Source organism: Bombina bombina, chromosome 1 (genome assembly GCF_027579735.1).
Source record: "Bombina bombina isolate aBomBom1 chromosome 1, aBomBom1.pri, whole genome shotgun sequence".
NCBI lineage: Eukaryota > Metazoa > Chordata > Amphibia > Anura > Bombinatoridae > Bombina > Bombina bombina.
The window spans coordinates 773,529,912-773,602,000 of record NC_069499.1 but is presented as its reverse complement, the minus strand read 5'-3'; the positions used below and the strand labels follow the sequence as shown (position 1 = coordinate 773,602,000).

Genomic DNA, 72,089 nt, shown 5'->3' with positions numbered 1-72,089 from the left:
AAACCAGTACTCCACCTCCACCTTGCTGGCGTCTGAGTCGGACTGGAGCTCTCTGCCCTTTACCAATCCAGCCACGAGCCCATCCATCTGGCCCATCAAGACTCACTCTCATTTCATCAGTCCATAAAACCTTAAAAAATCAGTCTTGAGATATTTCTTGGCCCAGTCTTGACGTTTCAGCTTGTGTGTCTTGTTCAGTGGTGGTCGTCTTTCAGCCTTTCTTACCTTGGCCATGTCTCTGAGTATTGCACACCTTGTGCTTTTGGGCACTCCAGTGATGTTGCAGCTCTGAAATATGGCCAAACTGGTGGCAAGTGGCATCTTGGCAACTGCACGCTTGACTTTTCTCAGTTCATGGGCAGTTATTTTGCGCCTTGGTTTTTCCACACGCTTCTTGCGACCCTGTTGACTATTTTGAATGAAACGCTTGATTGTTCGATGATCACGCTTCAGAAGCTTTGCAATTTTAAGAGTGCTGCATCCCTCTGCAAGATATCTCACTATTTTTGACTTTTCTGAGCCTGTCAAGTCCTTCTTTTGACCCATTTTTCCAAAGGAAAGGAAGTTGCCTAATAATTATGAACACCTGATATAGGGTGTTGATGTCATTAGACCACACCCCTTCTCATTACAGAGATGCACATCACCTAATATGCTTAATTGGTAGTAGGCTTTCGAGCCTATACAGCTTGGAGTAAGACAACATGCATAAAGAGGATGATGTGGTCAAAATACTCATTTGCCTAATAATTCTGCACTCCCTGTATATTTAAGGAGGCATGTTTAGGGCTGCTAATGCATCAAGGGTGAGATGATGTTGGGATCTTGGTTAAAGTCCAAAATGACATAGGAGCATGTGTGTATTCATATATGGGATTAAAGAATTAACTCTCTGGACCCTCACTATCTACAGTGGCTAAGAAGGGCTGAAACACTATAAAGTACTTTATGTAAAAGTACCAATCAATAAGAATAGAGTATAGTAGTAGTGTTCATTAAGCTGGTGTGGTTTTATATGTCATCCCCATTAGCTAAGATAAACTATCTAACCCTTAGATTCCAGATCAAACAATAAAAATAACATGCCTGTTGCCAGTGGGCTCTATGGTGTATAATTACATAAGGTTTTACTTCTGTTAATCAGGCCGAGTATTTATAAAAGGAAAATATGCAACTTTTGCTTAACAACTCGCTGGCCCAGTAAAATAAATAGCAATCTCCATGAATACTCTGATTAGGCATAGTGACCATTACGTGCAACTATAAAATTGTACAAATATGAAATTATTAGAGATTTAGGGCTCAATCTTACCCACAGAATATATAACCTGTCGATTAATGTCAAAATATCAAACGTAGAGCAAGTGGTGATGACATTAGTGTTCTATTGGGGAGTAACAGTAGGCTGCTAAAACAAATAAACAACAATGAACGTCTTACAGCTTTGCAGTACAGTGAAGCAGATAGTGAAAGTCATATATCCAGCTCTGTGTACGGGCACTGCAGACTCCCGGCTGCCCAGTAATTTGTCTGAAACTATAGAGAGTCTAGAGTCCTGGAAGTTATAAAGTTCGCTTAGGTAGCATCTACAACCCTCAGTGCAGATGGACGAAATAAGCCCCCAGGGTCAAACACTCCCCCACGGCTGTACTGTACCTCATCTAGTCGGCAGCTATGACTGAAGCTCCAGCCCACTCCGTGTCTGTCAATTGGCCTCACGCTAGCTTGTGCCTTAAGCACAATTTAAGGAGGCTGCTTTCTGAGGGAGCTGCAAGCCCCTAACTGTTCAGGTTCCCCTAACTGTTCAGGTTCCGCTGAAGGGGTAAAGCCAGACTGAAGGAATGATGGTCTAGGGCCACAGGCATTGAGAGCAGGTACCCCAATGATCTCGGTCGACCAATTGATCCATGGGTCCAGGCTGTTATTCACGCTGAGCTGCAATGCCTGTAGCTCAATGTCCGTGACAGTGTTCTCCTTCTTTGGTTCACCGTTACATGTGTGAAGGGTGTCACAGCTTAGTTTAGGTAGACAATCCCCAGATGCATCCCCGGTATGAGAAAGGATGGTCGGGAGATGTGTAAACAAGGGCTGCGGCTCACAAACACTGTGGGGTGCTCCAGTGGCGTCGGACCGCATGGCCCTCTGTCTGTCAGGATAAGCTGCAATATGCTGCCAAAGTATCTGGTGCTCCACTCCTCTCGAAGGGCTCACCCCAGCACACTAAGCGCCTATATGTATTGCAGCTCCCTGCTCCCAGTGAGCTGCTTGCTCCATTGCCCCTTCTGTATTTGGGCCGGTACTATCTTCTGGCAGGGTCAGACGGATTGTGTCAGCTTTGTAGATTTTAGGTGCCTGGGTTGAGTGCTTGAGTGGTTCTGGCAAAGGTTGTGCCCCTCTTACTGCTTTAGCGCAAGCCCCCTTTAGGGAAGGGAATTCCTCCTGTAGTGCTTCGTGCAGGCTGAGGAAGTGCGCATCCAGCATGGCTTTCACTTCATTCAGGATTAGCTTGGTATTCAGCGCCATATTGGAAAAACAAAATACAGATCTCCGTACCTGTTGAAATAAGGGGTGACTAGTGCTTTTCCTCCTCTTTGTCAACAGTTATGATTAATGAGTTGTCCAGTTACTATAGAACTGGTTTGATAACCCAGGGTCCTGGGGGGGTATAGTGGTGGCAGCTTTGACAACACTATTAGGCTAGAGAGGCCTCTCAGTCTCGTGGCTAGCTGTAATGCAATCAGCTGAGGAACATAGGTAAACCGATATGAGTAAGGTATCTCCAGGCTCTACTTGGATAGCCCCAGGAAGTGTGACTATGATTCCCAAAAAGAAAATTAAATTAGGTTAAAAAATAACTCCAAAGTAACTTGTAAGACCTGGAGCTCCTCAAACACATGTCCTACCGCAACAGCTATAGGCTCCGCCCCCAAGGAAAAGCATTTTATACTAACTTTATCACCTTGGCTAGACTGGTAGTCTGCTGACTAAAGCACTGATTGGCTCCTCCAAGTAAGGCAAATGAAGGGTGGAGTTTGACTAGTGAAAAATAATTGCAATATTTATTTGTTTTAAAAACATTAAGATTTGGCTGATATGTTATTCTATAGCAACACAACAGAAGGGTATTGAAATTACAAGGTGTTAACTCTCCCTTTAAAAATAAAAAACCCCACAAACTAATAACAAAATATATTTTTTAACTGGTGTAATGCGCATGACGGGTCATTCATGCCCATGGGATTGCTGATCAGAAGCTGTTTTCAGCAATCATGCAGACTACAGGGGGGTTGTTGATGGCCTAGTGGTCAGCACCCCAAGCATTCAAGCACTCATAAAGGGGAGGTGCTAGTATAGCTGCAAGGGAGCTGGATGGAGGAGGTGATTTAAGCCCCTCAGTCTCAGCTCCCTTAGGCCGGATGATTGAAAGTGCTACGAGGTGGCAAAATATTCCAAGGGATCCGCTGCTATGTTAAGTGAGCCTGTTAAAATATTTCAAGCTCTTGACATAGCAGCATCACCGAGAGGCGTTTACTATACATCCCATTGGTCGGCAATGCTTGCTATACATAACACCAAACATTGCCGTTCATATTGGCAATGTATAGTAAAGGATCCTTCAAATAGAACTGGCGTGTCCTAATTACTAATCCTAATACCCATAAACTGAAGTACCCCACGATCCCCTAATAAAGATCTAAACCACAACAAGCACTATCCTATTAACCCCTATACCGCCACATACCCACCACAAGTACCTATCCTATTAACCCCTACACTGCCACATACCCTCAGCAAGTACTAAACTATTAATACCTTTACCGCCACATATCCACCGCAAGTAATAAACTATTAACCCCTTTACCGCTACATACCCCAAACACAAACACCTAACCCCAAACTAAAAACCCTTAAGTTTTTTGTTTTTTTAAATCATAATCTTTTATTGAGGTTTTACATCAAAAAGACAAAAAATTAAATCTTAGATAGTATTCATAACTGTGTTACAATTATATACAGTAAATTACACACTGTACATATTCAATCTAGTACAATTTTGTATCATTTTGACAGGTAAGTACAATATGTATCCAAATAAAACATTATTGCTGTACACATCTCCAACAAATAAAGAACTATATAAAAAAAAAAGAAACCTCATATTTTATTCCTACTACTGCTTAGTGTTGAGCCCTCAGGCCATATGCTCCTAAAATAAAAATCTATCTATCCTCGATCCTCCTCTCTTTAATTTCAAACCCTCACAACATGGCAGACTGTATATATTCCGTATACATAAATGGGGCAATATATTTTTTTTGTAAGCTCACTGACAGTGATTTAATAAATTGTTCCCATTTAGTAAAAAAAACCTTGAACATCCAAGTCTGAATTTAGCATATAATCATATTGTTCAGTTATCAACTTATTTTTTCGTTTTTCAATAAACTGAAAGAAGCTTGGAACTTTTTTAGACTTCCAAGAAGAAAAAATTAAATTTCTACCATTCAAAATTACAAAATTCATAAAATTCACATTGGGCCTCTCTCGACTTCCTTCTAGTAGGAACACTATGTCCTTAATCTTTAAACAAATTGATTGTTTCAAAATTTTAGACAACCAATATGAAATTTTAGCCCAGAATACTTTAATTTTCGGACATTCCCATAAACAATGTATAAGTTTTGCTGCAGGAAAATACCTTGTCCCCCCTCTTCTAGTTGTGTCATAAATTCCAAGAATATACCCTTCGCATATATTAGAGATATTTACATATTGTTTGCCAAGCAATAATTGGATTCCTAAATGAGATCATATTTTTAAGCTTTTTAGGAAAAATGTTGTCTTCTATATGTGTTAATGTTATTAGTGAAAAAGGCTCCACTACATTGGTTTCCATTTCTATTATAGTGTAGTAACCTTTGCCTAAAAACCAATCTGGTATTAGCTTAGCTAAACAAACCCAGTTATACTTACGGACACACGGTAGTCCAAAACCTGCATATTTACTATGTTGTGATAACCTATATATAGAAAGTTTGGATTTATTTTCCCCCCACAAAAACTCCCTAAAGGCAGTGTTAATTATTCATATGTTGTGTTTAAACTAACAAAGCCAGACATTGCATAATATTTAACATTTTTGGGAACAGGATCATTTCAATAATATTTATTTTTTCATAAAATGTTAGTGGTAACTGTCTCCAATTTTTAAGATCTTTCTGTATTTTCAAAATTGTCAGTATAATTTAGGTCATGCCATTTTTTTGGACATGAACTGATGTTAATACCCAGATATCTAATATGACTTTCAGCTTTATTAAATGGCATTCTGTATAGCTCGTTACTTTTTCTGTTAACCTATATAAAATCTGATTTGGATAAGTTAATCCTATAACCAGAAAAACTACTGTAGTTATCTAGTATACTTAGTAGTTTTGTAATATTTTCTTTTACATTACTAACAAATATTAATACCTGTAATTTTAGCTCTCAGCATATTGGCTAGCGGTTCTAAACTCAAATTAAAGAGCAAGGAGGACAAAAGACAACCTTGTCTTGTTCCTTTAAATAACGAAAAAATGGAGAAGTTGTTCCATTAATTATAAGTGCAGATAAAGGGTTATTATATATTAGCCTCATGTATGAAAGGAAAGGACCCCAAACCCAAACTGCTTTAATGTCTCAAATAAGTGGTCTCTGTGAATTGAGTCAAATGCTTTTTCAGCATCGATGGAAATAATAACTCTGTCACTTCATCTGCTTTACCTTTCAATAATGTCCAGTAATAATCTAACATCAAAAATACTTCCCTTAAGTTCTTAAATTATGTTCTTCCTACTATAAATCCTGTTTGATCAGGGTGGACCTAATCCCTTAGAACCAATTTTTACCTAGAGGCTAATATACCAGCTAGCAGTTTATAGTCTATTATTTTCAATAATGATATTGGTCTATAGGAGTCTGGGTTTTCAGGGTCCTTCCCCTTCTTTAGTAATAACGAGATCAGTGAACATGTAAAATTACTTGACATTTTGTTACCCTGTATAAAGTAATCATTATACATGGTCCTCTGAGGGGAGAAAACATTTTGTGTTAAAATCTTATAATATTCGGCCGGAAGAAAATCCAGCCCAGGAGCTTTATTTAAAGCTATTCTATTAATTTCATCCAGTATTTCTTTTTCTGTAATTGGCATATTCAATTCCGTTAATTTCTTAACTGATAATCGAGGTGTTATACATTCCAGACAAAAAGCTTCTTTATTCTTACATGATATTTCTTCAGTCTTTAAATATTTGAATATCCTCATTTTGTGTGACTCTACCAGTAGGCCCTTTAAGTGCCTCTTTCACATTAGACCCTCTATTTTGTGTATTCAGATTAGCCAATAATTTGCCAGTTTTCCCACCGTATCTAAAATATTTTGCATTCCATTTTAAAATCTCAACGGATGCTTTTTGTTGAATAAATACTTCTCTTTCCCCTTTGGCTACAGTATATGAGTATTTCTGAGTACTGAGTATTTCTTGCGCCATTTTTTTTTCATTCTAGCCAGGTAAGCAATTATCTCGCCTCTGAGCACTGCCTTAGAGGCTTCCCAGAATATTTCTGAATTATATACTGAATTTTCTTTTATCCGAGCATATTCCTTCCATCGTTCATTTAACCAGTTTTTAAATCTGCTGTTAGAATATAAATATCTGGGAAAGTAAAAATTCCGAATAGAACAGTTTCTATTAATTGGTATATTAAGTTTAAATGAAGCATGGTCAGAAACTTGAATAGGATATAACATAATTTATTTAAGAACTTACCTGATAAATTCATTTCTTTCATATTGGCAAGAGTCCATGAACTAGTAACATATGGGATATACAATCCTACCAGGAGGGGCAAAGTTTCCCAAACCTCAAAATGCCTTTAAATACACCCCTCACCACACACACAATTCAGTTTAACGAATAGCCAAGCGGTGATAAAGAAAGGAGTAGAAAGCATCAACAAAGGAAATTTGGAAATAATTGTACTTTATACAAAAAAACATAACCACCATAAAAAGGGTGGGCCTCATGGACTCTTGCCAATATGAAAGAAATTAATTTATCAGGTAAGTTCTTACATAAATTATGTTTTCTTTCATGTAATTGGCAAGAGTTCATGAGCTAGTGACATATGGGATATCAATACCCAAGATGTGGATCTCCACTCAAGAGTCACTAGAGAGGGAGGGAATAAAAATAAAAACAGCCATATTCCGCTGAAAAAATTAAGCCACAACCCCCAAAAAAAAAAGTTTATTTTCATTTTTGAAAGAAAAAAACTTAAATCAAAAGCAGAAGAATCAAACTGAAACAGCTGCCTGAAGAAATTTTCTACCAAAAACTGCTTCCGAAGAAGCAAATACATCAAAACGGTAGAATTTAGTAAATGTATGCAAAGAGGACCAAGTTGCCGCTTTGCAAATCTGATCAACTGAAGCTTCATTCTTAAAAGCCCACGAAGTGGAGACTGATCTAGTAGAATGAGCTGTAATTCTCTGAGGCGGGGCCTGACCCGACTCCAAATAAGCTTGATGAATCAAAAGTTTCAACCAAGAAGCCAAGGAAATAGCAGAAGCCTTCTGACCTTTCCTAGGACCAGAAAATAAAACAAATAGACTGGAAGTCTTCCTGAAATCTTTAGTAGCTTCCACATAATATTTCAAAGCTCTTACCACATCCAAAGAATGAAAGAATCTTTCCAAAGAATTCTTAGGATTAGGACACAAGGAAGGGACAACAATTTTTCTACTAATGTTGTTAGAATTCACAACCTAAGGTAAAAATTGAAAAAAAGTCAGCAAAACTGCCTTATCCTGATGAAAAATCAGAAAAGGAGACTCACAAGAAAGAGCAGATAACTCAGAAACTCTTCTAGCAGAAGAGATGGCCAAAAGGAACAACACTTTCCAAGAAAGTAGTTTAATGTCCAAAGAATGCATAGGTTCAAATGGAGGAGCCTGTGAAGCCTTCAGAACCAAATTAAGACTCCAAGGAGGAGAAATTGATTTAATAACAGGCTTAATACGAACTAAAGCCTGTACAAAACAGTGTATATCAGGAAGTATAGCAATCTTTCTGTGAAATAAAACAGAAAGAGCGGAGATTTGTCCTTTTAAGGAACTTGCAGACAAACCCTTATCCAAACCATCCTGAAGAAACTGTAAAATTCTAGGAATTCTAAAAGAATGCCAGGAGAATTTATGAGAAGAACAACATGAAATGTAAGTCTTCCAAACTCTATAATAAATCTTTCTAGAGACAGATTTACGAGCTTGTAACATAGTATTAATCACTGAGTCAGAGAAACCTCTATGACTTAGTACTAAGCGTTCAATTTCCATACCTTCAAATTTAATGATTTGAGATCCTGATGGAAAAACGGACCTTGAGATAGTAGGTCTGGCCGTAACGGAAGTGGCCAAGGCGGGCAACTGGACATCCGCACCAGATCCGCATACCAAAACCTGTGTGGCCATGCTGGAGCCACCAGCAACACAAATGATTGTTCCATGATGATTTTGGAGATCACTCTTGGAAGGAGAACTAGAGGCGGGAAAATGTAAGCAGGTTGATAACACCAAGGAAGTGTCAGCGCATCCACTGCTTCCGCCTGAACATCCCTGGACCTGGACAGGTATCTAGGAAGTTTCTTGTTTAGATGAGAGGCCATGAGATCTATCTCTGGAAGACCCCACATCTGAACAATCTGAGAAAACACATCTGGATGGAGAGACCACTCCCCTGGATGTAAAGTCTGGCGGCTGAGATAATCCGCCTCCCAATTGTCTACACCTGGGATATGTACCGCAGAGATTAGACAGGAGCTGGATTCTGCCCAAGTAAGTATCCGAGATACTTCTTTCATAGCTTGGGGACTGTGAGTCCCACCCTGATGATTGACATATGCCACAGTTGTGATATTGTCTGTCTGAAAACAAATGAACGGTTCTCTCTTTAACAGAGGCCAAAACTGAAGAGCTCTGAGAATTGCATGGAGTTCTAAAATATTTATTGGTAATCTCATTTCTTGAGATTTCCAAACCCCTTGTGCTGTCAGAGATCCCCAAACAGCTCCCCAACCTGAAAGACTCGCATCTGTTGTGATCACAGTCCAGGTTGGCCGAACAAAAGAAGCCCCTTGAACTAAACGATGGTGATCTATCCACCATGTCAGAGAGTGTCGTACATTGGGATTTAAGGATATTAATTGTGATATATTTGTATAATCTCTGCACCATTGATTTAGCATACAAAGCTGTAGAGGTCTCATGTGAAAACGAGCAAAGGGGATTGCGTCCGATGCTGCAGTCATGAGACCTAAAACTTCCATGCACATAGCCACTGAAGGGAATAACTGAGACTGAAGGTGCCGGCAGGCTGCAACCAATTTTAAACGTCTCTTGTCTGTTAGAGACAGAGTCATGGACACTGAATCTATCTGGAAACCAAAAAGGTGACCCTTGTCTGAGGAATCAAGAAACTTTTTGGTAAATTGATCCTCCAACCATGTTTCTGAAGAAACAACACTAGTTGATTCGTGTGAGATTCTGTAGTACGTAAAGACTGAGCTAGTACCAAGATATCGTCCAAATAAGGAAACACCGCAATACCATGTTCTCTGATTACAGAGAGTAGGGCACACAGAACCTTCGAAAAGATTCTTGGAGCTGTTGCTAGGCCAAATGGAAGAGCAAAAAATTGGTAATGCTTGTTTAGAAAAGAGAATCTCAGAAACTGATAATGTTCTGGATGAATCGGAATATGAAGGTATGCATCCTGCAAGTCTATTGTGGACATATAATGTCCTCGCTGAACAAAAGGCAGAATAGTCCTTATAGTCACCGTCTTGAAAGTTGGTACTCTTACATAACGATTCAAAATTTTCAGAAACCGAACTGGTCTGAATAAATTTTCCTTCTTTGAGACAATGAATAAATTTGAATAAAACCCCAAACCTTGTTCCTGAAGAGGAACTGGCATGATTACTCTGAAGACTCCAGGTCTGAAACACACTTCAGGAAAGCCTGAGCTTTTACTGGATTTGCTGGGATACGTGAGAGAAAAAATCTTCTCACAGGAGGTCTTACTCTGAATCATATTCGATACCCTTGAGAGACAATGCTCTGAATCCATTGATTTTGGACAGATTTTATCCATATATCCTTGAAAAACCTTAATCTGCCCCCTACAAGCTGAGCTGGAATGAGGGCCGCACCTTCATGCGGACTTAGGGACTGACTTTGGTTTCCTAAATGGCTTGGATTTATTCCAATTTGAGGAAGGCTTCCAATTGGAAGCAGATTCCTTGGGGGGAGGATTACGTTTTTGTTCCTTATTCTGACGAAAGGAACGAAAATGGTTAGAAGCCTTAGATTTACCCTTAGGTTTTTTATCCTGAGGCAGAAAAACTCCCTTTCCCCCAGTGACAGTTGAAATAATAGAATCCAACTGAGAACCAAATAAATTATTACCTTGGAAAGAAAGAGATACTAATCTAGATTTAGATGTCATATCAGCATTCCAAGATTTAAGCCACAAAGCTCTTCTAGCTAATATAGCTAAAGACATGGATCTAACATCAATTTTGATAATATCAAAAATGGCATCACAAATAAAATGATTAGCATATTGCAGTAAGTGAATGATGCTAGATAAGTCAGAATCCAAATCCTGTTGCACTAAATTCTCCAACCAGAATGTTGATGCAGCCGCAACATCATCCAAAAAATTGCAGGTCTAAGAAGATGACCTGAATATAAATAGGCCTTCCTTAGATAAGATTCAAGCTTCCTATCTAAAGGATCCTTAAAGGAAGTACTTTCTTCCATAGGAATAGTGGTACGTTTAGCAAGAGTAGAAATAGCCCCATCAACTTTGGTGATTTTTTCCCCAAAACTCTATAGATTTTGCTGGTAAAGGATACAATTTTTTAAACCTTGAAGAAGGAATAAAAGAAGTACCTGGCTTATTCCATTCCTTAGAAATCATATCAGAAATAGCCTCAGGAATAGGAAAAACCAATGGAGAAACCACAGGAGGTTTAAAAACAGCATTTAAACGTTTATTAGACTGAACGTCAAGAGGACTGGTTACCTCAATATCCAAAGTAATTAACACTTCTTTTAATAAAGAATGCATATACTCTATTTTAAATAAATAAGTAGATTTGTCAGTGTCAATGTCTGAGGAAGGATCTTCTGTGTCAGATAGATCCTCATCAGAAGAGGATAAATTATTATGTTGTTGGTCATTTGAAATTTCATCAACTAAATGAGAAGTTTTAAAAGACCTTTTACATTTATTAGAAGGTGGAAATGCAGACAAAGCCTTCAAAATAGAATCAGAAACAAATTATTTAAAATTTACAGGTATATCATGCACATTAGAAGTTGAAGGAACTGCAGCTGGCAATGTCATTCTTGGCGCGAAAATATTTTTGGCGCCAAAAATAAACGGAAATGACACACTTGTGTCACTAATGATGCAACCATGTGAAAGGTCTCGGCATCAAGTATGACGCCGGAAATTACGAAGTTGCGTCATCAACGTATTTTTCCGCGCCAAAAATATTTTCGCGCCAAGAATGACGCAATAAAGTTTAGCTTTTGACGCACCCGCGGGCCTAATGCCGCCCGCCTTGCAAGAAGTAGTCAATTGAAAAAAGACTAAACCCCAGGTAAGAAAAACATTTCTTTAAAAGATGTTAATATTTCCCAAATATGAAACTGACAGTCTGCAGAAGGAAATATATGAACCTGACTCAAGGCAAATATAAGTATAATACATATATTTAGAACTTTATATAAATGCATAAAGTGCCAAACAATAGCTGAGGTGTCTTAAGTAATAAAAAACATACTTACCAAAAGACACCCATCCACATATAGCAGATAGCCAAACCAGTACTGAAACAGTTATCAGTAGAGGTAATGGTATATGAGAGTATATCGTCGATCTGAAAAGGGAGGTAGGAGATGAATCTCTACGACCGATAACAGAGAACCTATGAAATAGACCCCGTTAGGGAAATCATCGTATTCAATAAGTGATACTCCCTGCACGCCCCTCTGACATTCGCTGTACTCTGAGAGGAATCGGGCTTCAACAATGCTGAGAAGCTCATATCAACGTAGAAATCTTAGCACAAACTTACTTCACCACCTCCATAGGAGGCAAAGTTTGTAAAACTGAATTGTGGGTGTGGTGAGGGGTGTATTTAAAGGCATTTTGAGGTTTGGGAAACTTTGCCCCTCCTGGTAGGAATGTATATCCCATATGTTACTAGTTCATGGACAAATTACATGAAAGAAATCTGTTTTTAACTCTTGTCCCAAAAATCTTTCATTTATTAAAAACAAGTAAATCCTGGAAAATGTCTTATAAGTTTTAGATTCACATGTATATCCTTGTGTATCAGGATTTTGAATGAGATTCAGGTTGTTCTTAAACTTTTTAAGTACATCTATTTCTCTTCTAGGAACCATACTTTTATCCAGGGTTGTAACGATCTAATGGATATTGTGAAATTAAATTAAAATCTCCTGCCATTATTAATATCCCTTCTGCCCAACTCAACAATTTGTTTTGTAGTTTATCTCAAAATTCCCTGTCTAACTTATTGGGACCATATACATCGCATTAAACAATTTTTTGACTATATAGTTTTAACTGAATTATTGCATAACATTCTTCTATATCTAGTTCCTGTTTTTCATTTTTATTTCATATTCCAAATTCTTGTGGAGTAAGATTGCCACTCCCTTTTGTATTCCAGCACATGGGGTGGCAACCACCTCCCCCACACAATCAGTTTTTAACTTATCAATTTCTTTTTGGTTTAGATAGGTTTCCTGTAGAAAATAAATATCAGTTTTTAATCTTTTTAAATGTGTAATTATTACTTTTCTTTTTATGGGAGATATACCACATATATTCCATGAAATTATATTACAGACTGCCATTGCAGGTATGAAAATCAGAAATCACCAGGAAGAGAGGGAGAAGAGGAAAAAAAAAGGGAACACATGACCAGAGATATCACCCCCCCAAATCCTGTCTATTTGTTCTTATAACTACATCAATTAAATATAAAACTGTAAAAGCAGTCAAAATATTATACACCATAAATTGACATGACATAAGAGTCCTATTTCTTTTAATTCTTGTAATTACATAAATTCTATATACAATTAAAACAATAATCAACCTAGCATCAGCCATATAATGATCTAAATGAAAAAAATAAATAAACAAAAGCAGAGAAGACCCCTGTTTCTTTATAGTTTATCTAGCAAATTCTTTGCCTCAACCAAGTTATTCAAAACCTGCCATGTTTCATTTATCTCAATTTTAATTTTCACTGGGTACACCATATATATGCCTTGTAACCTTTCTTAATCATTGTAGTGCATATTGGGGTCATTTCTTTTCTGCATTTTAACGTTTCTGCTGAATAATCTTAAAAGATTAGAATTCAGAAATGTACTATAGTTTCAATAACAAGTCAGAAGATTTTACTAATATGCTCTTTTTGTGGAATCAAACCACGGATCTACCCTGTTAACTTGAGTTGTTTGAAAAACCTATGAGTTCTTGATGTGGCGAGGTACATGTCCCCCCCAAATATGTGTTATATCCTAGCTTAAAGGGCCACTAAACCCAAAATTTTTCTTTCATGATTCAGATAGAGAATAGAAATTTAAACAACATTACAATTCACTTCCATTATTTATTTTGCTTATTTTTTTAAATATCCTTAGTTGAAAAAAAAGCAATGCACATGGTGAGCCAATCACACAATGCTTCTATGTGCAGCAACCAATCAGCAGCTAGTGAGCATATCTAGATATGCTTTTCATCAAAGAATATCAAGAGAATAAAACAAATTAGATAATATAAGTAAATTAGGAGAAGTGGACCGAGCGCTACACCCAGGGCCTTAAGCTTACTAAATATATAGCCTCCTAGTAGGCTAACAATACAAAAGTTAAAATGGGGAGAGAGTAAGCGCTAAAAAGCTTAAAAGGCTAGTAAAAGGTACATTTTAATACATATAAAAATTTACAAATGGCAATCAGACGCATGGATCCATGTCTGACTTAACAAAAAAAAATATATATATAATAAACAAATCTAAAAATATCTAAAAATATCCAATGGAGTATAGCATGTGACGCTGACTTAGTGAGCCAGTGATAAGGAGTTAGAAGGACATGTACATTCAATAATATAAACAACCTAAGTGAGTGATTGAGTGCACACAATAGCTTTCAACAAAGAAAAATAGCATTCACAAAAAAGAAAAATAGCATTCACAAAAAATAGTGTTCACAAAAATTGGCGTACATAAAAAATGTTCAAATGTTCAACCGGTTATATGTAAGTGAATCCAATAGTGTTTCCTCCAAAGTGACGTGTAGAAATATAACGTGAAGTCAATAATAGTAGAATGTAAACGTTGAGTGGGTCAAATTATTGTGGTTCAGCTGCTAAATTAAAAAATTGTAAATCCGTGAGGTGTATAAAAATAAAAATAAAAATAACTTGTGAAAAAATCCACGTGGAAAACTTGAATTCAAATGATAAACAAAGGTCAAAAATCAAAAGACAAAAATCAAAAGACAAAAATATCAAAAGACAAAAATAGAAAATCAGTGATAATATTAAAAAGCACTAAAGATCTAGTGAAAACAAATCCTTAATTCAGACGTTAAAAATCCTTGGTAAGATCCATAACAAACAAATACATCGATAAAATACCTAAAAGGGAACAAAAGAGAAACAAATAGTGCAACACTGTATATGATATATAATATAGGTAATTAAAACCAAGCTCACCAGTATGCCAACGCGTTTCAGCCTAGACTAGGCCTTTCTCAAGACTATACTGTATCAGAAAATCTGGGAGCTTTAAGTAGGGTCAGTGTTGAAATGATTGGTGCTGTTTTTGCGCCATTTTTAGAGGCACCTCCCTTTCCTGTTTCACCCATTGCATCTCTGGGATATTTCCTATGTTATGTTTCCTGTTTCACCCATTGCATCTCTGGGATATTTCCTATCAGTGGCGGCTCGTGGGTTATTCAAATGGGGGTTCACGGACCAGTTATGTAAAATGTTATATATATATATATATATATATATAAATACACACATATACATACATACATACATATATATACATACCAGTGGTGTATTTAGGTTTTGTGCTGCCCTAGGCACTAAAAATTCTGCTGCCCCCCCCAGTTTTAGGCCTTTTGTGGCCATATTTTTTTTATTTATTTTTTGGTCATTGTGTAATTTTACTTTTTATAGCATTTACAAAGTAACTTTAATTTTGTTTGCAAAATTGTTTGTATATATGTATGTATGTGTGTATATGTATGTATATATATATATATATATATATATATATATATATATATATATATATATATATATATATATATATATATATATATATATATATATATATATATATATATATATATATATATATAATCATCCAGGGAGTCTGGATTATTACTGTATCAAGATTATTTTTATTTAAGGTGATATTTTGAATAGAAATTCAACCCTTCCATACAAATCTCTAAACCTAACTTTAAAAAAAAAAGATATGCATAAAGACTTTATGTGAAAAAAGTACATCTACAGACAACCACATGCTTTGAGTTGGAACTTGTAAGCATTATTGGAGCTAAAAGTTTAAAAGGGATCATTATAAGGCAAACATCTGTGATATTATAGAGTCATATGAAGAAAGGGTTAATATATGTTATTAAATAGGAACTCTAAGCCCCCTTCTCCCCAGCAATACTTTTCCTGTGTGATTTATTTTCTGGTGACTCCGGCTGACCTGACATTGTGAGAGATGAAACACAGGCTACCCCTCTGTGTCTGCTAGTTTTAACAAGCAGATTCCCCAGCAGAGATAACATGCAGCACTGAGGTGGAGGGGAGGGGGATAAGAAGGGCAAGTAACACACTATGAATGGACACAGCTTCCCTTCCGTAAATCTAGCTAATGACTGATTTAATTGCTAGCTAGCTGCTATCTGTTATGGCCCCCGGCCCCACAGGAATGTTTTTAAGAAAGTTACTCATGACACAGTTGAATGCACAGTATTCGCTCCAGCTCCACGCACACACTTGATGCAACAGCACACCATGGGCACGCAGTGTTAAACTATTTCCAGCAGCACCAAGTCAGACTTGAGGATTTATTAACTTTTAATTACCTCCCTGCTGCAGCATTTACAGTCAGCTGCACTCGCTAACCAGACTGAGCCATAGAAAACTCAGTGTAGCCGATCACACTAGGTCTTCATTTCAGTGATCTCTGAGGAACAGTGGGCTGGCTCTGGTGCTCCTGGCAGCTTATTCACAGAGCAGACAAGATGGCTTATGTTATAGAATATGGAGTGAACATAATAGCCGTCTTCTCTGCTCTGGGATTAAGCTGCTTTGTGACTGCAAGCAGTATGGTAGTCTCCCATATAAGCCCTTTGTTAGAATTAAACAGTGATTCAATTTTCACCTAGTTAGATCAATCAGCCCGGTCTCCTGCTTCTTCCTGTTCTGCCGCTGCCACTGTGATCCACAATATGGAGGGATAACACACGTTTAAAAAACAGTGCTCCCCCTGCTGCCCGCCCATAGTAATGGCACTAATCGCACATTGAAAATTGTGCGATTAGCAGAGGTATAGGCTCTGTTATGGGCGGAGCAGCAGATACATAGAAAACATGACCAAAAGGATATAGCAGCCTATACCTCCTCTACCGCACGTGCGGTAGAGAGGTATATTAAAGGATTTTTTTAATTTTATTTAAACTGCACAATCTAGACATTTTATTTAAACTGCACAAGCTAGACATTTTATTTAAACTGCACAATCTAGAACATTTTTTGGCTGAATAAATATAATTTTTCCAATAGGGGGAAATTATATTTATTCAGCTAAAAAATTTAATTTCTTTCTTTTTCCCCCTTTTTCACAGGAGGCTCACGTGCGGGAGTGCACATATGGAGGAGCCTCCACTGTTTCCTATGTTATGTTTCCTGTTTCACCCATTGCATCTCTGGGATATTTCCTATGTTATGTTTCCTGTTTCACCCATTGCATCTCTGGGATATTTCCTATGTTATGTTTATGTTTTCCCATCTTAAAGGTTAATTGGTTCCTATTATTGCCACAAATTCTAGTATAAATCTAGATTTTCCTATTTATTTGTTTTTTATTTTCATTATTAGGTAATAGTAGCGTTTTGTCAATGTTGTTATTATTATATTCTCTGTTAACTCAGCTAGTTTTCTGGGCGGGTTTTCCCTTTCTTTGGGCTCAAATTGCTTATTTATTTACATGGACTGGTTCTCATTTATGAATTGCCCCTGTTGATGTCAAAAACTTAATTTCAAATGCGATCTTATTTTGAAAATTGCTATGACCGGAAGTGGCCTGGTATCACGGCATCAACTTCCGTTTTAGCTTTTGGGAGACATAGTTTATTCGATTCACCGGTCTCTATCATGTGGCCGGAAGTTCTTTGGTCCACCGGTCTGCATCATATGACCGGAAGGTGCAGCATCATATTCCCCATTGACTTATGGGATATGTAGTTCCCTCACTTATTAGGACTACAGATCTTTCTCAGATATTCGGTATTACCCGATCTTACTATGGCTCATTGTCTCTATGTGTCTATAACATATAATGTCAGAGTCAATGTGCCAATATGTAATTACGTTACAGTTTGTCATCCCACCATCGGCGGTGAGATACAGCATTAGGATGCAATAAACGTCTCACAATGTTAAGTTAGATAAACATTGCAGGTCTATACTTTATCAAGGTCATATATGACTCAATGGCTCCTTGAGAATACCCATAGGCTTTATTTTCAAAAGAACTAGAAGGAAGCAGTGAAACGGCTATCCATTACGAAAGTATGAACAAATAAAAGTAAATTGTAAAGCTATTCAATATTAGGATCCAAGAATGTGCCTAGAATTAAGAAAGTGAGTTTTATTAGGATCCAAGAATGTGCTTAGAATTAATATAGCGAGTTTTATTAGAAGCAGTTTTACTATAAGCAGTGACAGATTAGCATTGTAAAAAATTACATACATTATTCAAAGAATTGACTATTCCCAGTAACCGATTCTATTACATATTGGCACATTGACTCTGACATTATATGTTATAGACACTAACAGGCCCATTTATCAAGCTCCGTACGGAGCTTGAAGGGCCGTGTTTCTGGCGAGTCTTCAGACTCGCCAGAAACACAAGTTATGAAGCAGCGGTCTAAAGACCGCTGCTCCATAACCCTGTCCGCCTGCTCTGAACAGGCGGACAGGAATCGCCGGACATCAACCCGATCGAATACGATCGGGTTGATTGACAGCTCCCTGCTGGCGGCCGATTGGCCGCGAGTCAGCAGGGGGCGGCGTTGCACCAGCAGCTCTTGTGAGCTGCTGGTGCAATGTTAAATGCGGAGAGCGTATTGCTCTCCGCATTTAGCGAGGTCTTGCGGACCTGATCCGCAGTGTCGGATCAGGTCCGCAAGCCCTTTGATAAATGGGCCTGATAGAGACAATGAGCCATAGTAAGATCGGGTAATACCAAATATCTGAGAAAGATCTGTAGTCCTAATAAGTGAGGGAACTACATATCCCATAAGTCAATGGGGAATATGATGCTGCACCTTCCGGTCATATGATGCAGACCGGTGGACCAAAGAACTTCCGGTCACATGATAGAGACCGGTGAATCGAATAAACTATGTCTCCCAAAAGCTAAAACGGAAGTTGATGCCGCGATACCAGGCCACTTCCGGTCATAGCAATTTTCAAAATAAGATCGCATTTGAAATTAAGTTTTTGACATCAACAGGGGCAATTCATAAATGAGAACCAGTCCATGTAAATAAATAAGCAATTTGAGCCCAAAGAAAGGGGAAACCCGCCCAGAAAACTAGCTGAGTTAACAGAGAATATAATAATAACAACATTGACAAAACGCTACTATTACCTAATAATGAAAATAAAAAACAAATAAATAGGAAAATCTAGATTTATACTAGAATTTGTGGCAATAATAGGAACCAATTAACCTTTAAGATGGGAAAACATAAACATAACATAGGAAATATCCCAGAGATGCAATGGGTGAAACAGGAAACATAACATAGGAAATATCCCAGAGATGCAATGGGTGAAACAGGAAACATAACATAGGAAATATCCCAGAGATGCAATGGGTGAAACAGGAAACATAACATAGGAAATATCCCAGAGATGCAATGGGTGAAACAGGAAAGGGAGGTGCCTCTAAAAATGGCGCCAAAACAGCACCAATCATTTCAACACTGACCCTACTTAAAGCTCCCAGATTTTCTGATACAGTATAGTCTTGAGAAAGGCCTAGTCTAGGCCGAAACGCGTTGGCATACTGGTGAGCTTGGTTTTAATTACCTATATTATATATCATATATAGTGTTGCAATATTTGTTTCTCTTTTGTTCCCTTTTAGGTATTTTATCGATGTATTTGTTTGTTATGGATCTTACCAAGGATTTTTAACATCTGAATTAAGGATTTGTTTTCACTAGATCTTTAGTGCTTTTTAATATTATCACTGATTTTCTATTTTTGTCTTTTGATATTTTTGTCTTTTGATTTTTGTCTTTTGATTTTTGACCTTTGTTTATCATTTGAATTCAAGTTTTCCACGTGGATTTTTTCACAAGTTATTTTTATTTTTATTTTTATACACCTCACGCATTTACAATTTTTTAATTTAGCAGCTGAACCACAATAATTTGACCCACTCAACGTTTACATTCTACTATTATTGACTTCACGTTATATTTCTACACGTCACTTTGGAGGAAACACTACTGGATTCACTTACATATAACCGGTTGAACATTTGAACATTTTTTATGTACGCCAATTTTTGTGAACACTATTTTTTGTGAATGCTATTTTTCTTTTTTGTGAATGCTATTTTTCTTTGTTGAAAGCTATTGTGTGCACTCAATCACTCACTTAGGTTGTTTATATTATTGAATGTACATGTCCTTCTAACTCCTTATCACTGGCTCACTAAGTCAGCGTCACATGCTATACTCCATTGGATATTTTTAGATATTTTTAGATTTGTTTATTATATATATATATATTTTTTTGTTAAGTCAGACATGGATCCATGCGTCTGATTGCCATTTATAAATTTTTATATGTATTAAAATGTACCTTTTACTAGCCAATATAAGTAAATTAGAAAGATGTTTAAAATTGCATTCTCTTTCTAAATCTTAAAAGAAAAAATGTGGCTGGCATGTCCCTTTAATATTTCCCTTTTTCCCTACCCCCCTACTTACCTTCCCTCCCATTCCTTGTCACTATAACCCGGTAAGAGATGTTTTTTACAAACCAGAAATTATTGTTATAGTGATAAACAAATTAAACTGATAACGATGTTATTGTAATGATATATTCTGAAGAATTCTGTATATTGATGGAAATTATGTTTCAAATGTTTGAATATGTTTCATTGGAATTTATTTGATTTAATAAAAATATTTAAAACAAAAAGATTAGAATTCTTGCTTCCCCTATCATTACCATTTTTTTTTCTGAAAAAACGTTAATATCTGAACTTTGTCTTGGAAATGTAATAGTCTGACTATGATTGGTCTTTTACTATATGTATTAGATTTAGTATTTTGTGTAGATTCTGTATTTACCCTAACTGGCCCCACCCTATCTGCTCTTTCTACCCCAATTTTATCTTCCCTATCAGGCATCTCTAATAATGCTGGAAATTTCTTTGAGATAAATAGGTTTAAATCTTCAAATTCAGCTGATTCTAGGAGACCAATAATCCAGATATTGTTTCTCCATGAGCGGTCTTCCATCTCATCTAATCTCTCTTGTAATCTTTTTATTGTCATTGCCTGTTGTTTAACCTCTGTTTGCTGTGTGTTTAAGTTATCCTCCACTTCAGATATACGAGTTTCAGCTTCTTCTAATGTGTATATGTATTTCATTAGATAGCCCAACAAAATCTGCTTGCAGTTGCTCAAATTGAAGTCTCATTAACGCTGTGATTCTATTTGCAAGTTCTTGTACATTGATATTATTTGCTATAGTAGATACATTAAAGGGACAGTCTAGTCCAAAAAAAACCTTTCATGATTCAGATAGGGCATGTAATTTTAAACTATTTTGCAATTTACTTTTATCACCAATTTTGCTTTGTTCTCTTGGTATTCTTAGTTGAAAGCTAGAACTAAAGGTTCATATGCTAATTTCTAAGACCTTGAAGGCCGCCTCTTCTCTCAGGGCATTTTGACAGTTTTTCGCCACTAGAGAGTGTTAGTTCATGTGTGTCATATAGATAACACTGTGCTCATGCACGTGAAGTTCATATGAGTTAGCACTGATTGGCTAAACTGCAAGTCTGTCAAAAGAACTGAAATAAGTTTACAGAGGCTTAGATACAAGATAATCACAGAGGTAAAACATGTATTTATATAACTCTGTTGGTTATGCAAAACTAGGGAATGGGTAATAAAGGGATTATCTATCTTTTAAAACAATAAAAATTCTGGTGTAGACTGTCCCTTTAATTTCTTCTATTGTATTATCTTGAGAGGCTGAATCATTGGATGATTTGCCCCTGGATGACAATATAGGTGATTTATTTTTTACTGATGAAACTGATTTCTCCATTAATTATCGGCTAGATTACGAGTTTTGCGTTATGAGCAGCTCGCTGCTAACTTGCAAGTTATTGTCACCGCTCACCTCCCTATAGCACTGCTTTTACAGGTTTTCATAAACTCGGCGTTAGCAGGCAATATGTGAGCGTTGAGCAAAATTGAGCTCCATACCGCACTCCAATACCAGTGCTGCTTTGAGCTGGTTTTACGTGCTCGTGCACGATTTCCCCATAGACATCAATGGGGAGAGCCGGCTAAAAAAAAGTCTAACACCTGCAATAAAGGAACATAAAGCTCTGTAACACAGCCCCATTGATTCCTATGGGGAAAGAAAAGTTATGTTTAAACCTAACACCCTAACATAAACCCCGAGTCTAAACACCCCTAATCTGCCGCCCCCGACATCGCCGCCACCTACATTACACTTATTAACCCCTAATCTGCCACCCCCGACATCGCTGCCACCTACATTATACTTATTAACCCCAAATCTGCCGTCCCCAATGTCGCCGCCACCTACGTACACTTATTAACCCCTAATCTGCTGCCCCAATGTCGTCGCCACCTACATAAATTTAATAACCCCTAATCTGCCGCCCCCAACATCGCCGCCCTTATACTAAAGTTATAAACCCCTAAACCTAACCCTAAGTCTAACCCTAACCCTAACACCCACTAACTTTAATATAATTAAAATAAATCTAACTAAAAATTACTATAATTAACTAAATAATTCCTATTTAAAACTAAATACTTACCTATAAAATACACCCTAAGCTAGCTACAATATAACTTATAGTTACCTTGTATCTATCTTAAGTTTTATTTTTATTTCACTGGAAAGTTTGTATTTATTTTAACTAGGTAGACTAGTTAGTAAATAGTTATTAACTATTTACTAACTACCTAGCTAAAAATTTACCTGTAAAATAAAACCTAACCTGAGTTACACTAACACCTAACCTTACACTACAATTAAATAAATTACATTAATTAAATACAATTAACTAAATAAAAAAAAAAAACACTAAATTACACAAAATAAAAAAGAAATGATCAAATATTCAAACTAATTACACCTAATCTAATAGCCCTATCAAAATACCCCCCCCCTAAAAAAATAATGAAAAACCTAGCCTACAATAAACAACCAATGGCCCTTAAAAGGGACTTTTGCGTGGCATTGCCCCAAAGAAATCAGCTCCTTTACCTGTAAAAAAAATACTAACAACCCCCCAACAGTAAAACCGACCACCCACACAACCAAACCCCCCAAATAAAATCCTATCTAAAAAAAACCTAAGCTCCCCATTGCCCTTAAAAGGGCATTTGGATGGGCATTGACCTTAAAAGAGCATTTAGCTCTTTTTCCACCCAAACCCTAAGCTAAAAATAAAACCCACCCAATAAATCCTTAAAAAAAAAACTAACACTAACCCCCGAAGATCCACTTACAGTTTTTGAAGACCAGACATCCATCCTCAACGAAGCGGCAGAAGTCCTCATCGAAGCCGGCAGAAGTCTTCATCCAAGCGGCCGAAGTCTTCATCCAAGCCAGCAGAAGTCTTCACCCAGATGGCATCTTCTATCTTCATCCATCCGGAGTGGAGCGGCTTTATCTTCAAGCCATCCGGCGTGGAGCATCCTCTTCAATCGACGGCTCTTCCAGAATGAAGGTTACTTTAAGGGACATCCTCCAAGATGGCATCCCTTGAATTTCCGATTGGCTGATAGAATTCTATCAGCCAATCGGAATTAAAGGGTAAAAAGTCCTATTGGCTGATCCAATCAGCCAATAGGATTGAGCTCACATTCTATTGGCTGATTGGAACAGCCAATAGAATGCGAGCTCAATCCTATTGGCTGATTGGATCAGCCAATGGGATTGAAGCTTTTTTATTTTGTGTAATTTAGTGTTTGTTTGTTTTTGTAATTTAGTTAATTGTATTTAATTAATGTAATTTATTTAAATGTAGTGTAAGGTTAGGTGTTAGTGTAAGACAGGTTAGGTTTTATTTTACAGGTAAATTTGTATTTATTTTAGCTAGGTAGTTAGTAAATAGTTAATAACTATTTACTAACTAGTCTACCTAGTTAAAATAAATACAAACTTGCCTGTGAAATAAAAATAAAATCTAAGCTAGCTACAATGTAACTATTAGTTATATTGTAGCTAGCTTAGGTTTTATTTTACAGATAAGTATTTAGTTTTAAATAGGAATTTATTTAGATTGATTTTAATTATATTTAAGTTAGTGGGTGTTAGGGTTAGACTTAGGGTTAGAGTTGGGGGTTAATAACTTTAGTATAGTGGCGGCGATGTTAGGGACAGCAGATTAGGGGTTAATAACAGTAATGTAGGTTGCGGCGATGTTAGGGACAGCAGATTAGGGGTTAATAATATTTAACTAGTGTTTACAATGCGGGAGTGCGGCAGTTTAGGGGTTAATATGTTTATTATAGTGTTTGCGATGCAGGAGGGCCTCGGTTTAGGGGTTAATTGGTAGTTTATAGGTGTTAGTGTACTTTTTAGCACTTTAGTTATGAGTTTTATGTTACTGCGTTGTAGCATAAAAGCCATAACAACTGACTTTCAGTTTACAGTATGGATCTTGTAGTTATAGGCTGTACCGTTCACTTTTTGGCTGGACAGGCAAATTCGTAATACCGGCGCAAAGGAAGTCCCATTGAAAAAGGACTTTTGGAAAGCGGCGGTAGTTACGTTGCGTTACAGCCAAAAAAGTGTGCGATGCAGCTAAACCTGCAAGACTCATAATACCAGCGGTAGTGAAAAAGAGCCATAACGCTGCTTTTTCACTCATACCGCAAGACTCGTAATCTAGCTGTAAGTAAGTAAAAGTGATATTGACACACTCAGTGTATACTATAAAAATAATAAAAAAAAAAGGGTAGGTAATATCCACCTTTCTTGAAGAGGGAAGTTCGTGCTCAAAGCGGTTCAGTGGAACCTGACACATTTGTGTGTAATTCAATTAAGAAAAAAAAAAAAGTGTAGTAAAGGGTGAAAAAAAATATATATGGGAGAAACCCCTTCTTTCAGAATATTATATAAATTGCAATAACAGCAGCGTCAAATATACTCAGCTCCTCAGGGTAAGTCTACTTAGTACTAATTTACCAAATCAAATCTCCAAAGTGGAGTATTATTGAAAGCCGGCATTAATAGCCCTTATGCCATGCATTCTCTTTCTTAGTAGTCTAACTACCAGTTTGGTTTCCTTCTGAAATTAGAATTTCAAAAGTAGTAGATAAGACTTATTACATCTCTGATATTAACTATAATTACAGATAGTCACTGTAAGACCATATACCACCATAGATATTATTTTCTTAGTATCCCCTTTATTTCTTTTTTTTCCCTTTTAAACCAACTTCTTATTAGCAAGAGGAAGTATGAATAAAACCTCTTCTTTTAAAGTATCATGTAAGTTACCTTAAAAATAAAGTCAAATATACTCAGTTTTTCAAAATAATTTTACCTCATACCAGCTAACATCATGTCTATAGTGGAGTGTTATTATAAGCCTGTATTAATAACCACAAGGGTAACAGACAAAACTTATTATGTCTCTGAGGTCAAAAATGACCACTGTAAGGACTTAAACCATTATACCATGCACATTATTTTCTTAATATCCCTTTTTACTAGGCTTCTTTTAGCAATCATATATGGACACTTTAAAAAACACAACTCCAATCTTGCATACATAAGACATTACAACTTTATTAAACACCTGTATATACCCCCGATTTCTAGAGTATATTAGCTTTTCTTAAGGGTTTTTTTTCGTTCCTCCTTTTAATCTTCCACCCTCTTTATAGACTTTCCATTTATAGGTCCCACAGCTTTCTGGCTCATCAATTAGGTCCACCAAAAACCACAATCAATAAGGGATACCAGTACTCTTCACTGAGCTCTACCAAGCTAGCAAAAAATAAGATTTTCTTTAGGTAAGTTATAGGTATAGCGAAAATAAACAAAATTACAACGGCTACTCACACTTTCCTTTTTTCTTTTGCCAAGTTTTCAGCTTTTACTTGGGAGTTCAGACTTGCATCATATGTCCCTTGATGTTCCTTATGGTATCTGTGAAGCTTAAAGGGACACTGAACCAATTTTTTTCTTTTGTGATTCAGATAGAGCATGCCATTTTAAGCAACTTTCTAATTTACTCCTATTATCAATTTTTCTTCATTCTCTTGCTATCTTTATTTGAAAAAGAAGGCATCTAAGCTTGTTTATTAGTTCAGAACTCTGGACAGCACTATTTTATTGGTGGATGAATTTATCCACCAATCAGCAAGAACAACCCAGGTTGTTCACCAAAAATGGGCCGGCATCTAAACTTACATTCTTGCATTTCAAATAAAGATACCAAGAGAATGAAGAAAATTTGATAATAGGTGTAAATTAGAAAGTTGCTTAAAATGTCATGCTCTATTTGAATGACAAAAGAAAAATTTTGGGTTCAGTGTCCCTTTAAGAGACTTTTGAGGGATTTTTCCTTATTACTTGGCGACAGGAATGAGCGATGTGTGTCTGATGCAGACTTCTTTGCCTGTAGGGTCCAGCTAATGGCTCAGGCTTGTCCTGGCTCGATGCTGCAATCTGTTCTGTCTCAGGCACCTCGCTTCCTCTGCGCCACTGGACTAGGGACTGACGTCACCTTCTTTCCGCAAAATCAGACCCGGCAATACTGCTCTCTATATAGCCACTCTGTGGGGTGCGATATTCGGCTTCAATGTGTTGTTTAAGCCCACTCTCATACAGGCTACGAGATACATTCAGTGTTCTATGTGTAGACAAGCGGGAGACAAGCGATGTACCTCACTTCCCATGTCAGACCAAAACTGTAAGCCAATACCACTAAAACCCCTAAGTTACAAAATAAAATAAAAATCTAAGTAAAAAATAAATAAAAATTCTCTAATCAAGACCTATATTGTGGCCGAAATGCGTTGACTATCAGCTGGTAAACTCATTTTCAATTCTTTACTGAAAGTTTGGACGTTCTACACTATTTTTTATACTTTTACAGGACACCACATCAGGAATTAAAGTGGATAACAGAGAGACCACTAGGATCCAACAACATTCTCATCACCGGATGTCTCACTACTAGGAAACAAGGTTGATTTTTACTTTACAATTTGCTTGAAAATAAATTATCACCTGGATTGGGATTAACTGACTTTTGTTAATTAATTTTGGAATTAATCACGCATCCATTTTTTCACCGGTTTTTCACCACAATTAACTTTTCACAATTTTGGCAAACTATAGGTTTACACTCAAGAAGTGTCTACTGGTTTTATACTTTTTTATATTTTTTACTTTTTAATTTTTTACTTTTTATGGTTTTCTGCACGTGCATTTTTTACACTATTCATACACAATTGTCACAATTTTAACACAATTGTCAAAATTTTCCAAATTTAGAGCAGGTTACACTCGCCATATGTGTCTACCGTAACCATAAATCACGAGTATTCTCAACACAAGCTGGTGTCATCCGCTATACAGGCCCTAGACACCTCTCAGATTGTAGTTCACATCAGAGTGGGAGGTAGCAGGCCAAATTCAAACATATATCTACACCAATATTAATATTGTGAGCTAATACCTCACATATTATTTTCAAGAGGTTTATTTTCAAGAGGTTGATTCCCAAAGGTTTTTAAATGTTTATAGATAACTATGTTCAGCGTGGATCCACATTGTATATTTTATTGTATGTATTAAATATTATTTTAACTTGATTCTCTAATACTCTCACTAACTGGACTGACACATCCAAGGGTCATCGAGCCACAGACAGTGACCAATATACCAATACCTTGCCCTTTGAGACGCTTTGACCACACCACATACAAATGTGGGTGGTGACGTCATGCTCCCATTGTCTTCTATGGGAGAGACATCGCTGCTCGCCTGCATTGCTCGGACACCACCCTTTTTTTAAAATATGTTGATGCTTTGAATATTGAGGCCTTAGTGACTACAGACAATCAAGACCCCTCGTTTGAAAGAGAATCACACACTCTTTTAAATGGTGAAGGTTTTCGAAAAGCAAACCCACCCAAGAAAACAAAAACAGAACATTTTGACAAAAGTAACAAGATACAGTAACAAGAGAGCGAAACAGTTTACTTTTAACTTATAATACAAGCACAACCCGATGCGCACAAAAAGCTTACTTCTGGCGCAGTTAACTCTCGAGCGGAAGCGTTAAATTATCGCTCCACTTTTAATCTGGCCCAGTGTTGGTTATGCGAAACTTGGGAATGGGTAATAAAGTAATTATGTATCTTTTTAAAACAATAACAATTTTCAAGTAGACTGTTCCTTTAATGTCAAATATGCATAAACAAACCATTCATATTTTAAATGCTTCCATATACTGCAGCTCTCACAGGGACACTGAAGTTAATTAATTGTGGCCCTTTAGGCTATATGAGTTTTTTAAACTATGATCCAGTTGCTTTCAGTTTTTTTTATTTAACTGTGTGTTTTTTAAAAAAACTGTCCAGAACCTTTTCACATTAACAGCATCTATTTTTTTTCATTGCAGGGCCACTGAGCAAATATTTTAAAAAAAAATAGTAATTAAAACTTACAAAAATATACAACACTTGTCTAACATAAAAAGAAAAGTGATTTGGCAAGCTCTATTGTATTTGTACAAATCTAATGTTCTTTTGGTACTGTGATGCAGTCAGGTGTGTGCTAATTCAGCCAGACATATGTAAAGGACCTACCTACACACCTTTGTCCTACTCACATACTAGACTTGTGCATGGTCGAAAAATTTGTTTCGGTTTGGATCGATTCAAATTCAGAAAAAATGTAATTAATTTGTTTCGGATTTGTTTCGGATAAATTCGGCTAGATTCGGTTCGGTTTGGAAATTCGGAATTTCGGTAAGTGTTAGGTGGGATGTGCTATGTATTAGACTAGTATTATGTACTGTATATTAGGTGTAACCCATAGCAGAGTGATATAACCTAATATACTGTACAATACTAGTGTAATCCATGGCCATCCGAATCTACCGAATAAATCCGAACTAATACGGATTTATTCGGTAGATTCGGTACTACCGTAATTCGGAAATTCAAATCGATCCGAATCTCCGAATTTAACAAATTTGTCCGAATTTGGATTCAGAACAAATCGAAACGCACATGTCTATCACATACACAGCACAGAGAGCCAGATAAAAAGTGTTGGTAGGTTGCATTATGTATAACCACTAGTTTTTCAGTACATAAATATAACTGTGGATTTTGCAGGCTGTATAAGTACAGCAGAAAAGAAACAAATATATTGACTTTCAAGCCATTGCCAGCTCTATAATGTGGGAAGCCTGTAGAAAATTCCATGACTGTATCTTGATAAGATGTAATCTATAAACTGAGGGCCAGGGCCAATCACAAGGTTTGTGCAAAAATGTTTCTACACAAAGGAGTTAATCCTTCTTTGTGCAGTAACTTCTATTGTTTAGAGACCACTTGCTACTTATACTATATATTTATTTTAGTGGTACCTGACAGCTAAGTATAGCAAATAGCCACCAGCGAGTTCCTGGCTAAAGTCACTATAAAGCAGGCACCTTTGTTACATAGGTGCCAAAGGTAAGATCCTTAAAATTAAAGGTAATCCCTTTGAATTGTAAATAAAGATAACACAAGTTAACCCTTACTGGACCCTCTTACTGCAATTATGCCTAACCACAAACCCCCTTAAGTCCCCACTGCATTTAATTCTAACATCATAATCTTAGTCCCCAATAACAATTAACCCTTACTGCATAATGTCTTATCTGCTAGGGTCCCCCACCACAATTAACCTCTGACCAAATAAAGAGTGAGTTTACGTTTTTTCTGTTACTGGTGCTAGAGCGATGTCTTAAAGGAGGTGATAAATATTAAAAGTGGTCATTTAAGGGTTATTTATTGTAGGATGGTGACAGATAATGTAGTGAAAGTTTAATGAAGTTAGGGCTAATTTAGTTGACATATTATATTTATTATATTGATAAACACCCAAATAGTAATTTTATACATTCTATCATTATAATTAGGTTCCAATTCTCTTTTCTCAGTACTAATTGTGTTGGGGCTTTCAAAAAGCCTAGCAATTAGGTATAATTAGGTTCTGGAAAGGGTTAACTTGTTGTTGGAGGGTTTTAGTGGTTAAGTGTTTGGTTGTGGTTAGAGTTAATTTTCTGTGGAGTCTTAAGGTTCTAGTGTTTCTGAAGTTGCTTTTAGAACTTGTAAACTGTTCTTGTAAAATTGTAAAAGTTCTAATGGTCAACATAGGGAAAATGTCTAGAGCCAGAAGGTAGCATTGTCATATGATACAGAGGAAGATCCCATACAAATGATAAAACTCACCACTTCCTTGCTTATACCAGTAATCACAACTTGTAACACTTGCTGACGTACAGCTATAGGTAGCACTAGCATAGGATCTAGGTCTTAGACACAACATGCCTGATACCATAATATAAAGATATCAACAAACATATCATACCATGACAGTCTATGGCTATATTTCCTGGTATAAATGTTGTTTACTTCCCAGCAAAGCTGAAACAAAATGTGATTTTATACACAATTTCTAAATCCATGATAATTAAAGGGATATTGTATACCAGATTTTTCTTTGCATAAATGTTTTTTAGATAATCCATTTATATAGCCCATCTGTTGAAATTTTTGTATAAAATGTATAGTTTTTATTATTTTTAAATAACATTGTGCTGATTTACTGGGGTTGATTTATGAAGCAGCGGATGCAGCTTCCGACCTACTCCGTTTCAGGTCCCCCTGAAGCGGAACTTAAAAAGCAGCGGTCACAAGACCGCTGCTCCTTAACTCATCCTCTGAGGCGGCGGACAGCAATCAGCCCGATCGGATACGATTGGATTGATTGACAACCCTGCAAATGTGCAGGGGATGGCATTGCACAAGCATTTCTTTCATTTATCGATGTGCGGCTGACATGATCACTACAGCGGATCATGTCCGCTCGCACTTTGATAATTCGGCCCCTAAGACTCCTAACCAAGTCCCAAAGTTTTAGATGTATACTGATGTTTCTGTTTGTATAATTGATATTTTCATATGCAGAGGAGGGTCTGCTCTCAGCCCCTTTCAGTGGGTGTCCCAGCCTAAACTCATCAACAGTGCTAAATTGGGAGCTTCTAAGTAAGTTTCTAAAAGGTTTTATACTGGATTTTTATATCAGTATTTGTGCATATTATTCTTAATACTTGTGTCTATTACATGAAGTTACATGGAAATTTGTGTATACTGTCCCTTTAATGAGTACATAGAAGACTATGTGGTCTTTCTGAGCCACATAAACTTTTCTCAGTGTCACGCAAAGCTGATTTTAAAGAGACATAATACACGTATGATATATAAATGATGGTAAACCAGGTGCGGGCAGAGCAGTCAGCAAATAGGACCTGTACCAAGGGACCCTGGAGTTGGGGCACTGTTTCTGGTGAGGGACCATGTGCCTAGCCAAGGAGTAGGGGCCATGTGCATTGCTGGGTGACTGTTGCTCTGGGGCCTGAAGTTTGGGGTCTGACCATAGAAGTTGAATGCCACATCACTTGTCCTGAAGGTTGGAGGCCCTGGTGGGAGTGGGGCAGGGAAGCCGTGGGATGAGTGAGAAGCATTGGATGTGGGCTAGGATATAGGGGGTGGGGAGTTGTTTATTTTTGCCAGTTCCCCCCTGTGGTAAACAGCTCATATCAGAAAAAATGCATACAGTACATAAGTATACCAGTGTAGTCAAGACCAGGTAAGTGCTTAGAATGTTGGGTATGGAGGGGGTGGTACTGCTCTATATATCTTGAGGGGGAGAAAACAGTTATATCAGGTAGTATTTTATTTTTTCATATGCAATACCTAGGTCATCCATGGGTTTCTATGCTTTATTCTTGATACACATTATAAACCATCACTTAAACATAATGTATTTCTATTGTGCATGTGAAAGCGCAGCAGTTAACATGATAAGAATATGTGTGTACCCTGAAATCTATTACTCACTTTATTCAGCACTAGAATGTATATTTAAAACAAAAACATTAATAAGAATAAGAATAAAAAAGCACTGTAACACATTATGAAATGTGCTTTTTTTAGATGGAACAGAGACAGTTTAAGGTCCCTACGTACGTCTAGGTAGGTAACACATATAGGAAACAGTACAATGTTAAAAGTGACTAAAATGTTTTTAACATTAAATTATAGAAAACCAAACTTGAAAAAATAATAATAGCTGTAAGGTTAGAAGACTGAAGAGGGATTTGCTCTCATCAGAAGATAATTTCTATAGACAACGGCTCCTTCATGTAGAGAAACCAGTTTCTCTGGCCTCCTATGCACTTCCTACTGAATCTTTGTGCCAAATGGTGTCTGATGACGCACGAGCCATCCCCCAGCACTGGTGCTGAAAGCACTGAACAGACATAAAGTTTACTTCAGTTTGTATAAGCAGTAAGCATCAGTGGAAGGAGATGTCCCCGTCTAACTATCTTCCAAATTTCTTATGACATAAACCATTCTGGAACAATGAGGTAACATTCATTTTTTTCTTTCCCTTTGATAAAACAAAATATCTGCATTATTTTTTTGTGCTAACAAAGTAAGTTTTTCTAAAGATTGTGCTGACAGATTCAGAAATACCTTGGAAAAGAGTTTTAAAAAAAAAAGTAATAAACTCCCTTTACATTCTCTATAACAGACTGTAACCTAAGATTGCTTTCCTATCTGACTAAACTGACTTTCTGTTTTTATTTTATCCTTAAATTAGTTTTGATTGATTAAGCCAGATAAGGGCTCTCCAGTGGGACAAATGACAAATCTATTTATTGTGTAATTAAAACAACTTTCCAATTTATATGTACTATTACATTTCTCTTGGTATGCTTTAAAAAAAAAAAAAACAGGGGGGGGAAGCAGGTAGGTAGGCTCAGGAGCATGCATATGTCTAGATGACTATATGGCAGAAGTTTTGCAAGAATGCTTTTAACAATCTTATACATTGTGCAAACACTGTTGTTATCTAGTGCAAAATGACTGCTATATAGTGCTCCATACACGTGTACACTAGCTACATAGGTATTCTCTTTAATAAAGAATACCATTAGAACAAAGTAAATTTGATATTAGAAGTAAATTGTAAACCTTTTTAAAATTGTATGTTTCATATGAATCGTAAATTTGTGGCTTTCATGTCCCTTTAAAGGGACATTAACCAGATGGGTACAACTACAGCAGCATGGTTACTACTCACCATGTTACTGGTCTTCCTCCTCTGCCTGCAGCTGTCTTCAAAATCATTCTCTTATTTTAACCATTTACAGATGTAGGTTGGTGAAGCTGTGCATCTTCATACTGGGCACCTCCATCTTGGGACGCACATATTCTTGCACCATGTGACAGAAGCAGCACACATTCACAGATCAGTGACATTTTGACAGCTGTGTACCTTGCACTTTGGGTTAACTCACACATTACAGAGTGGAAGCTTTACATGTCTGCCATTTGTTTTACACAGTTTACAAGGTACATAACACATATTAAAAATGAAGCAGGAATAATACAGAACAATGCAGCCACTGCCAAAATGTACAGCTCCCACTCTGTATTTTGTACACTAAACTGAAGTGCACAATACAGTTTGTCATAAAGACAACAATGTCACTGATCTGTGAATGTGCAGCGCTTCTGTTACAGGGTGGAAGAATACGTAAGCTCCAAGATGGCGCCGCTCAGTGTAAAGATGTGAAGCTAAATAAGAGAATGATATTGAAGACAGGTGCAGTTTAAAGGGACAGTCTAGTATAAATTAAACTTTCATTATTCAGATAGGACTTTTAATTGTAATCAACTTTCTAATTTACTTTTATCATCAAATTAGCTTTCTTCTCTTGGTTTTCTTAGTTTAAACTAAACATAGGTAGGCTCATATGCTAATTTCTAAGCCTTTGAGGGCTGCCTCTTATCACATGCTTTTTAAATCTCTTTTCAACACAAAGAGACAGAAAGTACACGTGGGCTATATAGATAACACTGCGTTCAGGCACAGAAAGTTATTTAAGATTTAGCACAAAACAATGCTAAATGCAAGACAATAGATAATAAACAGTCACAGTCATGTGATCAAGGGGCTGGAAGAAGGTTCCTAGATACAAGGTAATCACAGAGGTAAAAAGTACATTAATATAACTGTGTTGGTTATGCAAAACTGGGGAATGGGTAATAAAGGGATTATCTATCTTTTAAAACAATAACAATTCTATGGTAGACTGTCCCTTTAATGTCCCATTTAGTTAATATGCTCTATGAATCAACACAGGTTATGGATGAGCATTTACGTTTAAAAAACATAAAGGAGATCAGGAGACCTCTAAATGACAGATATTCTGATCAAACTCTATGGGGGAGATTTAATAGGCAGCGCACGCTGCTTTCTCTCGCCGGAAACATAAGTAAAGAAGCAGCGGTCGTAGGTGGCGGACTGCAGTCATCCCGATCCGATCCGGATGATTGACACCCCCTGCTGTCGGCATTTAGCGATGTCGGGCGGACGTGATTCGATACAGCGAATCATGTCTGCTCGACATTTAATAAATTGACCCCTATAGGTCTATATAAGTAGGCTCACAGGATAAATACACTCACAGTAAGCCACTATTTCACTTTGCAGCCTCCACTGCTTCTAATAAAAGTTGTTACTGTTTTTAGTTGCATACGCACATATGCTGTGAGGGCCTGTGCACCAGTATACAAGCGCAGAGAGCTGGAGGAGCTGCATATTGTGTCCGTGAAGACTTCATTTGTGTCATACAAGCCCCTGCTGACTCCTGCATGGTCCCTCACAGCATATTTGCATATGCTGCTGAAAAACAGTAATAACATTTAGCAGAAGCATTTTTGCTAATGGGAGTATTTTGGATAAATGCTTCTATTTAAAATGTAAATGTGCCCATGCACATTTCAGTGTTGGCCTTTAAGTAGCAGGGATGCCACATACCTATAAAAAGTTGATGAGTGTAAACAAACCATAAATATTGTTTTAATGACCTTTTCATGCATGCAAATGTCATATATGACTTACATCATTTTTTTAGCCATTTATTGCACAGAGCAGAATGTGTTTATACTTCGTCTGGTGATGTCACACAATGTTAATGAGGTCTGCCTGATTTTTAAAATGAATGATCACATCTTGCACATATTAGTAATTCATTATTTTTTGTGCACAGTTTATAAACATAAGACTGCATATGATCTTTACAGTTCATGCTGTTGATCTGAGCTCTTTTCCCTAGGTCATTTCTCATGCTGTCATTATCAATACTCCATACTCTAGCCCTGCACTCTTCTTTGCATTTACCATGCTTCTGTCTTCACTGTTTCTCCCTGTGTATTTTATGTTATATCTTTCATTTGTGCTCTCTTGTTCTTCCGAATGTGGTTTTCCAAATTAGACTTTTTGTCCTTTGTGTGCTCGCAGTGATCCTGACCTAACTCTTTTGTGTTTCATTTCAAACCAAATTCAGTGCTAGTTGTTCTATCGTTGCTGTGTATTAGCTGTGCTCTTTGTATTAGATCATTTGCTGGTTGTCCTGTGTGTCCTAGTGATTGCCTGACCTTCCTGTGTTGTCTTTTATAGCTGCACTGTCTGTACCACTATAGCCATATTCTGTCCTTGCTGTGCTCTTTGTATTAGATCATTTGCTGGTTGTCCTGTGTGTCCTAGTGATTGTCTGACCTTCCTGTGTTGTCTTTTATAGCTGCACTGTCTGTACCACTATAGCCATATTCTGTCCTTGCTGTGCTCTTTGTATTAGATCATTTGCTGGTTGTCCTGTGTGTCCTAGTGATTGTCTGACCTTCCTGTGTTGTCTTTTATAGCTGCACTGTCTGTACCACTATAGCCATATTCTGTCCTTGCTGTGCTCTTTGTATTAGATCATTTGCTGGTTGTCCTGTGTGTCCTAGTGATTGTCTGACCTTCCTGTGTTGTCTTTTATAGCTGCACTGTCTGTACCACTATAGCCATATTCTGTCCTTGCTGTGCTCTTTGTATTAGATCATTTGCTGGTTGTCCTGTGTGTCCTAGTGATTGTCTGACCTTCCTGTGTTGTCTTTTATAGCTGCACTGTCTGTACCACTATAGCCATATTCTGTCCTTGCTGTGCTCTTTGTATTAGATCATTTGCTGGTTGTCCTGTGTGTCCTAGTGATTGTCTGACCTTCCTGTGTTGTCTTTTATAGCTGCACTGTCTGTACCACTATAGCCATATTCTGTCCTTGCTGTGCTCTTTGTATTAGATCATTTGCTGGTTGTCCTGTGTGTCCTAGTGATTGTCTGACCTTCCTGTGTTGTCTTTTATAGCTGCACTGTCTGTACCACTATAGCCATATTCTGTCCTTGCTGTGCTCTTTGTATTAGATCATTTGCTGGTTGTCCTGTGTGTCCTAGTGATTGCCTGACCTTCCTGTGTTGTCTTTTATAGCTGCACTGTCTGTACCACTATAGCCATATTCTGTCCTTGCTGTGCTCTTTGTATTAGATCATTTGCTGGTTGTCCTGTGTGTCCTAGTGATTGTCTGACCTTCCTGTGTTGTCTTTTATAGCTGCACTGTCTGTACCACTATAGCCATATTCTGTCCTTGCTGTGCTCTTTGTATTAGATCATTTTCTGCTTGTTTTGTTTTGTCTATTCAAGCTGTATGCTGCCCTTACTGCACTGTCTGTACTTGGATCTACCTATATGAATCACTGAGCAACTATACCAAGACATTTTGAGAGGATAAGGAAGTGTGTCTTGTGTGATGTGTGAAACGTGTCAAATAAGCCTTGGTGTTTCTAAACAGAACTTTATAATAAAAGACTTCTGGAGATAAGTTGAACTTTTGCCACCATTTCATTTGAATTATTTGTGCTCTATTTATAATCTGTTCTAGTGTCAAACCAAAGTATAAATACAGATTTTTGGATCTAACATATGTTGCAGCAGTGCTATCATTATATCTGTGTTTCTCAGTCTTTTTGTGGCACGTACCCTTACAGGCATAAATACTTGCCCTAAATACTGCAACATGTAAATACTTTTACAAGAATGTATAGCTCAGGATGTGACACAAATTGGTATCATATATAGTTTTCCATTTTCAGGAATTTATTTTAAAATCCAGTTTACTGAAAGCAAATGCAGCACATCTTTTCATCTTTTTGTAATATTGATGTTATAAGATTTTTTCATCTATCTTTAACCGGCTCATTCATTTGTGCCATACTTGGTGCACCTCTTGCCAATGCTCCAGGGGAAGTTATAGCTATATTTTTAGGTGCTCAAAGAAACTTGAAATATATAGAGAAGTTGAGAGAGAAGTTTAAAGGGACACTGAACTTTCGTGATTCAGATAGAGCATGCAATTTTAAGCAACTTTCTAATTGACTCCTATTATCAAATTTTCTTCATTCTCTTGGTATCTTTATTTGAAAAGAAAAAAAAATGTAAGTTTAGATGTCGGCCCATTTTTCTTGAACAACCTGGGTTGTTCTTGCTGATTGGTGGATAAATTCACCCACCAATAATCAAGTGCTGTCCAGGGTCTGAACCAAAAATTGTCTAGCTCCTTAGCTTAGATGCCTTCTTTTTAAAATAAAGATAGCAAGACAACAAAGAAAAATTGATAATAGGCATAAATTAGAAAGTTGCTTAAAATTGCATGATCTATCTGAATCACAAAAGAAATAATTTGGGTTCAGTGTCCCTTTAAGTGATCACAGGAAAAGCCTTGAGTTTTGAATTTGATTTTGAGCACTTATGACAATTTTTTACACTGGTTGATAAGAGTAGCTACCAGAACACAATACCCAGAACTGGAAAGCCTGGTTGTCTAACCTTTTCACATCAAGGACCACCATGGGGCCTATTTATCAAGCTCTGTATAGAGCTTGAGGGCCTGTGTTTCCATGCGATCCTTCAGGCTCACCATAAACACAAGTTATGAAGCAGCGGTATAAAGACCGCTGCTCCATAACCTGTCCGCCTGCTCTGAGGTGGCGGACAGAAATCAACCCGATCGAATACGAGCGGGTTGATTGACACCCCCTGCTAGCAGCCGATTGGCCGCAAATCTGCAGGAGGCGGCATTGCACCAGCAGTTCACAAGAATGACTGAAGCATTGCTGGCAAAGGCAGCAAACACGGAGCACCTGGAAGTTTGAAAGGTGTACACAGAAAGGTCCGCAAAGTGCAAGGTGGAGGCAATTCGATTTGCATATACCCGAATATGGAGTTTCAATTCCTTTTCGCGTTCTCTTGAACGAAGAAATAGACAAAACAACCTGGGTTTTAAAGGACGGCAGAGGAGGAGTCCCTGTCCACTCACCTGATTGCCTTCTGTAACAGCCTCGTGAAACCGGATGATGCTGCCTATGTGTATAAGGTTGTATGCTTTTGCCTCTATTGAACTGCCACAATTGGAAATATAAGCTTCTAAACATCTTAGAACTGAAATATCTTACTTACTGACAGTTTGAGGACGCTTTTACCTCGGTCCTGTCAGCTACATGTGTTTCATGAATATCACTTTCCAGCAGTGACTTTGAGATAAAATGTTACCAACTTGAATCACAACAATGTCTCTTTAAGGATTTTGGTTTAATAATCCTTATATCCTTGTTCGCATTTATATTTTGTTACTATGATATTTCACTGTTGATACTATGTTTATAATAGATACTAATGAAGCATAGATATATTTTGCTTGTTTTGTGGTTATAACAAACACAGATTTTGTGTGTTTGATTCACTAAACAGACAAATCCACTGCAGTGGTATTTTCAGCATTTTAATAGCATACTTCCCTTATGCCCGCTTGTTTTTGTAGAAATAAAATCGTGATATTTTCAAGATTACCGGTTTGTCTTAGATGTCTCTCATTTTGGAAACAAAGGTTCAGCCTTTTATCTACATATTAGATCAACTAGGAATCTTTTTTGAGTGCTGTTTTCCCCTACTTTATACATAGTAATCTCATATAGCTCTGCTATGTTATAATATTTTTCTCCCAAAAAAATATTCTGAATATATATATATATATATATTGCTTTGAAATCCAGAGAGTGCCGCCTCCCACTTACTAGTATTGCGGGTTTGTTTGGAGATTATTTGAGTAGCTTGGACACCCTGGTCTTTGTCTTGACTATAGCAAGTGAGAGTGCACTTTTCTAAAGACTGACTATATATATATATATATATATATATATATATATATATAGTGCTGTATCCTTGGATTATTATACATTACATTTACTTGAACCCTGGTGTTTGCTGAGTTAAAAGGGACATTCAAGTCAAAATTATACTTCATGATTCAAATACAGCATGCAATTTTAAACAACTTTCCAATTTACTTCCATTAACCAAATGTGCACATTCTTTTAATATTTACACTTTTTGAGCCACCAGCTCCAACTGAGCATGTGCAAGAGTTCACAGCATATACATATATGCATTTGTGATTGGCTGATGGCTGTCACAGGATACAGGGTGAGTGGAAATAGACATAGCTTTACAATTTATTTAAAAAAATCTACTACTCATTTGAAGTTCTGACTAAGTGCTATTGCATTGTCTTCTTATCATGCATTTGTTGATTATGCAAATCTACTGTATTGACTGGTCCTTTAAGTGAGAGTGCAGAACCACTGTAGAGAATATATATATATATATATATATATATATATATATATATATATATATATATATATATACTGTATATATACCATTTTCAAATGTGAAATGCTGTAGCTAATTTAGCTAGTCATCATTTCTATGGCTGCCTTAACACTAATATTTTCCAGACCATGAGATGCAGCGTTTGTTGGGGTGGTTCACTAATGCTTGGGGTGCTGTAACAACCCTGTAAATACCCATAAGCCTTCAGATGACGACAGCTTTAGTTTCCTCATTTCAGACTCTGCTGTCTAATCTGTTGGGTTTGTTCTTGCTGAACTTACTGTACTATATTTCTGCAGGATTTCCAACTAATTATATTTGCACATAGCACACATAGATTTCATTGCTGTGTTTTATAGTTCCAGCTACGTAATAAATATAAAGGCGTCCTGACTGATTATTCTACTCTTGCAATGAGGATATTATAGTGGAATCCCTTGAATGTAGCTCGTAACTGTTCATTATTTGTAAATATTTTAATTCCTTTGAGGGTCATAGAAATATTATTAACCTATTTTTTTCTTTTTAGGGTCATTGCTTACCATTTAAATACAGATTTTTTTCAGACTTAAAGGGCCACTGTACTTATTCTCATTTTCTTTTGGGAATCAGACAGAGCATACAATTAAAAAACAAACAAAAAAAACCCCAACATCTTTCCAATGTATTTCTATTATTAAAGTTGCTTCGTTCCCTCGATATTCTGTGTTGAAGAGATACCTAGGTAGGCGTCTGGAGCACTACATGACAGGAAATTGTGCTACCATCTAGTGGTCTTGCGAATGGATAACTTTCTTGCAGAATTCCTGCCATAAAGTGCTGCAGACACGTGCACCCTCCTGAGCTTATGTCCCTGCTTTTCAACAAAAAATACCAAGAGAATGAAGAAAATGTAATAATAGAAGTAAAAGAGAAAAATGTTTAAAATTGTATACTTTATCTGGTTCATGAAATAAAAATGGGGTTCATATCCCTTTAATATGAAAGATCAGTATTTAAATCTGATTTTTTTTCCTAAAATATGATGTGGTAATAGCTGTTTAAATTGTAAAGGAACCCAGAACCCAAATTTTTTCTTTTGTGATTCAGATAGAGCATACCATTTTAGGCAACTTTCTAATTTACTCATAGTATCAATTTTTCTTCATTCTCTTGGTATCTTTATTTGAAAAGCAAGAATGTAAGTTTAGATGCCGGACCATTTTTGGTAAACCTGGGTTGTTCTTGCTGATTGGTGGATAAATTCACCCACCAATAAACAAGTGCTGTCTAGTGTTCTGTACCAAAAAATGTCTGGTTCCTTAGCTTAGATGCCTTCTTTTTCAAATAAAGATAGCAAGAGAACGAATAAAAATTGATAATAGGAGTAAATTAGAAAGTTGCTTAAAATTGCATGCTCTATCTGAATCACAAAAGAAAAAAAAAATGGGTTTAGTGTCCCTTTAACCCCTTAATGACAACTGACGTACCAGGTACGTCATGCAAAAACTTACTGTTAATGACAATAGACGTACCTGGTACGTCAGTTGTCTAACAGAGTGCTGGAAGTGATCACAATCGCTTCCAGCAGCTCTGAGGGTATTGTAGTGATGCCTCGATATGGAGGCATCCTGCAATACCCCTTCACAAGCCTCCGATGCAGAGAGAGCCACTCTGTGGCCCTCTCTGCACCGGTAGCGATGTTGCCGATGGTGCCGTTGTCGGGTGGGAGGAGGGAGCGTGCGCGCGCGTGCACGATGCGCGCACGAGTGTGCACAATGCGCGTGCACGATGTGCGGGAGGTGCGCGTGCACAGGGCGCGCGTGCACGGGGCGCGTGCACGCGCACGTGCACACATTTGCCACATTAGCCACACTGACAATGAAGGAACTGGAAGGGGAAAAAAAAGTTACATTTTTTTTTTTTTACATATAAAAGGATCTGGGGGGGGGGAGGGGGGTGGGGGTGGGGGTATTGTGGGGGGGCTGCTACACTACAGAAATAATTAAAAATAAAAGTAATAAATAAAATTAAAATACTTTGGTTTGTGGGGCCAAACTGGGTATTGGCAGACAGCTGCCAGTACCCAAGATGGCGGTAATTAGGTAGGGGAGAGGGTTAGAGAGCTGGAGGGGGGGATCAGGGAGGTTGGTGCTAAGGCAGGGGTCCATCACAACTAAAATATTTTATTATTTTTATTTAAAAAAAACCAAAAAACTTTTATTTAGTACTGGCAGACTTTCTGCCAGTACTTAAGATGGCGGGAACAATTGTGGGGTGGGGGAGGGAAGAGAGCTGTTTGGGAGGGATCAGGGGGTGGGATGTGTCAGGTGGGAGGCTGATCTCTAAAATTAACCCTGCAAGCTCCCTACAAGCTACCTAATTTAACCCCTTCACTGCTGGGCATAATTCACGTGTGGTGCGCAGCAGCATTTAGCGGCCTTCTAATTACCAAAAAGCAGCGCCAAAGTCATATAAATCTGCTATTTCTGAACAAAGGGGATCCCAGAGAAGCTTTTACAACAATTCCTGCCATAATAGCACAAGCTGTTTGTAAATAATTTCAGTGAGAAACCTAAAATTGTGAAAAATGTAAAGTTTTTTTTTTATTTGCTCGCATTTGGCGGTTAAATGGTGGCATAAAATATACCAAAATGGGCCTAGATCAATTCTTGGGGTTGTCTACTACACTACACTAAAGCTAAAATTAACCCTACAAGCTCCCTACAAGCTCCCTAATTAACCCCTTCACTCCTGGGCATAAAACACGTGTGGTGCGCAGCGGCATTTAGCGGCATTCTAATTACCAAAAAGCAACCACAAAGCCATATAAGTCTGCTATTTCTGAACAAAGAGGATCCCAGAGAAGCATTTACAACCATTTGTGCCATAATTGCAGAAGCTGTTTGTAAATAATTTCAGTGGGAAACCTAAAGTTTGTGAGAAAATTTGTGAAAAAATGAACTTTTTTTTTTTTTTATCGCATTTGGCGGTGAAATGGTGGCATGAAATATACAAAAATGGGCCTAGATCAATACTTTGGGATGTTTTCTAAAACAAAATATATACATGTCAAGGGATATTCAGGTATTCCTGACAGATATCAGGGTTCCAAAGTAACTAGCGCTAATTTTGAAAAAAAAGTGGAAATAGCAAAGTGCTACTTGTATTTATTGCCCCATAAATTGCAAAAAAAGCAAAGAACATGTAAACATTGGGTATTTCTAAACTCAGGACAAAATTTATAAACTATTTAGCATGGGTGTTTTTTGGTGATTGTAGATGTGTAACAGATTTTGGGGGCCAAAGATAGAAAAAGTGTGTTTTTTTCCATTTTTTCCTCATATTTTATTATTTTTTTTTAGTAAATTATAAGATATGATGAAAATAATGGTATCTTTAGAAATTCCATTTAATGACGAGAAAAACGGTATATAATATGTGTGGGTACAGTAAATGAGTAAGAGGAAAATTACAGCTAAACAAAAACATTGCAGAAATGTAAAAATAGCCATTGTCATTAAGGGTAAGAAAATTGAAAAATGGTCCGGTCATTAAGGGGTTAACTTAGAATGAATATGACATTTGTGTACGTCTTGCTAAGCCACATTAGTTGATAGGTACTTTGTGCTGCTAACTGGGTGGCCATGGCCATAAGCTAATAAGCTTTATTAAATTTAAAGGGACATTAAACACGTGGACATAACTTCAACAGAATGGTTACTACCCATCATGCTTTTGTTTTTTCTCCTATGCCTGCAGTCATCTTCAGAGTCTCTCTTATTTTAACCCTATACAGATGCTAGTTGGAGAAGATGTGCATTTTTATACTACTGTACTCCCCCATCTTGGAGCTCACGTGCTCTTGCACCTTGTGACAGACGTGGTGAACATTTACAGATCACTGATATTGCTGCATTTTCCACAAGCGTATCATGCGCTTCGGGTTAACATACACAATATACAGAGCAGGAGGTTTACAATTTTGCAGGTTTTATACGCAGTATAAAAGTTACATTAGATATATATATATAAATGCCACATTATTAATATATATAACAATGCAACCACAGAAAAAGTGCAAGATACAGCATTATACAAAAAGCAGGCAATGTCCCTGAACTTTGAATGTTGAATGTCTAAGCTAAGCTTAGCAGCACCCCCAATGTGCATTGCAGTTTAATACCCCACCCTTTGAGTGCTAACAACGGCTCAGAGCCGTCGCTAGCACTCACATACCTTAAAAGCAATCTGGGGGCTCCCATCAACTCGCACCCCGGCGATTGGGCCTGTATAGTGACAGGCAGCGCCGGGGCTTTCCGTCTCGTCACCATGACGTCACCATGCTTTATTTAAAAATTACAATGGACAAGATAGGGAAATGGGGGCATGCTGCTTAGAAGCCTGTATCTCAGGCATCTAAGCAGCTACAGACCCCCAAGACCCACCGTTGGAAAGGTAATCACCTAACCTTTCTAATGGTAAAGTATTAAAGATCTGGGGGGGGGGAGGGAGTAAAAAAAAAAAATTTAAATAGTAAAAAACAAAATTAAATCCAGCTTAGCACTCAAAGGGTTAAATTGCTTTTACCTCTTTTTTTCAGGCAAAAAAAAAAATCATCATGTTTATTTGCTGCTTTTTCATATGAATGATAAATAACTAAACTGTATTTTTGTGTAAATAATATACCTTTATGTGTGTATAACTGAAAAGTGAATAAGTGCACTTTAAGTATTGAATAGAAGCATTTTTGCAGTATACGTAAATGACAGTAAAGTCATAATTAGACATTTGTCATTCAGATAGAGAATACAATGTTAAACAACTTTCCAATTTACTTCTATTATTAAAATTGCTTTCTTCTTTTGTTATTCTTTGCTGATAGGTTTATCTAGGTAACCTAGGTTCTAGCTGCTGATAGGTGGCTGCATATATATATATACCAAGTGTCTCACCCATCTGTTTACTTAGAAACCAGTAGTGCATGGCTGCTCCTTCAACAAATGATACCAATAGAATGAAGCAAATTTGATAATAGAAGTAAACTGGAAAGCTGTTTAAAATTGTATGTTCTACCTAAATCAGCAAAGAAAAGTTTTGGGTTTTATGTCCCTTAAAACTATAAAAAGCTATTAATGCTTCACAAAGGATAGCACTGCTGCCCGTTCCCAGATCACCAGAAGTCAAACACTGCATCTGCTCAGAAAGTCAGTGGTTTGTGTAACACCAATTAAAGGCACATTATTTATCCGTGTGTAAGAAAGAAAAAAAGCTTTGTGATGCAATACTGTACCTGCTTTTTTCATTATTAAAACAATGATCAACTCCCCAGTGTAACTGCGCTTTGAGCAGTTCCTATCCAGTTATTCTTTTTTACTTTCATCTGCATGATAAAAAAAAACAGTTAATCCGCATTAGAAGTGCTAAATTCACATTGTGCTTTACTGAGATCTTGTGGAATTTCACCATAATCTTTTATAATTTTTTCAATGATGTCACAAGACTTTCACAGCAAACTTTTTTAAACTGAGGAGGGGAAGTAAGTGTCTGTGCTTGCATATACAAGATTCCGGGACAAGCATCCAATTGGCCCCACTTGGGTAAAATGTCCCTTTAAGAATAAATTTAAAGGAATATAAAATCTAACATTTTTCTTTCAGGTAGAACATGTCATTTTAAGCAACTTTCCAATTTACGTCTAATATTAAATTTGCTTTGTTCTCATAGTATCCTTTGTTGAAGGAGCAGCAATGCACTACTGTGAGCTAGCTGAACACATCAGGTGAGCCAATGTGAAGAATATATGTGCAGCCACCAATCAGTAGCTTGCTCCCAGCGGTGCTTTGCTGTTTCTGAGACTACCTAGGTATTGTTTTCATCAAAAGATAGCAAGAGAATGAAGCAAATTAGATAATAAAATTAAATTGGAAAGTGGTTTAATATTGCTTGCTCTATCAGAATCATGAAATAAAAATTTTGGGTTTCAAACTTTCATATCTCTTTAATCAGTTTCTCGTTAGTGTAACTTTCCATAACCAGCTTTCTTTCATGTAATTAGCAAGAGTCCATGAGCTAGTGACGTATGGGATATACATTCCTACCAGGAGGGGCAAAGTTTCCCAAACCTTAAAATGCCTATAAATACACCCCTCACCACACCCACAATTCAGTTTTACAAACTTTGCCTCCGATGGAGGTGGTGAAGTAAGTTTGTGCTAGATTCTACGTTGATATGCGCTCCGCAGCAAGTTGGAGCCCGGTTTTCCTCTCAGCGTGCAGTGAATGTCAGAGGGATGTGAGGAGGGTATTGCCTATTTGAATGCAGTGATCTCCTTCTAAGGGGTCTATTTCATAGGTTCTCTGTTATCGGTCGTAGAGATTCATCTCTTACCTCCCTTTTCAGATCGACGATATACTCTTATATATACCATTACCTCTGCTGATTCTCGTTTCAGTACTGGTTTGGCTATCTGCTATATGTAGATGAGTGTCCTGGGGTAAGTAAGTCTTATTTTCTGTGACACTCCTAGCTATGGTTGGGCACTTTGTTTATAAAGTTCTAAATATATGTATTCAAACATTTATTTGCCTTGACTCAGAATGTTCAACTTTCCTTATTTTTCAGACAGTCAGTTTCATATTTGGGATAATGCATTTTAATTTAACATTTTTTACCTTAAAATTTGACTTTTTCCCTGTGGGCTGTTAGGCTCGCGGGGGCTGAAAATGCTTCATTTTATTGCGTCATTCTTGGCGCGGACTTTTTTGGCGCAAAAATTCTATTTCCGTTTCCGGCGTCATACGTGTCGCCGGAAGTTGCGTCATTCTTTGACGTTATTTTGCGCCAAAAATGTCGGCGTTCCGGATGTGGCGTCATTTTTGGCGCCAAAAAGCATTTAGGCGCCAAATAATGTGGGCGTCTTATTTGGCGCGAAAAAATATGGGCGTCACTTTTGTCTCCACATTATTTAAGTCTCATTTTTTATTGCTTCTGGTTGCTAGAAGCTTGTTCTTTGGCATTTTTTCCCATTCCTGAAACTGTCATTTAAGGAATTTGATCAATTTTGCTTTATATGTTGTTTTTTTCTTTTACATATTGCAAGATGTTCCACGTTGCAACTGAGTCAGAGGTTACTTCAGGAAAGTCACTGCACAGTGCTGGAGCTACCAAGCTAAGTGTATCTGCTATAAACTTTTGGTATCTGTTTCTCCAGCTGTTATTTGTATTGCATGTCATGTCAAACTTATTAATGCAGATAAAATTTCCTTTAGTACTGTTACATTACCTGTTGCTGTTCCGTCAACATCTAATTTTCAGAGTGTTCCTGATAACATAAGAGATTTTATTTTTTAAATCCATTAAGAAGGCTATGTCTGTTATTTCTCCTTCTAGTATACATAAAAGTCTTTTAAAACTTCTCTTTTTTCAGATGAATTTTTAAATGAACATCATCATTCTGATACTGATAATGGTTCTTCTGGTTCAGAGGTTTCTGTCTCAGAGGTTGATGCTGATAAATCTTTGTATTTGTTCAAGATGGAATTTATTCGTTCTTTACTTAAAGAAGTGTTATTTGCATTAGAAATAGAGGATTCTGGTCCTCTTGATTCTAAATGTAAACGTTTAAATAAGGTTTTTAAATCTCCTGTAGTTATTCCAGAAGTGTTTTATCTCCCTGATGCTATTTCTGAAGTAATTTCCAGGGAATGGAATAATTTGGGTAATTTATTTACTCCTTCTAGACGTTTAAGCAAATTATATCCTGTGCCATCTGACAGATTAGAGTTTTTTGAGACAAAACTCCCTAAGGTTATGGGGCTATCTCTACTCCTGCTAATGTACTACTATTCCTACGGCAGATAGTACTTCATTTAAGGATCCTTTAGATAGGAAAATTGAATCCTTTCTAAGAAAAGCTTACTTATGTTCAGGTAATCTTCTTAGACCTGCTATATTTTTAGCGGATGTTGCTGCAGCTTCAACTTTTTGATTAGAAGCTTTAGAGCAACAAGTAACAGATCATAATTTTATAGCATTATTATTATTCTATAACATGCTAATAATTTTATTGGTGATACCATCTTTTGATATCATTAGAGTTGATGTCAGGTATATGTCTCTAGCTATTTTAGCTAGAGAAGCTTTATGGATTAAACTTGGAATGCTGACATGTCTTCTAAGTCATCTTTGCTTTCCCTTTCTTTCCAGGGTAAATAATCATTTTAGTTCCTTTCCTTACAAGGAACAAAAGCCTGATCCTTCATCCTCAGGAGCGGTATCAGTTTGGAAACTATTTCCAGTTTGGAATATATCCAAGCCTTATAGAAACCTATAGCCAGCTCCTAAGTACCTATGAAGGTGCGGCCCTTATTCCAGCTCAGCTGGTATGGGGCAGATTACGTTTTCTTCAAAGAAATTTGGATCAATTCCGTTCTTAATCTCTGGTTTCAGAAACATTGTTTCAGAAAGGTACAGAATTGGCTTCAAGTTAAGGCCTCCTGCTAAGAGATTCTTTTCTTTCCCGTGTCCCAGTTAACACAGCAAAGGCTCAGCATTTCTGTAATGTGTTTCAGATCTAGAGTTGGCTGGAGTATTTATGCCAGTTCCAGTTCTGGAACAGGGGCTGGGGTTTTATTTTATCTCTTCATTTGTACCAAAGAAGGTCAATTCCTTCAGACCAGTTCCGGATCTGTCATTATTGAATCGTTATGTTAGGATACCAACATTCCAGATGGTTACTGTAGGACTATCCTGCCTTTTGTTTAGCAAGGGCATTATATGTCTACAATAGATTTACAGGATGTGTATCTGCATATTCCGATTCATCCAGATCACTTTTAGTGTCTGAGATTCTCTTTTTAGACAAGCATTACCAGTTTTGTGGCTCTACCGTTTGGCCTAGCCTCAGTTCCAAGAATTTTTTTCAAAGGTTCTCGGTGCCCCTTTTTTCTGTAATCAGAGAATAGGGTTTTGGTATTTCCTTATTTGGACGATATCTTGGTACTTGCTCAGTCTTCTCATTTTCGAAGAATCTCATACGAATCGACTTGTGTTGTTTCTTCAATTTCATGGTTGGAGGATCAATTTACCATTCAGTTCATTGATTCCTCAGACAAGGGTAACCTTTTTAGGTTTCTAGATAAATTCAGTGTCTATGACTCTGTCCTTGTCAGACAAGAGAAGTTTAACATTGATATCAGCTTGTCAAAACCTTCAGTCACAATCATTCCCTTTGGTAGCCTTATGCATGGAAATGTTGGGTCTTAGGACTGCCGCATCAGATGCGATCTCCTTTGCTCGTTTTCACATGCGACCTCTTCAGCTCTGTATGCTGACCCAATGGTGCAGGGATTACTCAAAGATATCTCAATTAATATCTTTAAACCGATTTTACAACACTCTCTGACATGGTGGACAGATCACCATCGTTTAGTTCAGGGGGCTTCTTTGTTCTTCCGACCTGGACTATAATCTCAACAGATGCAAGTCTTACAGGTTGGGGAGCTGTGTGGGGGTATCTGACGGCACAAGGGGTTTGGGAATCTCAGGAGGTGAGATTTCCGATCAATATTTTGGAACTCCGTGCAATTTTCAGAGCTCTTCAGTCTTGGCCTCTTCTCAAGAGAGAGTTGTTCATTTGTTTTCAGATAGACAATGTCACAACTGTGGCATACATCAATCATCAAGGAGGGACTCACAGTCCTCTGGCTATGAAAGAAGTATCTCGAATTTTGGTTTGGGCGGAATCCAGCTCCTGTCTAATCTCTGCGGTTCATATCCCAGGTATGGACAATTGGAAAGCGGATTATCTCAGTCGCCAAACGTTGCATCCGGGCGAATGGTCTCTTCACCCAGAGGTATTTCTTCAGATTGTTCAAATGTGGGAACTTCCAGAAATAGATCTGATGGCTTCTCATCTAAACAAGAAACTTCCCAGGTATCTGTCCAGATCCCGGGATCCTCAGGCGGAGGCAGTGGATGCATTATCACTTCCTTGGAAGTATCATCCTGCCTATATCTTTCCGCCTCTAGTTCTTCTTCCAAGAGTAATCTCCAAGATTCTGAAGGAATGCTCGTTTGTTCTGCTGGTAGCTCCGGCATGGCCTCACAGGTTTTGGTATGCGGATCTTGTCCGGATGGCCTCTTGCCAACCGTGGACTCTTCCGTTAAGACCAGACCTTTTGTCTCAAGGTCCTTTTTTCCATCAGGATCTGAAATCCTTAAATTTAAAGGTATGGAGATTGAACGCTTGATTCTTGGTCAAAGAGGTTTCTCTGACTCTGTGATTAATACTATGTTACAGGCTCGTAAATCTGTATCCAGAGAGATATATTATAGAGTCTGGAAGACTTATATTTCTTGGTGTCTTTCTCATCATTTTTCTTGGCATTCTTTTAGAATTCCGAGAATATTACAGTTTCTTCAGGATGGTTTAGATAAGGGTTTGTCCGCCAGTTCCTTGAAAGGTCAAATCTCTGCTCTTTCTGTTCTTTTTCACAGACAGATTGCTATTCTTCCTGATATTCATTGTTTTGTACAAGCTTTGGTTCGTATAAAGCCTGTCATTAAGTCAATTTCTCCTCCTTGGAGTTTGAATTTGGTTCTGGGGGCTCTTCAAGCTCCTCCATTTGAACCTATGCATTCATTGGATATTAAATTACTTTCTTGGAAAGTTTTGTTCCTTTTGGCCATCTCTTCTGCCAGAAGAGTTTCTGAATTATCTGCTCTTTCTTGTGAGTCTCCTTTTCTGATTTTTCATCAGGATAAGGCGGTGTTGCGAACTTCTTTTGAATTTTTACCTAAGTTGTGAATTCCAACAACATTAGTAGAGACATTGTGGTTCCTTCATTATGTCTTAATCCTAAGAATTCTAAGGAGAAATTGTTGCATTCTTTGGATGTTATTAGAGCTTTGAAATATTATGTTGAAGCTACTAAGTCTTTCCGAAAGACTTCAAGTTTATTTGTTATCTTTTCCGGTTTTAGAAAGGCCAGAAAACTTCTGCCATTTCTTTGGCATCTTGGTTGAAATCTTTTATTCATCTTGCCTATGTTGAGTCGGGTAAGACTCCGCCTCATAGGATTACAGCTCATTCTACTAGGTCAGTTTCTACTTCCTGGGCGTTTAGGAATGAAGCTTCGGTTGATCAGATTTGCATACTTTTACCAAATTCTACCATTTTGTTGTATTTTCTTCTTCTGAAGCAGTTTTTGGTAGAAAAGTACTTCAGGCAGCGTTTTCAGTTTGAATCTTCTGCTTATGTTTTTTCATTAAACTTTATTTTGGGTGTGGATTATTTTCAGCAGGAATTGGCTGTCTTTATTTTATCCCTCCCTCTCTAGTGACTCTTGTGTGGAAAGATCCACATCTTGGGTAGTCATTATCCCATACGTCACTAGCTCATGGACTCTTGCTAATTACATGAAAGAAAACATAATTTATGTAAGAACTTACCTGATAAATTCATTTCTTTCATATTAGCAAGAGTCCATGAGGCCCGCCCTTTTTTTGTGGTGGTTATGATTTTTTTGTATAAAGCACAATTATTCCAATTCCTTATTTTATATGCTTTCGCACTTTTTTCTTATCACCCCACTTCTTGGCTATTCGTTAAACTGAATTGTGGGTGTGGTGAGGGGTGTATTTATAGGCATTTTAAGGTTTGGGAAACTTTGCCCCTCCTGGTAGGAATGTATATCCCATACGTCACTAGCTCATGGACTCTTGCTAATATGAAAGAAATGAATTTATCAGGTAAGTTCTTACATAAATTATGTTTTTATATATAGATAGATAGATAGATAGATAGATAGATAGATAGATATCAGGTATTGTTTATTACCATAAAAAATATATTTTATGCAGGCATGAAGTTAAAGTTGCTAAATAAAATACTCTGAGATGCTTATTTTCTGAAAATAAAATAAAAACTACTACTAAGGTGCTGATCGTTAAATAAAAAATAGCTTAGTGTTATACTTAACCCTTTAATGTCCATGATGTACCCCGTATCCGCTTATAATAGTGCGCCGCGAGCAGCAAGACCGCACTATTAGACCCTCCCTCCTGCAGGCTTCCTAGAAAGTGCAGTCTTGCTAATGAAAAAGCAACCCCAATAGAAAGACAAGCAACGTACAGGGTACATCACTGGTCGTTAAGGGGTTACATTACTATTTTAGTTAAATAAATGATATGTTCTAATTAGGTATAGCATGTAACTTAATCACTATTTACCCTACAAGTCTATTTGTTTAACCGTAGCTGACACAGTCGATGGCCCAATCAGCAGCAGTTTGACTGCTGCTGCTGATTGGCTCAACAGCCATTTCTGCTTGGAACCAGCAGTTCCCTGTGGCTCCCAAGTGATGCTTTAGAAATGTAGGATCACTATTGCTAAACTTACATGCTTTAATGAATTAGAGTATGTCATTTTCTCACTGTAATGGCCCTTTAACACCTGAAAACAAATGTGTGCACTTGTGTAACGGAATGAGGAAGTATATTAAACATCAGCAAAGGGAAGCTGAAAACACTTTACTCCAGCCAAACTGGTTAACACTATGTGGCTCAGTTCTTGCACCAAGGATGTAAACTTGGTCAGAATCCTTTCAAACTCTAAAACAAGCAACGTTACATGTTGTCAAATCAAAGGCTTTTGTTACCTTGGATACCTTATCAGTAGTAAATAAACACTGTAATAATGCACATGATTATGCAGCACCTGGGCTTGATTTGCTGTACAATTATTTTATTTGTATTTTTTTACAATATTTGTTTTGCTTCACATTAAATGGACAATGAACACCTTGTAATTACAAGACACTTATATTGTGTTGCTGTAGAATAACATCCAAAGCAAAGGTATGGGCCAGCACTACTGCGGTGGTGCTCGTGAAAACTGGGGTAAACTGCCTGACCCCTCCAAAATGTGGATAATGACAGAATGTCCACAGCACCTCTAGAACAGTGTTTTTCAACCAGTGTGCCGTGGCACACTAGTGTGCCGTGAGAGATCCTCAGGTGTGCCACGGCAGACTGACAACAGTGTGACATTTTTTAAACTTTGCTTGTTTTTTACTCCCAGTGCAGGGGTAGTTTGTAGGAGGCATGGCATAACAGCACAATACATACAGTATGTGTGTGTTTGTGTGTATGTGTATATATATATATGCTGTATTAGGCTACAATGTGTGATTTTTTTTAAATTTTGGGATGGTGGTGTGCCACAGGATTTTTTAATGTAAAAAAGTGTGCCAAGGCAAAAAAAAGGTTAAAAATCACTGCTCTAGAATATAACTTTCTTTATTCAGACATCATAAAAAATAAGCGACTTTTCGGGGGTTATCCCCTTAGTCATGCTAAGGGGATAACCCCTGAAAAGTCAGTTATTTTTTATGATGTCTGAATAAAGAAAGTTATATTCTAGAGGTGCTGTGGACATTCTGTCATTATCAGCTGTAGAAAAACATATCAGCCAATTATTTTATTTATATTTTTTTGCAAATATTTTCCTTCCCATTAAAAGGAAAGTAACACCTTGTAATTACAAGACACTTCTGTTATCTTCCTATAGAGTAACATATGAGCCAGGTCTAATTTTTTTTTTTAAATAACATCTTGTTTGCTGCACTTGTTGTTTTAATAGCCAAACTCCATCCATCATTTGCCTTATATGAAGGAGCTAATCTGAGCTTGAGTCTGCAGCTAAGAAGGCTAGCACTGATCATTATGCCAGTATAAAGTGCATTGGTCAGTAAAAAACAATCAGGGAAATAAATGTATCAAGGTTAGTCTTGGGAAATCTGCAGTGAGCTTTTTTCAGTTCTGAGAATGAGAAAAGTCCAATTTTTCATAGCTAAATTACATGAAAAGAGGGCAAAATAATAATGCAAGTACATTGCAAAGTTGTTTCACTATGCATAACTAAACCATTTATATTCAAATCCAAAAGGGTTTACCGCCCCTTTAAGTTCTCAAACACATTATTCTTTTTAAAGTCAAAACATTATTTTAAAATGATTTATTTTAAATCTCGTATATGTCAAATAAATATTTCTTGAAGAAAGCAAAATATGGTGTTAATATAACAGGAGCTATTTACAAGTAATGTTAAACTATAATTATGATTTTTTTTTTAGGTTATTATCATATATTTAGCCTTAATCACTTGTACTTGAATTTCTTTCAGCATATCCTTTTCATAAATATGAACCACCCACTTTTGGCATGTAATGTAGCCCAGCCTGTATCGTTAGACCAATAGAACAAATTATCTGTAAGCCAAGTGGCTTAGTCAATATTTGCTAGGTCTGGGAGGAAAACTTTAACAGTCTCATTTGACGCAAAGGGGTTGAAGCTTTTAAATCTTTAATGTATAAACAAAGCTGATGTATATTCTGTTTCTACTGTCCTTCTTTGACAGATGTTCCTGGCAGCTAGACTTAAAGATGAAGGACAGACTAGATGAGCTGAAAAATAGAATCAGTCAAGATGATTCCCTGGAATTTGATGAACATTTTGCATTTGACAATCCTGCCTTTCAGGAAAATGAGAAAAATGATATGGACTCGTTTTTCCAGGAAATTTCTGCTCTCTCTCTGGCCCTGAGAAAATTAAGAGAAATGTCTGAGACGATTGAAAATAAGCAAGAAGAGGTTCTCTGTAGCACATCAGAGACCAGCATTTGTGAAGGAAAAAAGAAGTTAAGTCAAATGAAGAATACCTTGAGTTCTGAAGCCAAAGTAATCCAGTCTCAGCTCACTAAAATGAAAGAGTCATTGGATCAAGACAACAGAATCTGGCTGGCAGAACATCGCATTCGTCAAAGCCAGTTCACTGTCTTAACTAACAAATACAGAGACATTGTGACTCAACATTATATCAAAGAGACAAAGTATATGGGGAAACTAAAAGAAAAGATAAAGAGGCAGACGGAACTCGCTGGCCTGAATCTTCAAGAGGAGGAAATCGACCAAATTATAGGAAGTGCAATGGTTCCACAAATTGTTGGGATGGATTTGGAAATTCTCAAAGCCAAACAAAACCTTGCAATGGCACAAGAGAGACACAAACAGCTTATGGATCTTGAAGGCCAAATTACAGAACTTCACACAATTTTCTTACAGTTGGAAATATTAGTATTAGAGCAACAAGATATTATCAATAACATTGAGTACAATGTGTTAAATGCTATGGACTATATATCTCAATCTACTGCCGAAGTCAAAAAAGCTTTAAAATATGAGAAACAATCACGGACAGCGGCTGTCATTTCTGCGCTTTTAGGATTATGTGCTTGTTGTACTTGTTTATCTTGTATCTCTGGAGCTGTGCGTTGAGTATTTTAATACAGGAGTCTGCACTGGGTTTTCTCTACAAAACAACTCTTTCAGCCCCAATGTATGCTAATGGATTTCAGGTGACCAGGCTTGTGTTCACATATGTGCAGGGCTGCGCATCAAGTGGTCTATATGCCACTTTAAGGACACAACCCTAATGTGCTAGCAAAAAAAGAATTTCTTTCTCGGTGCTGTTTTACTTATCTTATTATTTATAAACTATTTTCATGTCAAACTCAAAGACCCTTGAAGGCTTGCAGATTTAATTTATCACAATTTATTAGATCTTGTTCCAAAGCTCATACATTCTCTCTCAAAAATAGTACTTGTCAGGTTCAGTGTACTTTTCAGAGAAAACAAAACTAAAGTGTGGACTTGACCACTTGCCTCTTCCTCCGTTTTTATTCCATAACTGAACATGATGAAAATGTATTAGCTATCTTGAATTTTATTTATGATTTAACTATCCAGGGCTTGGACAAATGCAGCTGCATAAAATGAACAATCATGGAAATATAACTGCTGTATTTAATGCATATTCTCTCACTAACCTCTTCTTTTTTTACAGGAAGGTTTCTTTAATTTATTTAGAAAAATGTATCAGTTAAACGACCAGCATAATGTTTACATATCATTCATGTTTTTTATTGTATTATATATAATATAGTTAATATAAATAAAATATATTTTAAAAGTGCACAGATGAAATAAATGTCTGTTATCAGTATTTGACTACAAAGGAGTTGACACAATTTCTGTTATCAGTGTGTGCTGAGTATACAATGTAAGGTGTATAGTTTGACACCTTTTTTTTTCAAAAACATTATTCACCCACTCTCTCTTCTGCACTGTAGGCAATGCAGCACTTCAACTAACCACCAGATTCTCTCTCTCTCTCTTTCTCTCTCTCTCTCTCTCTCTCTCTCACACTCTCTCTCTCTCTTTCATTGTCTCTCCGTTTTGTAACATGCCCAGTTATTAATATATGAAAAATACTTAAAGGGACAGTCAACACCAGGATTTTTGTTGTTTTAAAAGATAGACAATCCCTTAATTACCAATTCCCCCTGTTTTGCATAACCAACACAGTTATAATTGTACACTTTTTTACCTCTGTAATTATCTTGTATCTAAGCCTCAGCAGACTGCCCCCTTATTTCAGTTGTTTTGACAGACTTGCATTTTAGCCAATCAGAGCTGTCTCCATGGTACATTCTCATGCATCAGCTCAATGTTATCTATATGAAACACGTTAACTAATGCTCTCTAGTAGTGAAAAACTATCAAAATGCATTTAGATTAGAGGTGGCCTTCAAGGTCTAAGAAATTAGCATATGAACTTCATAGGTTTAGCTTTCAACTAAGAATACCAAGAGAACAAAGCAAAATTGGTGATAAAAGTAAATTGGAAAGTTGTTTAAAATGACATGCTCTATCTGAATCATGGAAGTTTTTTTTGGAACTTGGTCCCTTTAAGTTTAAAGGAATATGAAATCCACATTTTTTTTCTTTTATGATTCAGATACAGGATGTGATTTTAAATAACTTTTTAACTTACTTCTATGATCAATTTTTCGTCATTCTCTTGGTATCTTTTGTTGCAAAGCAGGGATGTATGCTTAGGAGCCATCCCACTTATGGGCCACTATATGGCAGCAGTTTAGCAAAAATGTTATCCATTTGCTAGAGCCCTAGATGGCATCACTATTTCCTGCCATGTAGTGCTCCAGATGCCTACCTAGGTATCTCTTCAACAAAGAATATTATGGGAACAAAGCAAATTTGATAAAAGAAGAAAAACAGAAACTTTTTAAAAATTGAATGTTTTGTCCGAATCACATAAGAACATTTTTGGGTTTCATATCCCTTTAATGCCTTTAAAAACATCCCAGTGAGCCACAGTGTTAAATCACTGCCCTAAATTGTGAACAGAAATGAAAAACCTTGAAGAATATGATCTTAATTTACATATAAAAATCTCACCTCATTGTATCTAATTTTTGTTTTTGGAAGTATTACATTGTTGTGTAAATCCTTTAGGATGACCCAAAGCTCTCTGGTCTGACAAGATGAAGAAGTCTCATCAGATACTTAAAAAAATTTTAGAATCACAATTTTTAGCTTGAGAGTTGTTTATCTCACTATGTAGGTTCTAGATGTGAAGGAGAGACAAATACATTACAATATAAGGTCTAAAAAATACCTTTATCTGAAGATCTATGTTGCTATTTAGTTGAGTATATTGTTGCAGTGTTTACAGGGTTCTTCAAACTACAGGTCAGGACCAATTACTTGATCACAACACCAGGTTTACTGGGTTGTGACATGTGTGTGTGTGTTGTAGGAGATTGTGGTGTGTGTGTGTTGTAGGAGTGTGTGTGTTGTAGGAGAGTGTGTGGTGTGTGTGTGTGTTGTAGGAGAGTGTGTGTAGTTTAAGAGTGTGTGGTGTGTGTGTTATAGGAGAGTGTGTGTTGTAGGAGAGTATGTGTAGTGTGTGTGTTGTAGGAGAGTGTGTGTTGTAGGAGAGTATGTGTAGTGTGTGTGTTGTAGGAGAGTGTGTGGTGTGTGTGTGTTATAGGAGAGTGTGTGTTGTCAGAGACTATGTGTAGTGTGTGTGTTGTAGGAGAGTGTGTGTTGTGTGCGGTGTGTGTGCGTGTTTTAGGAGAGTGTGTGTTGTAGGAGAGTATGTGTAGTGTGTGTGTTGTAGGAGTGTGTTGTAGGAGAGTGTGTGTTGTGTGTTGTAGGAGTGTATGTGTAGTGTGTGTGTTGTAGGAGAGTGTGTGTTGTAGGAGAGTATGTGTAGTGTGTGTGTGGTAGGAGAGTATGTGTTGTAGAAGAGTATGTGTAGTGTGTGTGTTGTAGGAGAGTGTGTATTGTAGGAGAGTATGTGTAGTGTGTGTGTTGTAGAAGAGTATGTGTAGTGTGTGTGTTGTAGGAGAGTGTGTGTTGTAGAAGAGTATGTATAGTGTGTGTGTTGTAAGAGAGTGTGTGTTGTAGGAGAGTATGTGTAGTGTGTGTGTTGTAGGAGAGTGTGTGGTGTGTGTGTGTTATAGGAGAGTGTGTGTTGTCAGAGAGTATGTGTAGTGTGTGTGTTGTAGGAGAGTGTGTGTTGTGTGTGGTGTGTGTGCGTGTTTTAGGAGAGTGTGTGTTGTAGGAGAGTATGTGTAGTGTGTGTGTTGCAGGAGTGTGTTGTAGGAGAGTGTGTGTTGTGTGTTGTAGGAGTGTATGTGTAGTGTGTGTGTTGTAGGAGAGTGTGTGTTGTAGGAGAGTATGTGTAGTGTGTGTGTGGTAGGAGAGTATGTGTTGTAGAAGAGTATGTGTAGTGTGTGTGTGGTAGGAGAGTATGTGTTGTAGAAGAGTATGTGTAGTGTGTGTGTTGTAGGAGAGTGTGTATTGTAGGAGAGTATGTGTAGTGTGTGTGTGGTAGGAGAGTGTGTGTTGTAGAAGAGTATGTGTAGTGTGTGTGTTGTAGGAGAGTGTGTGTTGTAGAAGAGTATGTGTAGTGTGTGTGTTGTAAGAGAGTGTGTGTTGTAGGAGAGTGTGTGTAGTGTGTGTATGTTATAGGAGAGTGTGTGTGGTGAGTGTGTTACATGTGAATGTGTGTAGTGTGTTGTATGAGAGTGTGGTGTGTGTTATTACCTGTTAAAACATTTTCAAGTGTGACTACAGTCAATCAGGAATGAAGTACACACACTTTTAAGTCAATTTGTCAAAAATGGCTGCTATCTTGTATATTACTTCAGAAATTTTCAGAACATGCATAAAAATAGGTTTACGAAGGTATGGTATTATGGCACTGGGTCTTGGAGAAAAAAAGTTGCATTGGGACCAACTGACAGCTCGTTAAATCGGTCCCTTTGTCTGAATGGTTAAAGAAAAATTTGGGTTTAGTATCCCTGTAACAACTGTGCAAACTTTGGCTACTGTAGCAACTACAGTACATACTAACAACTGCAATAGAATCTAGTTGCAACACTGTCATGAAAGTCCAATGCTGTTGTTATAGACATATTGTAATCTTTAAACATTTGTAATAAATGATTTACTATTAACCATTTGTTTAAGTCTGTAATAATGAAGTATAGTAATTTGCCAAGTGCAGATACGAATGCCGTAATAAAACTATGTTATGTGCAAGTGAGGTATGGGGTCAAAAGCATAAAAAATGACTTACATTTGACCTAAATATTTATAATTTGACATATTGTGGGCTGCAAGTTACCTACATAGCATATTAATGATAAAAGTACAGCTGCAAAAAACTCTGTATACAGCATCTACAACTAACTGTAAGCATATGTGTGTTCATTTGATGCATCCATAACACTATATATAGCACAAATTATAAAGAAAATAATTACTATAAAATGTTATTGTAACAACTGCATGCAGCAAAACAGCTGATCTGCTGAGATATATAGAGCTGTATTTTGTCACCAGTCCATTGTCATGTTTTGCAAACAGGAACACAAATGATGTGCCTTATGGTTAACCCCACCTTTGACCTAAACGGTAGCTTTAAAGGTAAAATAAAGTTATTTTCTACATAAATGCAGCCACCAATCAGCAAGCACTACCCAGGGTGCTGAAACAAAAATGGGCCGGCTCCTCAGCTTATATTCCTGCTTTTTCAAATAAAGATACCAAGAGAATGAAGAAAAATTGATAATAGGAGTAAGTTGCTTAAAATTGCATGCTCTATCTGAATCACAAAAGAAAACATTTGGGTTTCATATCCCTGTTTATTGTGCCACTTTATTTGTCTTGTGTAACAGTTAACCAGAGCTCTGAAGTCATTGCTAACCTGACGCACGTTAAATTTGAAGAAGCTCAACATATGATTCTTGTCATTGGCTCATCTGATGTGTTCAGCTAGCTCCCAGTAGTGCATTGCTGCTCCTTTATCAAAGGATACCAAGAGAATGAAGTAAATTTGATAATAGAAGTAAATCAGAAAGTTGTTTATAATTATATGTTCTGTCTGAATCATGAAAAAAGTTTGGGGTTTCATTGTAGAGAAAAAAAAAAATCAAATTCTTAATCTGATATTCACATTATGGGGCATATTTATCAATGTGTGAGCGGACATGATACGAAGTAGCGCATCATATCCCCTGCACATCGATAAATGCCGACAGCATACACTGTCGGCATTTATCATTGCACCAGCAGTTCTTGTGAACTGCTGGTGCAATGCCGCCCCCTGCAGATTCACAGCCAAACGGCCGCTAGCAGGGGGTGTCAATCAACCCAATCGTATTCAATCGGGTTGCTTTCTGTCCGCGGCCTCAGAGCAGGCGGACAAGTTATGGAGCAGCAGTCTTTAGACCGCTGCTTCATAATTTTTGTTTCCGGTGAGCCTGAAGGCTCACCGGAAACAAGCAGCATCAAGCTCTGTACGGAGCTTGATAAATATGCCCCTATGGGCTAGATTACGAGTGAAGCGCAAATGTTTACGCCCGAGCGATAAGGGGTATATTGTGAAGGTTTGCGCTCATCAGGTTTACAGCTCGTATTACAAGTTGAAAGTAAACGCGATAGTGTGAGCGATTTCAGAGCTCTGGTTAACTGTTTTGCAAAACATAAAAGTTGTACAGTACACATGAAAAATAGATATAGCATAGTTACACTCATAATAACACCATCTAATGCAAATTATTCATAAAAAATATTGCACACAAAAGTTATAAAGGCTCAAAGATATGAGATCTCGGGGGAAAAAAAGGCAGGCAAAGAGCTTTAACATAGACATAATACATATACACTTTTAAAAATATGTTTATATATATGTGTATATATGTATTTACAGACATATAAACACATAAATACATATGTACACATATATAGACATATATATAAGTATATATATGTATATATATGTATACACATATATAATGAATTTTTCACATATATGTGTGTGTATATGTCCTAATACACTTATTATAGCGCCCCCTATTTAGAGCTAGTTTATATTTGTTTCTTCAACAATCATATGTATAAGTGCATTGGAGCCCTTTGCCGTTACGTAGATGAAAACATGTAAAAACAAATTTATGCAATATTCATATTTAATAAAGGTTTTAACTATGTATTTACTGTAAATATTTCACATTCCAATGTTCTGCACATAGCAGAGTATGTTCTATGTATTTCTAAATAGATATTCCTATATATATATCTGTATATATCTATACCTATATATAATCATGCAAATATATATAGATATAGATATACAGTATATTGTACCAAAAAAAACATCAGATATATGTAGAAATATGTATTTATGAATAAATAGAACATCTGAATGTCAAATAATCATATTTTCTTGTAGGGTTAGCGCAAATGAGAATATGCAATCATGTTTGTGTGAGAGCGGGTGTTCCCCCCCCCCCTTTTTTTTCTCCATTGTCTTCTACGGGGGAATACATGAACGCACACGCGATATTCTAACTTTTCATTTTTGCGCTTGTCGGGTTACTGCTAGAGCAAAAACATTTTACTTTCAACAGTAGCGGACCTATGCAACAGAGGGCCCTGGTGCAAAAATGTTTTTGGGCCCCCCAAAGCTTACATAGTAATAAGCAATAGTGATATGCATGCTGATCTGTTTATGATTTTAAGGATAGATATAGCTAGACAGACCTGCAAACTGCACTAATAAAAGGTTCCTCTGCATTAGGAGTGTACACATTTTTATATATACTAGATGCTATGGAACCCCTCCATCAATTGGGCCCTGGTGTAGCTGCGCCTGCTGCACCAATGGTAGTTCCGCCCCTGACTTTCAACTTGTAATATGAGCGCCACCCGAGAGCGCAAAAATCTTACTTCTAGCGCAATTAACGCTCAAGCGGGAGCATTTATTTGTGCTCCACTCGTAACCTGGCCCTATATAAATGAACAATTTGGAAAAGCATTACAATTTAACCCTTGTTGAGATTAATATTATCACACTAAAGAAGATTTGCTGTTATGAAACATTTAGGGCTAGATTACAATTAGAGTGCAATCAGTGTTGCAGGGTGTGCTATTCCTTGTGCAACCTTGTGAAAAGAATTGTGCATACAAGTGGATGGTTACAACCAGAGCATTTTAACATAGTGAAAAAATGTTTTTAGTGCGCCCTATACTTTTAATGGATAGCGCCGGGTGTGCTATAAGATCTCAATCCAAAATACCACTGTAGAATTTAGAACGTTTTGAGAACTGAAATAAACCATTATTGCTTGCTAGTTTACATAACAAAACACATGAAAGCCCTGTGGATATATGGAATTAAAGGGCCACTGAAGCCAAAATTAAAGTTTCATGATTCAGATAAAGCACACAATTTAAAAAAAACGTTTCAATATATTTCCATTATCAAAATGTGCACAATATTTTTACGTGCACACTTTCGGAGGCTCCAGCTCATACTGAGCATGTGCAAAAGTGCACAGAATATACGTATATGCATTTTGTGACTGGCTGATGGCTGTCACATGGTATGGGAGAGGGAAAATTGCCTTAACTTTTAAATTTGCCAGAAAATATTCTACTGCTTATTATAAATTCATAAAAAGTGCTGTTGCATTGTCTTATTATTCTGTATTTGTCAGGTATGCAATTTTACTGTATTTAGTGGTATTTTAAGTTATATTTAGCCTTAAAGAGACAGTACAGGTAGCCCTCAGTTTACGCCGAGGTTAGGTTCCAGAAGGAATGGTTGTAAATCAAAACCGTTGTAAATTGAAACCCAGTTTATAATGCAAGTCAATGGGAAGTGAGGGAGTTGGGTTCCAGGTCCCTCTCAAAATTGTCGTAAGTAACACCAAATACATTATTTTTAAATAATAATTTAATTTGAATTTAATAATAATTTAAATTTAATAATAAATAAATTAAATTTAATAATTTAAATAGCAGTCACATGACTGGGAAAAAAAGGTTGTTATTATGAAACGGTGTAAATTGAACCGTTGTAAAACGAGGGTCACCTGTATACTGTAAAATTGTATTTCCCTTGATGTATTTCCAATGACTTCTTATACCAGCTGCAGAGTGTATGAGAAATTGGTTTATTTGTGTATATGAAATAGCTGGTTTTGTGCTTTTAAACAACAACCTATTAAGGGCTAGATCACAAGTGGAGCGGTATTTTGCATTTTCGCTATAGCTAAAACTCCACTAGAATTAAGTTGTTTGCACTGGTATTACAAGTTAAAGATAAACTTTTTTTGCTCTAGCGGTAACCCGACTAGCGCAAAAATCCAAACTTAGAATATTGTGTGCGCGTTCATGTATTCTCCTATATAATTCAATGGATAAGAAAAAGTTAAAAAAAAAAAAACACCCAACTCTCGCAACACCATCACATATTCTTATTAGCGCTAACCTGACATGAAAATATGATATTTCCTATTTCATATTAATTTCATAACAGAATGTAATATTTATTCATAAATAAATATTTCTACATATATCTGTTGTGTTTTTTTTTTTAAACAAATATCTATTTATACCTATATAGATGAATATATATAGGTATAGACATATACAGATATATATATATAGGAATATCTATTTAGAAATACTTAAAACATTATGCTATGTAAAGAACATTGGAATGTGAAATATTTACAGTAAATACATAGTTAAAATTTTTTAATATCAATATTGCATAAATATGATTTTACATGTTTTCATCTACTTAATGGCAAAAGGCTCTAATGCATTAATATATATATATATATATATATATATATATATACAGTATATATATATATACATGTCTATATACTGTATATTTATGTGTTTATATCTGTATATATGTCTGTAAATTCATATATACACATATAAATACATTAATAAATATGTACACACACACACACATATATATATATATATATATATATATACACACACACACGTACATTTACAACATTAGATATGTATGTATCTCGTTGTTAAAGCCCTTTGGCGGCTTTTATTCCTAACACTCAGATCTCATATCTTTGAGCCCTTATAACCTCTGTGTGCAATTTTTTTTAAAATAATTTTTATTAGACAGTGTTCTCATCATTGTAATTGTACTTTATAATGTATTTTTTATGTTTTGTGACACTTTTTTATTTTTGCCAAACAACCACAGCTCTGAAATCAAGGTAATGATTCTAGAGTAAATCACAAGTACTATCAGCGCAATTTAAATGGAACGCAAACGATCGTGAAAACCCTCATAAAATTGTTTGCGCGCCATTGTAATCCAGCCCTAAATTGGGTTGAGCCTGCAGGTAAAACCAGATATCTTTATTTTATCACACACTTGCTTCCTTATCTTATATCTGTAACCCAAAGCTCAATACTGAGGGTCTGATATTCAAAACCTCGCAAGCATGTAGAGAAATTATGCTTTGGGATTTTATACTTTGTATTATAATATTGGAGTCTCTGTTTCACATAAAGAACACTACATAGCAATATAAACATGTCTCAAGATAAAATTTGTGTTTCTAAAAATTATTTTTAAGAGCCTCCCATACCAACAAAACTTTTTAGAATATCTCGCCTGAGTGGCAAGGTTTTGAATATCAGGTTTTGTATATATGTTTATATCTGTATATATGTCTGTAAATACATATATACACATATAAATATATTAATACATATATACACATATAAATACACTAATACATATATACACATATAAATATATTAATACATATATACACATATAAATACATTAATACATATATACACATATAAATACATTAATACATATAAACACATATAAATATATTAATACATATATACACATATAAATACATTAATACATATATACACATATAAATACACTAACACATATATACACATATAAATACATTAATACATATATACACATATAAATACACTAATACATATATACACATATAAATACATTAATACACATGTACACATATATAGACATATACTGTATATCTATCTATCTATCTATCTATCTATCTATCTATTTATCTATCTATCTATCTATCTATCTATATATCTATATCTATATATATCTATATATATATATATATATATATATATATAAATATATATTTTATTAGACAGTGTTATTATCAGTGTAACTGTACTTTATAATGTATTTTTGATGTGTTTTGTGATGGTAATGATTCTAACATAAATCGCAAGTAATATCATCAAACTTAAATGGAACACAAACGATCGCGAAAACCCTCGTGAAATCGTTTGCGTGCCACTTGTTTTCTAGCCCTAAATTGGGTTGAGTTTGCAGGTAAAATCAGATGTCTTTATTTTATCACTTTGTGTACACACACTTGCTTTCTTATCTTATATCTGTAACCCAAAGCTCAAAACTGAGTGCCTGATATTCAAAACCTCATTGGCATGTAGAGAAATCACGCAAAATCTTTGGGATTGTATTATAATGTAGGAGTCTCTGTTTCACATAAAGAACACTAAATAGCAACATAAATATGTCTCAAGCTAAAATTTGTGTTTCTAAAAATTTTTAAGAGCTTCGCCGTACCAACAAAACTTTTTAGAATATCTTGCCTGAGTGGTGAGGTTTTAAATATCAGGATCTTAAAGGGAACAATTGAAAAGTAACATCTTATTACTACATTTTTCTACACCCACTGGGAGTGTAATTTCTTCTGATGGCTGTCAAAAGCCTGTACTTCAGTATAGAAACTTTCAGTATAGGTAGGTAATGGATACCACAGGCTAAATTAGCTATTTCAATTGTGAAATAAAGTAAAAGGAGCTATTTGTAAACAATTTAATACACTCCAGCAGGTAAAATGGATCATTGGGAGCAATTTAAAAGGGAGAAATGTTTTGGGTAAACTGTCCCTTTAATACTTATGAAACAAAGTATTATTAAAGAAAAAAAGGTTTTGTGCAAAAATAAAGAGATATGGTATATGACAAGGGGCAAGACTGGGAAGGGTCAAAAGTGTATGTCTATATATTTATGTGCAATTCTTTTATGCATAAGATTAATTAAAATAGTATAGCTTTATCGGTTTAGTGTTTGAGCAATATCCAACATGCATTTTACTGCACTCCCATAAAAGTCTGTTATGTGAGGAAGTTACCACACCTGCGCTATATGACATGCAGCTGTTAGCACACCATAGACTATTAAAAAATAACTTATAATATATAGAAGTGCTATTGATTGTGCTTGAGCAAAGTTTTATGATTCAGACAGCAATTGCAATTTTAAACAACTTTCCAATTTATTTCTATTATCTAATTTGTTTCATTATCTTAGTATCCTTTGCAGGAGCTGCTAAGACTGCAAATATATGCCTCATATTATTGCCTCACCCATATGCATAGCTGTTTCTCTAACAAAGGATACCAAGAGAATGAAGCAAATTACATAATAGAAGTAAATTGGAACGTTGTTTAAAATTGTTTTCTGCATTTGAACCATGAAAGAAAAATTTTAAGTTTCATATCCATTTAATGCACAATGTTGCTAATATTCTTATGCTCCACTAGCTAATCTAGCCCTTAATTTAATTGGTTTTAATTGTCTAATTACTAGCACAAGGATTCAGGCACATTATTCCGCAAAATGGTAAAACACACTGTATCCCACTATAACTGAGTATACAAAAATGGGGTTGTGTTACTTTGTGGAAATATAATAATAATAATGTATAATAAAGTACTGAAATTAGCAAATAATAATAAAAACAAATTCTGTAAAAATACCACTTCTTAATATTAATTGTCAAAAACAGAATCTAAATCTACCAATAAAAATATAAATTGCACTATGGATCACTAAGCTGAGGGTGTGCTAGGCAAATGGTATGCAAGTATTGATGTTTGTCATGTAGTTCTGTGTTATACTATTATTAATAATGGTTTCATACCTCCTAACATTTGTCGGAGGGCAAGGTCAAGCGTGGATAGTGGGTGGGATTAAGGGTGTGTCTGGGTGGTCAATGGGTGTGTCTGGGTGGTTTGTGGGCATATCTGGGTGGTATAAAGGTTTGTCTAAGGGAAAGTCATTAAATAGGGACATATGACTGTCTTAGATGGACAGAAGGACAAAGCTCAGAAATAAGGACTGTCTTTCTCAAATAGGGACAGTTGGGAAGTCTGTGGATTACTTCAGGTCTTAAAAACAAGTGCTCAATGTTATAGCAATATTTTGGAGTGCAGTTAACTAAATACCAGAGCAAAGATTTTGACTTTACTGTCCATTTAAGGGGTTAACATCCGTATTTCCATCAACTCATTCAGCAGCGCTTTAACGCTCATGTTAACAATAACTTTTTCCATTTTCCACATGGAGAGGAGCATTTATCAGGGGTTGTAAAAACAAATCATGTGCCTTCCTAGAAATCAGAGTGCCATATTTATTCCTAGAGACGCACGACCCAGACTGTTGGTGACCTGGAAGCACAGAATTTGCTACTCCAAAAATCTGGGTGACCTAAGGACAGGTTTTATGTGCCTGAATGTAAATAAACTCATGCTAATGTTTGTTTCCTAAATAGTTTACCCTCATTGAGATAATCTGTTGAGGTTATCCCTTAAGGGGACAGTCTACAATATATTTTTTATTGTTTTAAAAGATAGGTAATCCCTTTATTACCCATTCCCCAGTTTTGCATAACCTACACCGTTTTTACCTCTGTGATTACCTTGTATCTAAGCATATTCTGACTGCCCCCTGATCACATGACTTTTTATTTATCTATTGACTTGCATTTAGTACTGTCTTGTGCTAAATCTTAAATAACTCCTCGGTTGTGAACACAATTTTATCTATATGGTCCACATGAACTAGCAGTCTCCTGTTGGGAAAAGCAAATAAAAAAGAATGTGATAAGAGGCTGTCTGTAGTGGCTTAGAAACAGGCATAAATTTAGTGGTTTAAATGTTATAAAGTATATTAAGCTATCAATGTTGGTTGTGCAAAACTGGGGAATGGGTAGTAAAGGCATTATCTATCTTTTTAAATCATAACAATTTTAGCATAGACTGTCCCTTAAAGGGACAGTATACACCAATTTTCATATAACTGGATGTAATAAATACTACTATAAAGAAGAGTTTGCACAGATACTGATCTAAAAATTCAGTATAAAACCTTTAAAAAACTTACTTAGAAGCTTCATGCTTAGCTCTGTTGATTAGATTATCAGGAACACCCAGTGAAAGGGTCTAATAGCAGACAATCCTCCTTCCCTGCATGTGAAAAGACAGATTATACAAACAGAAGCCAGCAGTAGACTGGAAAAGTGTTTCTACTTCTGACACTGAGGGGCTTGGTTAGGAGTCTGAAAATCAGCACAATGTTATTAAAAATAAGCAAAACTACACATTGTTACAAAAACACTCCCAGATGGGCTATATAAATGGATCATTGACAAAACATTTTTGCAAAGAAAATTTTGGTTTATAATGACCCTTTAAGGAGTTTCAATTCCACTCATTACACTGTCTATAATGCAACACAAAGACATTGGGATACTTGGTTGCAGAGCTAATGAAATAATGAGATAATGAAAGTAGTTCTTGAAGAGATGTAAACTATCTACTGAACTGATTAAAGGGCCTCTCCAAACCACCACCGCAGGTCTCAACTACCCAGATCCACATACAGTGATTACTTACAATATTTGTAGCATTTGGTACATCTAGATGTTAGAAAACAGATCTTGGGCTAGATTACAAGTGAGACGCAAACGGTTTTGTGCTAGCTCAATCACGTTTTCCTGAGCCATTTTTATTCCGCTGATATTACATGTGCAGCGAAATCGCTTCAATCCTTTCCGCAATATAGGAGCTGTGGTTAACTGGTTTCCGAAACAAAAAAGTTGCACAAAACACAACAAAAATACATTACAAAATACCCTTACACTCATAAATAAACTTTGAACCACTAAACCACCACCCCCACATTGCAAAGTATATAAATAAACTGTTAACCCCTAAACCGCCATCCCCCACAGCGCAAAGATATAAATTAACATCTTAACCCCCTACCTAACACTGCCTAACTTAACCCAAATTAAAATACCCCTAAATTTAAAAAAAAAAAGATCCTAACTACCTTAAAAAAAAACTTACCTGTAAAATGAATCTTACCTTTAAAAATAAAAACCTAACATTACACAAAAAAGCTATCATTTAAAAAAATTAAAAAAAATAACATTACACAAAAAAAAGCTATCATTTAAAAAAAAAAAAAAAATAACATTACACAAAAAAAGCTATAATTAAAAAAAAAAAAAAAAAAAAAATAACATTACAAAAAATAAAAATGACTAACATTACAGAAAATCAAGTTACCAAAAATAAAAAAAGGTAATCCTATTCTGATACCCCTTAAAAAACAACAACCCCAAAATAAAAAACCCTATTCTAAAAATAAACTACCAATAGCCCTGTCAGAGTTTTTCCCTGTTTTGTTTGCCATGTGCTGCTGGCAGCCATTTTACTCACCTCTCTTCCTGACTATGGTACATTGTGGGGGATGCTGCTCATTTCCTGCACTTTCTTTTATGGCCAGACTGGTGTGCATCATCCGTGTGAGACAGGATGCAGTCTCAGAATTGTGATGTCATCACTTATTATTTAAAGGGCCTCTGTTCAGTATGCTTTGCCTTTGCGTTGTCTCAGACCTGTTTGTGAGAGTTCCTGTGTATTACCTGGCTGTCTGACATCCTTCCTGGTTCCTGATCCCTGGCTTGTTCCTGACTCTGCTATTTTCCTTGTTCCTGATTCCAGCTCGTCTGACTATTCACTTTGGCTCGTCTGACTACCAGCTCTGGTTTTGACTCCTGGCTTGTTATTTGACTTGTGGACTTTTTATTATTTTTTGCTATTAATAAAGGTGTGATTATTTTTGCACCTTATTTTTTATTCCTGGCACCCTGACAAGCCCTTAAAAGGGCCTTTTGTAGGGCATTGCCCTAAAGCGTTCTGCACTTTTGATGAAAAACCCCCACTAACCCCTCTAACATTTACAACCCCCCAAAATAAAAAAACAGAATTTATGCTTACCTGATAAATTTCTTTCTCTTACGGTGTGTCCGGTCCATGGCTTCATCCTTACTTGTGGGACATTCTCAATCCCTACAGGAAGTGGCAAAGAGAGCACACAGCAGAGCCGTCCATATAGCTCCTCTCAGGCTCCGCCCCCCCAGTCATTCGACCAACAGTTAGGAGAAAAAGGAGAACCATAGGGTGCAGTGGTGACTGTAGTTTACAAAAATAAATTTAAACCTGACTAAATTGCCAGGGTGGGCCGTGGACCGGACACACCGTAAGAGAAAGAAATTTATCAGGTAAGCATAAATTCTGTTTTCTCTTACATTGGTGTGTCCGGTCCATGGCTTCATCCTTACTTGTGGGAACCAATACCAAAGCTTAAGGACACGGATGAAGGGAGGGAAACAGTCAGGTAACCTAAACGGAAGGCACCACTGCTTGCAAAACAAAATTTTCCAAGATAGTAACTTAATATCTATGGAATGTAGGGGTTCAAACGGAACCCCTTGAAGAACTGAAAGAACTAAATTTAGACTCCATGGAGGAGCCACAGGTCTGTAGACAGGCTTAATTCTGACTAAGGCCTGTACAAACGCCTGAACATCTGGCACGGCTGCCAGATGCTTATGCAACAGAACGGACAGAGCAGATATCTGTCCCTTTAGAGAACTAGCTGCCAACCCTTTCTCCAATCCTTCTTGGAGAAAGGATAGCAACCTTGGAATCCTAACCTTACTCCATGAGTAACCTTTGGATTCGCACCAACAAAGATATTTCCTCCATATCTTATGATAAATTTTCCTGGTAACAGGCTTTCTAGCCTGGATCAGAGTATCTATAACTGATTCAGAGAATCCATGCTTAGCTAGAATTAAGCGTTCAATCTCCAAGCAGTCAGTTGCAGAGAAACCAGGTTTGGATGCTTGAATGGACCTTGGATTAGAAGGTCCTGTCTCAAAGGTAGCTTCCATGGTGGAGCCGATGACATATCCACCAGGTCTGCATATCAAGTCCTGCGTGGCCACGCAGGAGCTATCAGGATTACCGAAGCCTTCTCCTGCTTGATTCTGGCTACTAGCCGGGGGAGAAGAGGAAACGGTGGAAAGACATAAGCTAGATTGAATGACCAAGGCGCCACTAAGGTATCTACCAATGTCGCCTTGGGATCCCTGGACCTGGACCCGTAACGTGGAAGCTTGGAGTTCTGGCGTGACGCCATGAGATCCAGATCTGGGAAGCCCCATAGTTGGGTTAACTGGGCGAAAACCTCCTGGGATGTAAATTGCGGATAGATGGCAGGAGTGATCCTCTGCCCATTTGATGATCTTGGATACCTCCCTCATCGCCAGGGAATTTTTTGTTCCTCCCTGATGAATGATGTACGCTACAGTCGTGATGTTGTCCGACTGAAATCTGATGAATTTGACCTCCGCTAGTTGGGGCCAAGCCTGGAGCGCATTGAATATCGCTCTCAATTCCAAAATGTTTATCGGGAGAAGAGATTCTTCTCGAGACCATAGACCCTGAGCTTTCAGGGAGTCCCAGACCGCACCCCAGCCTAAGAGGCTGGCATCGGTCGTGACAATGATCCACTCTGGTCTGCGGAAACTCATTCCCTGAGACAGGTGATCCTGAGACAACCACCAGAGGAGTGAGTCTCTGGTTTTCTGGTCCATTTGTATCTTGGGAGACAAATCTGCATAATCCCCATTCCACTGTTTGAGCATGCAGAGTTGCAGTGGTTTTAGATGTATTCGAGCAAAAGGAACCACGTCCATTGCCGCAACCATTAGACCTATTACCTCCATGCACTGAGCCACAGAAGGCTGAGGAATGGCATGAAGAACTCGATAAGTGTTCAAAAGTTTTGACTTCCTGACCTCCGTCAGAAAGATTTTCATTTCTACCGAGTCTATAATTGTTCCCAGGAAGGGGACCCTTGTGAACGGGACAGAGAACTTTTTTCTACATTCACCTTCCACCCGTGAGACCTTAGAAATGCCAGAACAATGTCCATATGAGCCTTTGCTCTGTGAAAAGACGACGCTTGTATTAGGATGTCGTCTAGGTAAGGTGCTACTGCAATGCCCCTTGGTCTTAGTACCGCTAGAAGGGACCCTAGCACCTTTGTGAAAATTCGGGGAGCAGTGGCCAATCCGAAGGGAAGA

At 36.8% G+C, this 72,089-nt stretch overlaps 1 protein-coding gene across 1 annotated transcript; it reads left to right on the top strand.

The window, feature by feature from the left end:
- The first annotated feature begins 32,314 nt into the window (after positions 1-32,314).
- LOC128645970 (syntaxin-3-like) lies at positions 32,315-55,594 on the top strand. Its single transcript, XM_053699341.1, has 2 exons — positions 32,315-32,391; positions 53,982-55,594. The coding sequence occupies exons 1-2, from the start codon at positions 32,387-32,389 to the stop codon at positions 54,895-54,897; spliced, it is 921 nt and encodes a 306-aa protein (XP_053555316.1). The 5' UTR covers positions 32,315-32,386; the 3' UTR covers positions 54,898-55,594.
- The last annotated feature ends 16,495 nt before the right edge of the window (positions 55,595-72,089 follow it).